This window comes from Mangifera indica, chromosome 14 (genome assembly GCF_011075055.1).
Source record: "Mangifera indica cultivar Alphonso chromosome 14, CATAS_Mindica_2.1, whole genome shotgun sequence".
In the NCBI taxonomy this organism is placed as follows: Eukaryota; Viridiplantae; Streptophyta; class Magnoliopsida; order Sapindales; family Anacardiaceae; genus Mangifera; species Mangifera indica.
The window spans coordinates 10922782-10994870 of NC_058150.1; the positions used below are offsets into that span (position 1 = coordinate 10922782).

At 31.8% G+C, this 72089-nt stretch overlaps 1 non-coding gene across 1 annotated transcript; it reads right to left on the minus strand.

The window, feature by feature from the left end:
• Window positions 1-32373: 32373 nt before the first annotated feature.
• On the minus strand, window positions 32374-32480 carry LOC123197110. Its single transcript, XR_006497811.1, has one exon. It is a non-coding gene; the product is annotated as a small nucleolar RNA R71 (small nucleolar RNA).
• Between the last annotated feature and the right edge of the window lie 39609 nt (window positions 32481-72089).

Sequence of the window (72089 nt, forward strand, 5' to 3'; positions counted from 1 at the left end):
TTTTTAAACGTTTTAATTTCATTGCATTATCGATTATCGGTGCCTTGAAAACCCTATAGTAGTATTAAAGCCACTGTCTAACATATTTTCATGAAAATATATATTTACTTGATTGTTTTGATTAATTTTATATGTTGAATGCATGTAATCGGATTAATCAAGACTAAAATTGGTAAAGATGATTTGCAATCATTTTGTTGCATGATTTGTTGAGTATAATGTACAATGTAAATTATGATAAATTGTTGAGTGATGATTTCTTCTTTTTGTTTGGGTTTTGTTGATATTTGTACATTAAATTTTGGTTGAAAGCTGTAGGTTTCATGTTATTGCACGAAATCGCCTTTGAATCCTATTGATTACATGATCTGAGGGTTACCGTTAGTGTGAATATGGTTTACGTGTCATATTTAGCTTGCCAAGATTGAGAGTTTTTTGGATTTGTTTAAGCACCATGAGTGGTGCATAACTGGACTAAATTTTGGTCTAGCCGTGATTGTCCTATGGTGCATGGCACAATACATGTCATGATTGACCATAAATTGTTCCAGCGTGACCCTTTCATGGCATAATGCCAAATGTGCACAAGGTGCATGGTTGAACCAATTTTGGTCTAGTTATGCCTCTTTGTGTGAGGTGTTTGCCACCTTGGTTGCATTCCAACCGTGCCCATGTCGTGACTTTAGTCGTGCAATATTATAGAATTTTGTTGAATTTCAAATGTAGCACACCCGACAAAGTTGAAATTTCACATTTGATCCTATTTTATTGAATTCAGATTGAACTAGAATTTTCTTGAGCTTTGGAGTCAAATTGCAATTTTGTAAAAATTCAAGGACTAAAATAATTTAACACTTGACATTATAATAATTAAAAATTTAATTTTTTTATTGAAATGTATATTTATGGATAGATGTATACTTGGTGTCCAATACACAGCCGAACAACCTTTATAGTGTTTTAATTTCTTTATTTTGTTTTTGGGTTATAATCTCTAAATGGGGTTTGCACTCCTTGCCTTTATTCCTTTACTTCTTTTAGTTTAGGTTGTTTTTATTTTCTTAGAATTCTGTAACTAGGAAATAAAGTTATATAATGATTGAAAACTGGAGACAAAAGGACAAGCATGAAGACTCAAAGATAAAGATTCACCTAAGTTGACCAGTCAAACTCTTTTTGGCTCGAGGTGTTTGACATTAGTTATGACTATGTGCTAGCACATTTTATTTTACATTGTCGAATGTATGTGCAGGTTTTATTTTGCAAATATCGCTTAAAATGTGTCTTAAAATCTGATGAGACTAAATAATAAAACCCTCAATTTAAAAATTAAGTCTAATATTTAATTGGTTGTTTTCAACATGACACCCTAATTAAACCCCTGTTATTTAAAACCTTATTTGTTAAAGTGAATGGTACATTTATACTATATGGAAAATTAGGTGATGACCATGTTGGGTTTAACTTAATTAATGTACTTTACTTCGTTGTCAAGGTTTAGTATATTAGAGGCATGAGTAGGAAATGTATTTGTTAATGTAAAGAGATATATAGTATCCAACTTATTGATACTAAAAGTCACATTTGGGATCACATAATTTGTTAGGATAACACCTAGCTTGAGATTGCAGGCTTCTGGTGATTAATTTAAATTTACCTATTTGATTAATTTAAACTTATTCGCCAAAATGAAGAGGAGAATTAATGCGATAGGATCTCAATCCACTAGAAAGTTCATTGGAACTTCTTGAGTTCAATAGTGAAAGCTATTGGCTTAAGGAAAATAGTAGGAGAATTTTAATTATTAAATCTATAATTAAATGAATATTAGTTAATTAAGTAAAGTTACTAGTTCTTTATCTGTAAACTGTAGACATTTAATCACCATGTCAAACGTAATGTGTTGATCAATTCTCGAAAAGGAAAATAGGCTCACTAGAAGCAACTTCATTGATTGATACAAAAATCTTTAGAAGAAAAAAGGTTATATATCCTCGAGAAGTCATTGCCTTTTGAGCTTGGTCCCAATGGCACCTAAGAGCAAAATGATACTTTTAACAGGTGTCTTGATGACTTTATGAAAGTTCTATGTCTTATATTGACTTCCATGTCAACTGTGTTTCAAAAACAATATAAGGAAATGGATACACAATCCATACTTGCACATCTTCAAGAGTTATATGATACTCATGCAAGGGCTAAATGATATGAGGTGTCAAGTGTGCTACTTGCTTGCAAACTCTTTAAAGAGGACAAGTTGGCCTTTATATGGTTAAGATAATTGGCTATATCGAGCAGTTGGTGAGCTTAGGCTTCATCATGGACAATGAGCTTACTATTGACCTAGTGTTGAAATCTTTCCCTAAATTATGGGTTAATTTTATTATGAATTTTAACATGAACAAAAAAGAAGAGAACCTTTGAAGAGTTGTTGTATATGTTCAAACAAGCTAAACAAAAACTAGGAAAGGTAGTTTCGACTAATTTACTTGTGGTTGAAACCAAAGCATCAAAAGTCAAAGCTAAGGACAAAGGTATGGCTAAGGTTAAGCCCAAACCCAAATTAAAGAAGCAATCTGATACTGCTACTCAGCCTATAAATGGTATGGGGAAGGGGAAAGTTGTCTACTTCTATTGTAGCAAGATAAGTCACTGGAGGAGACATTATAAGGTTTTCTAGAGAACAAGAAGAAAAAGGCGTTTGAAACCTCTACTTTAGATATGTTTGTAATTAAGATTAACTATTCTCTTTGTTCATCTTAGGTTATAGACACAAAATGTGGTTCTCATATTTGTTTTGATACATAGGGACTATGGCATAACAGATTACTCACCAAAGGAAAGGTTGACTTACATGTTGGAAATGAAGCACATGTTATTGCATTAGTCGTAAGTATTTATTATCTTAGGTTGCCCATTGGCCTAGTTTTATAATTAAAACATTGTTATTATGTTTCTTTTGTTTCTAGAAACTTGATTTCTATGTCTAATAACATGACCATCATCGTCATCCACACTAATGTCATCTTATGGCATTTAACAAAAAATATTCAATATATCTATTATGTGATATAATTGTCTAAGTTATGTCATGTCTGGAGGGAATAATTTAATGACTCAGTTTGTATATTAAGTGAGTCATCCGAACAATTCACATACATACTTATATCATCACAAACAAAGGAAATAACTTATGCATATAAACAAAAAAAACTACTTCTTTTATTAATAAGTCATGATAAGCGTACATATGAGATAAAATGCCCCATAACTAACAACACAAATGGTTTTTAGGGCATACACTAATAAAATGTAAGTTGTTTCCTCTAAGTCTTTCATGAAAAAACACTTGGATAACCAAACTTTTACTGATTGCAAGTTTGGTATATCATTTCTAATAATCAAGATGTTATCAAAATATGATACCAAAAATGTAATCGTACTCTCACCGACCTTCTTGTACACATGGTTTATCTTTGTTGTTTAAGAATTTGAACTCACAAATAACTTTATCAAAACAAATATTCCAACTTTTGGAAGCCTACTTAAGTCCATAAATAGACTTTTCCAACTTTCATACTTTTTCTACTTGTCTAATAAGAATGAAACCATTGAGTTATCCATATAGACATCCTCTATAAGGTTATTATTTAATAAGACAGTCTTGACATCCATCTAAAAGATTTCATAGTTATAGTAAACATAATCCTAATAGACTTAAACATAAAGATTGGCGAAGAGGTTTCATCACAGTCGATGTCATACTTCTAAGTGAAACTTTTGGAAACTAATCGTGCTTTATAGGTATGCATGTTACCTTCCATGTTAGTTTTTCTTTTGAAAACCCATTTGCACCCTATGAGTTTTACCCATTCAAGTGCATCCATCAGAGTTCATACTTGGTTCAATGTATATGCAATAGTTTTTAGGGCATAACCCTAAAAAGACCTGTGTAGATCAATAAAACTTATCATAGACCTAACTATTTCCATCAAGGTCTTATTTCTTCATTTAGATACACCATTATGTTGTAGAATATTAAAAGGAGTGAGTTAAGATACTATCTCATTTTCTTTCAGGTATTATTTGAATTCAACACTTAAATATTCACCTCTTCGATCACTTTAGAAAACTTCAATCTATTTTCTAAGTGGCTTTTCTACTTCGTTCTTAAATTATTTGAATTAATCAAAACATTCAGACTTATATTTCATCAAAAACACATAACCGTATATACTGAAATCACTAATAAATGTGATGAAGTATACTTCCCTACATCTACTATACATTACCATGGCTCTACACATATCGTTGTGTATAATCTTTAACACGTGTCCAGTGAAGTATGATTTGACTATCTTACCCAATAAGCATGATTCGTATTTATTATATGGCTGAAAGTCAAATGATTGTAAAATTCTTTATTTAAGAAGTCTTGATATATGTTTTAGTCCTATATAACCTAGCCTGTAATACATAAATATGTGGTATTTAGATCATTTGATTTTAATTATTTATTATTTTGTATATTGAGAATTTCATTATCTAATTTTAGAATATATAAACAATTATGCAATTCAACAGTTTCATAAAGAATATTATTTAAGCTGGTGGTTATAATACCACCAGTAATCGAAAATAAATATCCATCTTTATCTAAAATAGACATAGAAACTAAGTTTCTAGAAATAGAAGAAACATAATAACAATTTTTTAATTCTAAAATTAGCCTAGTGGGCAACCTAAGATAATAAATCCCTATGACTAATGTAGCAATTCGTGTTTCATTTCCAACATGTAGGTTAACCTTTCCTTTGGTGAGTAATCTACTTTGTCCCAGTCCTTGCATGTTAGAAAAAAATATGAGAACCATAACTTATGTCTACAACCTGAGATGAACAAGGAGAATAGTTTATCTCAATAACAAACATACCTAAAGTAAATGTTTCAGTTGCTTTCTTCTTCTTGTTCTTTAGAAAAGCCTTGCATGTTAGGGTAGGTGCTCTAGAGCTAATTGAATTTGGCATCTGTGGATGTAATTTTATATTAATAATTAATAAAAGAATTGCTTGTTATTCAATTCACATGTTGATTTTTTATTTGATCGTATGAATAAATGCCCTTTGAATAGTATAACTATGATACGGAGAACAGATGATTGACGTGAGAACCCTATGTACACATCGAGTGACCATTATAAAAACATTTGTAATCTTGACATTGCAATGAATAAGGGCACGTGTAATGATAATGAGATTATCATAGTGTTAAATGACCCCACCAAAAATAGAGACAATTTTCACATGTCGAAGCTATTATAGATAACTTGGTGTAACACATGGGTATGTGTTGTAGATATGTTCATTAGATTAACCCAACTAGAGGATATCCATATGGATGGTTTCTCTAGTATTAATGAAATAAATCCTCTAAACACCGTGAGGCCGTGTGATCATTTGACTTGAGGTTATCAGTCTGTCTTGTGTGAGGATCGATATGGTTTAACATTATCTAACATGCCATTGTAATTGGACTAATTATAAGGGTAGTAATAAGTCATATTGTGAGATACATGCAAGCTATAACTAATCGATACAAGATTTGTCATTTTTGAGCAAAAGATAATTGATCTCATATAAGAATACTGAATGACATCTATGATAACTTAAATCTATGGCCATAGTGGGATGAAATTATAACCTAATCCATGTTAGTCACTGATATATATCAATTCATATCGATGAACTACTAAGATAAACACATTTCTATGTCTTAATCTTAATAGATATTGGTTAACAAAAGAATTGAATTACATTTAACTGTGATGTTGTAAAGACTTAAAAGATGTTTGTTGACACTTTTCCATCTAGAAAGCCATGATGCTTTACTAGAGGTTAATTTTGGTTTGTGTCTAAATTCAGTCTAAATCTAGACACTATCAGTTCAATAAAGAGCTTATAGGTCACAAACATATAGAATGTGATTCGAACCCTAATGTGGGGATTATTTGGTTATAATCCTAACGTTTAGAAAGAGGAAGACGTTACTGAAAAACTGGGTTTGCCATTCAGGTTGAAGAACCCAATTGACTATGTTTTGACTAAGGTATACTTGGTATACATGGTACTGGCTGGCATAATAGAAAATAGAAAGCATGACACGATTGGGCAAAAAATTGTCTAGCCATGCAATATTTAAATACATGTCAGGAGGCATATTTGTAATGCCATCCATACATGTCCATGTTAAAGGTGTCGGGCTTGGTTAAAATTCTTGCCATACTTAGATACCTATACATATATATAAAACATGCATTAAAATAAACAAATAACACATAATTAAATGATAATGTATGCCCTAGGAACTATTCGCATTGTCGGTTGCTTGGCCTTTTAATCTTGTATGTACATTTATCATGACTTATTAATAAAAGAAATAGTTTTTTGTTCATATGTATAAGTTGTTTCCTTTATTTGTGATGATATAAAGTATGTATGTGAATTGTTTGGACAACTTACTTAATATACAAATTGAGTCATCAAATTGTTTTTTATGAATATGACATAACTTGGGCAATTATATCACATAGTAGACATATCAAATACCTTCGTTGAATGCCATGAGATGATATTAGTGTGAATGATAATGATGGTCATATCATTATGGTATTGGTATGGATTAATAATTAGAGAATCTTTTTTCAAACTTGACCAATAATGATAAGTTACATGTTCATTAAATCATAGTTATTAACTTATCATAAGATCATACTAGTATACGAAGCAATCCTTTGACCTAAGTATCATGGTCGAATCTGATATGGATTCATGTGATTCATATGGTGCATATATATGGAGTTAATCATATTCCATAGGATAAACCATATTGAAAATGTGTTATTTATATAAGGAGAAGAATAATGTCTAAGATGGGATCCATTGACTCAGAAAGTATTGTGTTCTTAATATCTACTAGTTCAATTCAGATCTGAGTTCTAAAGCAAATGTCGATAGATATTGGAAATGAAATCTTTGGCTAGATTATAATGTAAGTTATGCAAAGGATGTTCATAATAATAAGTTATAAATATTTAAATCGATGATTCGTAAAAAATAAAAATTAGGGCTTTGACAATCCATAAGTCTAAAATCGAGCCAGATTTGACAAAAGAAAGATATTACCTATATGGAATGTATGATTAGGGATACTAGGTTCGACAGATATTTCCTCATCATTGTTTAATAGCTATGGCACATTACTAAATGTTTACATAGTCGTTAAGTTTTAGAAAGGAGATTCATGGCTATGCCACAGTGAACCTAAAACGTCACACTAATAAACCAAGTTTTTGATAGTAAGGATTGATAATTTAGGGTTGGCTAACACCTTCTGAAGGATAATAATATTCATATAAATGTTATATAGAGGGGGGGGGGGGCAAAGATAACATTTTAATAGTTAAAATGTTGGTGAGATGAAATAAGGATACCTAAAGTATATAATTGATATACTTGCATGACATATCCACAAACTAAGAATTTGTTGGGCAAAAAGAAAATTAGCAAATTACATTTTGACCCACTATTATAAAAGGGTGGTTCATATTTCATTTGAACTAACCTTAATTCATTTTACAAAACCTTTTCTCTTACCTAAAAGAAACAACTCTCTCTTCTTGTCTCTCGACCAAAAGAGAGAAAATCAAGAAAAACTCAGACGACAACTAGGGTTCTTCTTTTTTGTATGTGGCATATTATTTTTTTAATTGATCTTTATAAACTCACGCTTATGATTGTTATTTATATGTGTATAGGAATCTAAATGCCTATGAAATTTCATCTAAACCTATCTCTAACAACACACGTGCATGGGTGGTACACTTATGTGTCATCCAACACAATTTAAACCATGCATAAATGGATACAAAAGGTGTCATCTAATATGTCACATGCATTGCATGACTGGACAAATCTTGTCCTGCCATGCCATGTATTTTAATTTTGCATGATGTCAAATGGCACTATACAATCAAGTTAAACTTGGTCAAAGTTTGGTAAACTAGAATATCTTTCTCTCTCTTTAAACACTAGAAATGTCATTAAACGAACTTTGCCTTTAGGTTTGCATCAATCCTTATATGTATGTAACTTATAAGCTCTCTGTCAAATTGATAGTATCTGAATTCAGATCGAGTTCAAACATAGACCAAGATTGGTCTTTAGCAAAATGTCATAGCCATTTGAACAATAGAGTGTTAGCGAATATCTTTTAAGCTTTTACAACATCACACTTACGTGCAATTCATCCCTTTCGTCAACTAATATCTCTCAAGGCTAAGACATAAAAAAATGTTTATCTTAGTAGTTTCTCAATATGAACTAATACATATTAATGACTTACATAGATTAAACTACAACCTTATCCTACTATGGTCACAAATTCAGTTAGTCATGAATGTCATTCAATATTCTCATGTGAGATATCTTCTCCTGTGCTTAGGAGTGACGAATCCTTTATTGAACAACCATAGTCTCCATGTATCTCACAATACAATCGTACACCACCTTTATAATACCCTAGTTTCGACGATACTTTGGATAGGGTTAAACCATACTGATCTTTACATGAGACAGTTTGATGACCTTAAGTTATAGAATCACATGCATCCTTAGCATTCAGAGGATTTGTTCCATAGAAATTGTAGCAACCATCTATATGGATATCCTCTGGTAGGTGTCAATTCGATGAACACGTTTATAATATGCACCTATGTGTTGTACTAAGCTATCTATGAGCAGCTTTGACACGTGAAAACTATCACCACTTTTTGGTAGGTCATTCAAGACTATGATAATCCTATCATCATTACATGTGCTCTTGTTCATTATAATATCAGGATTATGGACGTTTTTAGAATGACCACTTGACGTGTGCATAGAGCTTCCACGATCAGTTGTCTGATCCCCTTGTCACAGTTATACCATTCTAAGAGCATTTTATTCACACAATCATATAAAAGAACACATATTGTTGACTCAAGGAGTCATTATGCTCTTATTTTGTTGATAGCAAACTAATATGTCCCTAAGCATATTGACTAATGATTTTACTTGAGTGTAAGTTTATATTGCAACAATTCATCTAATGCACTTGAAAGAGTTTCAAGATGGAAATGAAGACAAGGCTCAAATGACTAATTCTTGAAGATTTGAAGAAAAACTCAAGTTTAGGTAGATATATTTGTAATTTGGAGCATTCGTTTTGATTAGAATATTTATTTGCATGTGATAGCTCATTTGAAAACTTATTCTCATATACTTTACATTTTGGGTTAAAATGTTGTTTTTTAAACTTATTAGGTTAAACCAATTTTTTCACCAAAGTTTATTAACTCGTTTAAAATGATAAAGTTTTGTGAACTACATTTTCATATCTCAAAGTTGGTTTTGAAAGAATTTTGAATATGGGTTAAATTGTCACTTTTCAAAGGTTTAGATGGTAAACATAAATTTTCAAAAATTTAGGAGGTAAAAATAATAAAATTTGGTTGACCAAATTTGACCAGTCGAATTCTTCGATGGCAATTTTTGAATTATCCAAAAGCTATGCATTTTGGCTTTTAGAAATTTGGTTGACCAAATTTTGGTTTGAACTTTCTAACGGCTAGTGTCATGTAGGCACCATAGAAGTGCCACGTCACATCCGATTGACCGAATTATGTTCGGTCGATTGAATTTTACTTTTTTTGGAAAATTAAAATGGCTCGTTTTTGTGCACAACGACAACTTTTCTCATTTTTCCCTATATAAACCCAATCAAATTCATTCGTAAAAAACTTTTGCCACTAAGAACTTTCATATATTTGAGAGCAAATTAGTTTTGAGCTATTCACTTGCAAATTTTATTCTCTAATCAAAACCCTTGCTCATATACTTTGTAATTTCATTTGCATTAGATTGTACTAAACTTAAACTTTCATATACACTCTTGAGAAAGATTATATTTCGAAGTCATATCAAAATTCGTACTATAAAAGAGTGAAGTTCACTCTTGGTGAGATTAGAAAATTTCTAGTGAGAGAAATTAAACTCTAACATTTGTAAAGGTTAATAGCACCTTGCAAGCTATTTTATTGTGAAGAAAGACTTGGTTGAGTTTTTGGTCAACCAAAGATTAGTGGAATACTTTAAAAGAGATAGCTTGGAGGAGTGGACGTAGGCTGGGTTGTACCAAACCACTATATATCGCGTGTTTGATTTTCTCTTCCCTTAAACTTATACTTTATGTTATGTTCTTTTGATTGATTGATTATTTGAAATATTCTTGTCATTTTCATAAATTGCATTAAAAATAGGCAACATTCATTGATTTGATTAAATTGGTTTAATTCTTTAATTAGGTAAATATTGTTTTAAATTGCCTAATTTATCCCCCCTCTTAGGCCATTCGATCCTTCAATTAGTATCAGAGCAAGGTTGCTCATTCTCATGAACTTAACTGTTTATAGCAATGGCCATGAATCTAGGAAAATCCCGTACGGTTAGTAAAGGGTTTGCCCCTAATATATCGCCATTGTTTGATAGCATCGGGTATATCCATTGGAAAAATTGTACGTCAATTTTCCTTCAAAGTAATTATGAATTGTGGGATGTAGTGCAAGATAGACCTTTTGTTCCTATGAAAGAAATAGATGGAAAACAAGCGTCTAAAACTAGGGAAGAAATGACCTTTCAAGATAAGAAAAATATTGCCATTAATGCTAGAGCTATAAATGTGTTATATTATGCATTAAATGAATATAACTTTAACAAGGTACAAGCTTGTACCTCAGCTAAAGAAATTTGGGAATTATTGATGGTGTCAAATGAGGGAACTTCATAAGTCAAGGAGACCAAAATTAGCATGCTCACACACTCATATGTGTTATTAAAGATGAATGAAGATGAAACTATTAGTGCAAAAGATGTTAAGAGTTTACCTTTTGAAGAGCTTTTAGGTTCACTTCTCACTCATGAGCTTACTATGAAGCAACAACAAATTGAAGAAGTGGAGAAGAAAAAAAAGAGCATCACCTTCAAATCATCCATTAAAGAGAATGAAAAGTTACTAGAAGAAGAAGAGGAGACATCAAATGATGAAGATGAAGATATTGCACTCTTGACTAGAAAGATTGGAAAACTGTTAAGAAATAGAAAGCTAAGAAAAAATGGAAACTTTATAAAAAGGGAGGCTTCTAAAGGTGAAAGAGAAGAAAGACAAAGGAGAGAGCAAGTTGTGTGTTATGAATGCAAGAAGCCGAGACATATCAAATATGATTGTCCTCTCCTCAAAATTGGTAAATCGAAAAAGAAAGCAATAAAGGCTACGTGGGATGATAGTGACGAAAATGAATCTGAAAAGGAGGATAATAAAGTAACCAACATGTGTTTCATGGCAATTACAAATAATGAGGTAATTAACTCTAGCTTATCTAATACTTGTGATGATTTAGATGATGAGATAGATGAAAACCTCTTATATGAAGAATTATATGATACACTTAAAGAGATGAATAAAAAACTTGCTCTTTGTACGTCTAAAAATGCAACTCTTAAAAAGAAAAATTTTAACTTGGAAAAGGAAAATGAGTCTTTAAAGAAAGAAAATGAAACTCTTAACAAAAAAATCTTTAAGCTTAAAGGAAAAGAAAATGAAGAAAACAAGTGTTATATTTTTGGAAAAGAAAAACAAAAGTTTGAAAATGATCTTTGCATAGCTAGAAAGGAAAAAGAAATTATAGAAAGTGAAATTAAAGTTTTAAAAAGAGGAGCAAAGGATTTAAGTGAAATAGTTTTAAAATTAAAAAATGGAAAGGATATTCTTGATAAAATGCTTGGTGTACAAAGGGGAATTTTAAACAAAAGAGGACTTGGTTATAAACCTTTTATCAAAGCAAAATACTTAAAAAATTATTTTATTAAAACCTCAACTTCAAGTGAATCAAATATAACTTGCAATTATTGTTGAAATAAAGGTCATATCTTATCATCTTGCCCAATTCAAAAGAAACATCATATGGGCATTAAGAAAGTGTGGGTTCCTAAGGGAACAAAAACTAACCACCAAAGATCCAACATGATTTGGGTACCTAAAGCAAATTCTTGAATTTCTTATTGTTTTTAGGAACCGAAAAACAAAAGGAAGAAAAGCAAATGGTTCCTCGATTGTACTTGCTCAAGACACATGACCAGAGATATTTCACTTTTCTCAACAATAAGCAAGAAAGATAGAGGTCATGTCACATTTAGAGACAATGCAAAGGGTAAAATTATTGGCATTGGAGATATTGGTAAGAACTCTCACATTATCATTGAAAATTTTCTTTTTGTGGATAGTCTTAAGCATAATCTTCTTAGCATTAGTCAACTATATGATAAAGGATTTAAAGTTATTTTTTAGCCAAATAATTGCATTATAGAAAATATGAATGATAGAAAAACAATTTGTATAGGAAATATAGATGGAAATGTTTACACTATAGATATAGGAAATGCATCTCATGAAAATCTATGTTTCTCTGCATTTCATGAAATAATTGGTTGTGACATAGAAGATTAGGTCATGCTAGCATAGACTTGATTTCAAAAATCTTTAAGAAATAGCTTATTAAAGGTCTTCCAAAAATAGATTTTGTTAAAGATAAAATTTGTGATGCATGTCAATTTGGCAAATAAACAATTTTTTTTTTTAAAAGTAAAACTCATATTTCCACATCTAGACCTTTACAACTTCTTCATATTGATCTTTTTGGTCCTTCAAGAACCGCAAGCCTAAATGGAAAACATTATGCTTTTGTTATTGTTGATGATTTTTCAAGATTCACTTCGGTACTTTTTCTTGTATCAAAAGATAAAGCCCTCTATGCATTTTCAAAATTTGTCAAGAAAATACAAAAAGAGAAAGAAATACATATTCTTGCATTAGAAGTGATCATGGAGGAGAATCTGAAAATAATTTATTTGAAAACTTTTGTGACGAGCATGGTATTGAACATCAATTCTCTTGTCCTAGAACTCTTCAACAAAATGGTATTGTTGAAAGAAAGAATAGGATAATTCAAAAGATAACAAAAACTATGTTAAATGAAAAAACTTTACCTCAATATTTTTGGGCGGAAGCCATAAACACCGCATGCTATGTTTTAAATCATGTTTTAGTAAGACCATCTTTAGATAAAACTTCATATGAACTTTGGAAAAACAAAAAACCAAATATTGGTTATTTTAAAGTTTTTGGATGCAAATGCTTTATTTTGAACACAAAAGAAAACTTCAGAAAATTTGATTCAAAATTGGACAATGGCATTTTTTTTGGATATTCATCATCTAGTAAAACATATAGAGTGTTTAACAAAAAGACACTAATAGTCAAGGAATCCATGCATGTCATTTTTAATGAATCTAATCCTTTAACTAGTGTGCAAGATGATATTGATGATGATCAAGTTAAGAATGGAGACCAAACAGAAATTCATGATTCACCAAATGATGTTAAGGATGAAACAAAACAAGAGCCAAAACATGAAGAAGATAAAGATAAAGATCTTCCTAAGGCTTGGAGGTATGCAAATGCTCATCCTAAAGAATTAATTATTGGTTAAGAAAATCAAGATGTTAAAACTAGATCATCCTTTAATCTTTGTAATAATTTTGCATTTCTTTCACAATTTGAACCAAAAACATTTCATAATGCATTAAATGATGAGTTTTGGATTTTAGCCATGCAAGAGGAATTAAATTAATTTGAAAGAAATAATGTTTGGGAACTAGTCCCTCGTCCGGATCATTAATTTGTTATTGGCATAAAATAGGTTTTTAGAAACAAAATGGATGAATCTGGAGTGGTTGTTAGAAATAAAGCTAAATTAGTGGCTCAAGGCTACAACCAAAAAGAGAGAATAGATTTTGAAGAAACTTTTGCACCAGTAGCTAGACTAGAATCCATTAGGATGCTTTTGGCATTTGCATGTTCTAAAAATTTTATTTTATATCAAATGGATGTCAAAAGTTCTTTCTTAAATGGATTTATCATGGAAGAAGTTTATGTTGAACAACCTCCTGAGTTTGAAACTCATGATTTTCCTAACCATATTTTTAAACTTCAAAAAGCTCTTTGTGGTTAAAAAGCTCTTTGTGGTTTAAAACAAGCACCTCGAGCATGGTATGAATGTTTAAGTAAATTCTTGCTTGAAAAAAGCTTTTGCATTGGAAAAGTAGATGCTACATTGTTTACTAAGAGAAAAGAAAATGATATACTTTTGGTTCAAATTTATGTCGATGATATCATCTTTGGCTCTATTAATGTCTCTTTATGTGAAGAATTTTCTAATCTCATGAGCAAAAAATTTGAAATGAGCATGATGGGAAAACTCAAGTATTTTCTCAAACTTAACATCAAACAAAGCAAAGAGGGTATCTTCATCAACCAATCTTCATATATCAAGGACTTATTAAAAAAGTTTGACATAGAAGGACTAAAAGCCTTAAGCACACTAATGAGTTCAACTATCAAGCTCACCAAAGATGAAAGTGGGCCAAACGTTGATGTTAAAATGTATAGAGGTATGATTGGCTTTCTTTTATATTTAATAGCTGGTAGACCCGATATTATGTTTAGTGTGTGCTTATGTGCTTGATTCCAATCATGTCCCAAGGAATCTCATTCAAAAGCCCTTAAAAGAATCTTCAAATATTTACATAGCACTAGATTTTTAGACTTGTGGTATCCTAGTAAGCTATTCGGATGTCAACTTTGCTGGGAGCCAAGTCGATAGAAAAAGTACTAGCGACACTTGTCATTTTCTATGAGATGCATTAGTTCCATGGTTTTCAAGAAAATAAAACTCTGTAGCTTTAGAAACCGTGGAAGCGGAATATATTATCGTCGGTAGTTGTTATGCCCAAACCTTGTAGATGCAGCAAACCCTTAGGGATTATGAAGTTAGCCTATCTAAAACTCCAATCTTATGTGACAACACAAGTTCTATTAGCTTATTCAAAATTCCCATTCAACACTCTCGAACCAAACATATAGAAATTAGATATCATTTTATTCGAGACCATGTTCAACAGGGTGATATTTGTCTTGACTTTGTATCCATAAAAAATCAACTTGTGGACATTTTTACAAAACCTCTTAGGGAAAAACGTTTTTTTACAAAATTAGAGGTGAGCTTGGGATCATGGAATCACCACATTAGCATTTGCACTTAAATATTATTGTGATTATGGTGTCTCAGCAAAATCAAAAGTGTTAAAATATGATTTATGCATCATTTCCTATTTAACCATATTTGATAGTTTTCTTGTACTAATTATTCTTGCATTGATTTTTAATGTGTTTGATTTGAATTTTCATCATATTTTTGCATCAAATTATATTGCATTTCATGCATTTTGAATCAACATTGCATAGTTGAATCATTTGGACTCATTTATATTCATATTGAAACAACAAAATGCATAAAAAGATTGACCTGAATTTTGCATAATTCGAAAGCTAAATTGCAAAATTCGGTCGATCGAATTGTGGAAAAAATTCGGTCGACCCAATTCTGAAAAATTCGATTGACTGAATTGGCCAAATTTTAGTGTATAAGGGTAGCAAAACTTTTATTTTCTTTTCTCACAAACTTTAAGCCCTCTTCCGTTTTCTCTCAACCAGATTGCTCCATGCTTACCATAATCTACTTCAAACTCAAAATTTTCGCTCTCAATCAATTCCACAAATCATTTCTACTTGTTTTAATCCAAAATCTCCTTCCAAAAACACCACATTTTGCCCTAAATCCCCCTAAATGTCATTAAACCCTAAACCCTAGCTTTTTAACTTTCATCCAAAATCCCCAAATTTTGTTGATTTTTCATCTAATTGACCACAAAATCATCACTCCCAACATCATTCTTCCAAGTTCCAACTATCAATTTTTAAATTTTGGCTTCCAATAAAAAACCCCCAAACTTTCATACCCATTTTTGATTTTGTTCACAAAAACACCCCTTACGGTCGACCGTTTTGACTTTCGAATATACCACTGTCATTCTATCATTATCTATAATTGTGGTGTGCACTTAGTTTTTCAATTCAGGTTCGTTTGTACGAAATTATGATTCTGCCCTTGTACATACATTTGATGTAGCTTTCCATTTTGTCACATTCCATCATATTTTGTGTGGTATTTCCTCTCTTGCTCTCTGTTTTATCTTTTAAAATTTGCAGTTTGTAATTTGTTAGCATAAGTCGTTAGATTTTGTGTGTTTATTATGCATATTCTCATATTTTGCAATTATGGTTAACACTCGTTGTAGTAGTTCTAGGCGTGCCCCTAGGTCATCTAGAAATGTTAGCACTAGATCTTTAGCATCTATTGATCAAACGGAGCCTTTAGAGGCTCTCTTTGATAAGACTTATTTCTGTTCTACTCAAGCTGTTGTGACTTATGCTGATTGCTATAGTCATCATGGTTTGTGTAAAATTCGTCAAGTTGATTTTGATTTGTTAGTGCAAATTAACCTTAGGACTCTTTTTGATAGATTTCGATGGACTCATTTTGTTACCTTAGGTGGTTATGTTTATCTTACCCTTGTTCGTGAATTTTATGAGAACATGAAGTTTGATCAGCTTTATAATGAAGCCACCTCTTTTATCTGAGGCCATGATATTCATTTCTCTCCTGCCAGCTTTCGTGTCACCTCAGGTCTTCTTGTTGTTCATGACCCTTTTCTTCCCCTTCGAGGGTGGCATTTCCCTGACCCATTATATCTTGATGCCTTTCGATCTATAATGGGCAATCTTGACCATGATATCGTTATTCATCTACCATATAGGTATCTTACTCCATTTACTTGTCTCTTTTATAACATTATTGATTACACTCTTGTACCGAAATCTGGTCACTTTAATAAAGTCAGCATGGTTGACTTCTATCTCTTATCACATCTCATTTAGGGATCTCCTATAGACCTTTGCCATGTCATTTTTGATTTGATGGTCTCTACTTTCTCTCATCGCACCTATTTTCTACCTTATGCACCTATCATCACATTGATTCTTTCAAGGGCGAGAGTTTCCTTCCTTGAGGAGCCAGATGTTGAGCCAACTGCTAATCCATGTATTGTTTCCAACCTCTGTGCTATGGGCTTCTATCAGCACAATGATGTATGGTGTCACATTTCTAAGATAGTACCTAGTGGAGGTAAGACAGTTAACGATCTAGGCATCGATATTGATGTTGAGCCCCAGACACCTAATGCTCCAGCTAATGACACTGATACTAATGACGATGATGCTTAGGTAGATGAGGATCGAGATTCATTTGAGTTACAAACACGTCCTTCTAGCAAGAGATCTCAGATGGCTACTAGAGTGAGTTCATCTGCTTAATAGACCACCACCTCAGCTGTTGATCCTATCTCTATTTTATCTACTGAACTTGCTGATCTTCGTACTGAGTTTCGCTTTGATTTTATCATTGTTCGTACTAGTATTACCGATCTTCAAGCTGAGCTTAAGGGTGGCGTAGATGAGCTTCTTCGTCATTTTTCTACACCTCATTCTTAGTTTATCTCTATTTTTCGTTATATTTTTGTTATGTATGGACTTTCCTTATATACTCTTATTTTGTTGATCATCTTTATTTAGATATTGTATTCATGTATTGTACCTTGTTGCTTATATTTGGTCATTTTGGTGCTCATTTCTCTACATTGTTCATGCATGTTAATCTTCTTTTGTTTCATTGATTATATCATTTTTATTCATTGTTTTAATCTTTTTGATAATGACAAAAGGGGATAAAAGTTTGATTGACGATTGACGTTGTGGATACTTTGATGTGGTTATGGAAGATTACGAGGATATATATTTGATTATGATGCAATATTTTATTGATATTGTGGATATTTTGATAATGATATTTTATTGATATTGTGGATATTTTGATGAGGATATATTTGATTGATGAGATCAATGTTGGATATATGATATTGATATGAATTGTATTATTATTTGCATATATTCGGGTGGAGGAAACTTGATTTTTTAAGGCGAAGTCTTGCAAAATTTTCTTAAAAATCAAGTGCTTCTTAACTTCAAGGAAATACATTTATTGATATATTTTATAAAATTCCTTGAAGTGCATGTGTTTATCATCATCAAAAAGGGGGAGATTGTTAACTCAATGAGTCATTATGCTCTTATTTTGATGATAACAAACTAATATGTCCTTAAACATATTGATTAATGATTTTACTTGAGTGTGAGTTTATATTACAAGAATTTATCTAATGCACTTGAAGGAGTTTTAAGATGGGAATGAAGACAAGCCTCAAGTGAAGAATTATTGAAGATTTGAAGAAAAACTCAAGTTTAGGTAGATATATTTATAATTTGGAGCATTTGTTTTGATTCAAATATTTATTTGTATGTGATAGCTCACTTGAAAACTTATTCTCATATCCTTTACATTTTGGGTTAAAATGTTGTTTTTTAAACTTATTGGGTTAAGCCAATTTTTTCACTAAAGCTTATTAACTCATTTAAAATGATGAATTTTTTTGAACTATATTTTCATATCTCAAAGTTGGTTTTCAAAGAATTTTGAAATATGGGTTAAATTGTCACTTTTCAAACGTTTAGGGGGTAAATAAAGTTTTAAAAAATTTCAGTGGTAAAATGTAATAAAATTTGGTTGACCGAATTTGATCAATCGAATTCTTTGATGACAGCTTTGGAATTATCCAAAAGCTATGCATTTTAGCTTTCAGAAATTCGGTAGACCGAATTAAATCTGATTGATCGAATTTTGGTTTGAACTTTCTAATGGCTAGTGCCACGTAGGCACCACGAGAGTGTCATATCACATTAGGTTGATCGAATTACATCCGATTGATCGAATTTTACGTTTTTTAGAAAATTAAAACGACTAGTTTTTGTGCACAACGGTAACTTTCCTCATTTTTCCCTATATAAACTCAATCAAATTCATTCGTAAAAAACTTTTGCCACCATGAACTTTCACATATTTGAGAGCAAATTAGTTTTGAGCTATTCACTTGCAAATTCTCTTATCTAATCAAAACCCTTGCTCATATACTTTGTAATTTCATTTGCATTAAGTTGTACTAAGCTTAAACTTTCATATACATTCTTGAGAGAGATTATATTTTGAAGTCATATCAAAATTCATACTATAAAAGAGTGAAGTTCACTCTTGGAGAGATTAAAAAATTTTTAGTGAGAGGAATTGAGCTCTAACATTTGTAAAGGTTAATAGCACCTTAGAAGTTATTTTGTTGTGAAAAAAAACTTGGTCAAGTTTTTGGTCAACCAAGGATTAGTGGAATACTCCAAAGGAGATAGCTTGGAGGAGTGGACATAGGCCGGGTTGTGCCGAACCACTATATATCGCGTGTTTGATTTTCTCTTCCCTTAAACTTATACTTTGTGTTATGCTCTTTTGATTGTATTAATTATTTGAAATATTTTTGTCATTTTCATAAATTGCATTAAAAATAGGTAACATTCATTAATTTGATTAAATTGGTTTAATTCTTTAATTAGGTAAAGATTATTTTAAATTGCCTTATTCACCCCCCTCTTAGGTCATTCTATCTTTCACATATGAATTGAATGAATGTGAAATTACAATTACAAGTGCCAAATCAATTGGCTTTAGGGTACTTATCATAATAGTATTATGCTTGTTTGCATCTTCATCTTCATTTATTCTATCTTTCAAAATGTTATCAGAGCTTAAATAGCTCCTTACATATCCTTTTAAAGCCAAAAATGTGTTTAAAATGCATGAATATATGTATTGGTATGACATATTTGCTTGCATGTGCTAGTTATCCCTTAGAATCATTTTATTTCCTCTTTAATCTTTTCCTTACGCTTTGGCTAAACTGTCTTGGTTGGGTTATTATTTGTCTTATCATGTTCCTATGATTTTAAGATGAAGAACATGTTAAATATTACATATACGTGATAATGTTTTCATATGATGCATGTGTTTATGTTTATCTTTGACATGCATGTCCATTTTGCCATAAAAATTTGAATTTTGATTCAAGAAATGAACATGCATGTAATGGCAATCCTGATTTTTTGTGATAAACTTTTTATTTCAAGTTTCTTTTGTGCTTGTTGAATGAAAGAGATTGTTTAAGGGAGCAGACATGAATAGCTTGATGCATGATGTAGCTTGTGAAATCAAAATGATGCTTAATGAATTAAATGCATGTTTTGGCATTCACGAGTATATTTTGATATACTTTCTATCTTGAACTCATTTTGTATATAAGATACATATTTTAGAGGCAGACAACCATAGTACATACATTGAAAGCAAGTACACATGATGATGTATTAGTTTGTGAGCATATAAGTCATGGATGGTTCAATATATAAGGAGGAAAAAAAATTCTAGATTTTGAATGTTATCAATTGGACATGTTAAATGATGTTTCATTGGTGAATAAAGCATTTAAATGAAGATTATGATTTGTGTGATTAGTATAATTACATATGGCTTATACGATTATGAAACATGGTGAAAGAATTGGCATAATTTGTTTGAATAGGCCATGAATGTTTAGTGCTTAGTTTTGTTTAATTTAGTTGAATGGTTAAATTTTGCATGTATGTCAACTTGCGTTAATGATGATTAGATGTTAAGATATAATCTAATGTTGACATAAAATTAAACATTTTTAGAAGATATGTGAAATGACGCATGTGCCCTTTTGCTTTGTTTAATGTTGATTAAATGATAATGTTATGCACAAATACTAACTAGCCTTTAATGGTAGTTGAGTGTGATGGCTAGTATGAATTGATATGATAGTAAATATAATATTTTTTATATTACATATATACCAACTAGCATCTAATGTTGATTTAGCGTGATAGTTGATATAATCATTTAATAGCAATTTGAAAAATAATAATATTAAATTGCACATGTTTGCATGACATTATGGTCTATTATTAAATAATAGTTATCTAAAATAAATATTAGAGAATATTTATATATTAAACATTATGTCATTTATAATTGAATCATTGCATTTTAATTATTATTTTGATTTGATCAAAATTTATAGATTAATATTTAATTGAATGTGAATGAGTTCATATTTTATATTAAATATTAGTTTTAGTTGAATGGATAGAATATTTTGGGATGTTCATGAGTGTAATTTGTCATTTTTCAAAATTTCAGTAAGTATTAAAGAGTTTGTACTAAATAACTTCATCCTATTAATTTAATTTAATTTAATTTTGTTTGGTTTTTCCGCTTAAGTTTTGAATGCAATCAGAGCGAATGGACAAGGACTCAAAGGCGATCCGGATGACAATTTGAATGAAGACCTATACTTAGGTGAATAGTTTGCTTTTAGATTGTAATTTTGAAAACCCTATGATCATCCCACCATATTTTATATTTTGCATATATGTGATGTATGTATGCCATGAAAATATTAATTAGATTAATTAATAAGTTAAACTTAAAATCTCCCCAATTAAAATTATTAAATTTACGCCTCTCATTATAATAATTATAATTCTATAACATAACTTCTAATGTCCCAAGATTTCTACTATGTGAGGGATACGAAATTTATGTCATGAAATTAAATTTATCTTGTTCTTGAATGATTATTATCATTATGCCCAAGATTTATATCATGTAAGAAAATGACGAAAATATCATTTCAGGAAAACATGATAGTTCGAATTTAACTAGTTAAGAGTACCAAAATTTATATTCTATGAGGTATTAGAAAAATGAATCAAGTCTTATATAGGAATATAAATGGAAAGGGTTTAATACTTATTAAATTTAATTAATCAAGATTTCTATTATGTGAAATTAATTAAATTTAATAAGAATTTGATTCCCTACTAAAAATTGATTTAATGGAATTTTCAGATCCTATCTAAAGAGAGTGTAGGATTCGAATAAAATTGTAGGAGTTAATAAGATTATGCAATTAAAAAAGTTTAAATTCACATTTTTAATTCATTAATAAAACTAGTTATTTTTGTAGTATTTTCGTTTAATTGTGATGCATTCAAAAAATAAATAGCCAACAATGTACTCCTAAGAGTAATGGACAACAACGTTTTGACTAGAATGAATTTTAAAGATTGACTAAGAAATTTTTAAATTGTTATGCATATCTTGAATTGGATACTATCAAAATAATTTCAAAAAACACTATATAAGTTATGGTATTCTAAATGCCCAAATCTCAATTATATAAAAATTTGAAGATGTCCAGCTTATGTCTAACTAATTAAATCAAATAAGCTGGATGTTAGATCAAAGAAAGGTCAATTCATAAGATATCTTAAAGATAGTCTAGGATATTATTTTTACTTCCTTATTGATCAAAGAATAGCATCAGTAGGAATGTACACCTTCTTAACAAAAAGTCCAAAAAGCCTTAAACCGATATCACTGAAGTTAGATCATCCACTGAACAAACCTTAGTATTAGATACTATGGTTCTAGCATGAAAATCTTCTAAAGTATCTAAACCTTTGGATAGATATAGTTTTCTTCAAGAGTAAGATTTTGAATCTTGCTTAGTAGGAGAAATAGATCATGGTGATGATTCTAGAAGCTATGAGAAAGCTATACTGGATACAGATTCAGACAAATGGCTAGAAGAAATGAATTTTGAAATAAAATCTATTCATGCTAATAAAGTTTAGACACTTGTTAATCCACTAGAAGGAATTGTTCTTATTGACTGTAAGTGGGTTTTAAGAGAAAGAATGACAAAGGTGGAGACCTATAAGACATGACTAGTAGTGAAGGGTTATACTCAGAAACAAGGGTTGGATTATGAGAAAACATTTTTGTTTGTGGCTATGATTAAATCTATTTGAATAATGCTAGCTATCATAACATACCGTGATTATGAAATCTGACAAAAGGATGTTAAAACTGCTTTTTTCAATGGATTTATTAAAGAAAACATATATATAGAACAACCCATAGGTTTTGTATCCATCTTCAAAAGATATGAGGTATGAAAGCTACATCAATCGATTTATGGATTGAAGCAAGCTTCCAAAATTTGGAACATTTAATTTGATGAAACAATCAAATTATTTAGTTTTGAAAAGAATCTGGATGAACCTTTTATTTACAAATGGGTTAAGAATCATGTATTCCTTATTCTATATGTAGATGACATATTATTAATGGGTAATAACATTAGGATGATGAATGGGGTTAAAATTTGGTTATCTAGAACCTTTTCAATGAAAAACTTAAAAGATGTGATCTATGTCCTTGAAATCCATGTTTATAGAGATATAACAAAAAAGATAATTGGATTATCTCAAAAATTGTTGAAAAGGTTCAATATGGAAAACTCGAAAAGAAGACTTTTGCCCTTCACTCACAATCTTTATCTTTTTAAAGATATAGGTCTAAAGGTTGATGAAAAATGACAACGGATATGTAATGTACCCTAGAACTATGATATAAGGATTATAAGACTAATCATGAGAACCTTATGTACAAATTTAGTGGTCATTATAGAAACATCAGTAATCCTGACATTACAATGAATAAGGACATGTGTAATGATGACAAGACTATCATTGTGTCGAGCAACACTATTAAAAGTGGCAACTGTTTTCACATGTCAAAGCTATAGTGTAGGGACGGGAAAGGTTATTTGCTTCTATTATAGCAAAACAGGTTACTGAAGGAGACATTGTAAGACCTTTCTAGAGAACAAGGAGAAGAAGACAATTGAAACCTCTATTTTAAGTATGTTTGTTATTGGGCCAAAACTACTATTTCCCACCCAAGGTATGCTGTAATGACAAGTGTCCACCCTTTAACTATGGAAACACCAAACACCTACCCATGGCTGGTTAAATTTAACAAAACCCTAATGGTGGTAAGGGTAAAATCATCATTTTTTCTATAATATTAAAAATAAACTAAAATAGAATCTCTTTTGCCCCCTTAAACTTTAAAAACTAAAATTTTCTCCCAGCCTAAGTTTTAAAAAATCGTAGTTTCTCCCTCCCAAAGCATCATCTTCTTTCGGTGATCTCTTTCCTCCTATTTGGATGCCTGATCGGCGTCGAAGAAGCTGTGGACGAAGACGAGATGACAAAGATGATTTCTCTTCCCAGACGACGTATCTCTACACTGGATGGGTTGGGGTGGAGTTGAGGGGGGCTATCGATGGAAGAGAAACATTTAGGAGGGGAAGACGGTCGGTGATGGCACTGGAGAAAGTGAAAGGGTTTGGAAATAAACCCTAAGGGGGAAATGCGATCTTTTCAAACTTAGCTTAGGGAAAAATGATAGTTTTTAAACTTTTAGGGGGGGAAATGACATTAAATTTACCATCGTTAGGGTTTTGTTAAATTTAACCAGCTATGGGTGGGTGTTTGGTGTGTCTATAGTTAAAGGGTGGAAACTTGTCATTATAACATACCTTAAGTGGGAAATAATCGTTTTGCCTTGTTATTGAGATAAACTATTCTCCTTGTTCATCTTGGGTTGTAGACATAGAATGTGGTTCTTACATTTGTTTTGATATGTAATAACTATGATAGGGTAGATTGCTCGCCAATGGAGAGGTTAACCTATGTGTAAGAAATAGAGCACGTATTATTACATTAGCCGTAAGAGTTTATTATCTTAGATTGCTTATTAGGCCAATTTTAGAATTAAAACACTATTGTTATATACCTTCTGTTTCTAGAAACTTAGTTTTTGTGTCTATTTTGGACAAAAATGGATTTTCATCTTTTATTACTAGTGGTATTATATCCATCAACTTTAATAATATTATTTATAGAACAACTAAATTGTATAATGGTTCATATATTCTAAAACTAGACAATAAAATTCTCAATCTACAAAATAATAAATGATTAAAATTGAACAATCTAAATACCACATATTTGTAGCATTGTAAGCTAGGCCATATAGGACTAAAACGTATATCATGACTTCTTGAACAAAGAATCTTACAATTATTTGACTTCTCGTCATATGATGAATGCAAATTGTGTTTATTGGATAAAATAGCCAAAACACCCATTATTGGTCATAGTAAAAAGGTTACTAAACTATTAGGGATCATACACAACGATGTGTGTAGGCCCATGACAATGCATAACAAATATAGGGAAGCCTACTTTGTCACATTTACTAATGACTTTAATAGATATGGCTATGTGTTTTTGATAAAACACAAGTTTAAATGTTTTGATAAATTTAAAGAAATCAAGAACAAAATAAAAAAACAACTTAAAAAACAGATTAAAGTCCTTAGAAATGATTGAGGAGGTGAACACGTGAGTGTTGAATTTAGACAATACCTAATGATATATGAGATAGTATCTCAACTCACCCTTTTTAGTACTTAACAACATAATGGTGTATCTAAATGGTGAAATAGGACCTTAATGAAAATGACTAGTCTATGATGACTTTTAATAATCTACCCATGTGTTTTTGCGGTCATGCCCTAAAAACTGTTACCTTTACACTAAACTGTGTCGTATCTAAATTTATGGATAAAACTCCATAAGAGTTGTGGACTGGGTAAAAGCCTAATCTAAATTACCTAAGGATTTGGAGATGTGAAGTTTATGTCAAGAAATTGACTTTGAACAAGCTAAGTGCTAAGTTTGAAAAGTGTATCTTTGTAGGGTACTCGAAGGTTACTAAAGTAGTTTTTAACACTTGTAAGAGCACAAATGTTTCTTAAGAAGGAGTTTATTCTTAAGAAAACCAATAGGAGAAAGGTGGAATTTGATGAAGTTCCTTAACCATAAGATACTATAGATATCAAACAGAACAATGTGTCATCACAAATGGTTGAGCATGATGAGCAAGTTCCTCTATTTTAGATGAACAACCTCAATGTACAAAAGAGATACGTAAGTCTATAGTTGTATACTATAATTATGAAATCTTTTATATGTATGTCAAAACTGCCTTTTTAAATGGAAACCATATAAAAAACATCTATATGGCATAGCCCGATGGTTTTGTTTTGGTTGGATAGACAAACAAAGTATGTAAGCTAGAAAAGTCTATTTATAGACTTTTGTAAGCTTCGAGAAGTTGGAATATTAGTTTTAATGAATTTATTCATGAGTTTGGATTCATAAAAAACGAAGATAAACTATATGTGTATAAGAAGGTCAATGAGAGTGTGATTACATTTCTAGTATTATATGTCAATGACATCTTTATTATTGGAAATGACATATTGAACTTGCAATCAGTAAAGGCTAGGTTATCCAAGTGTTTCTTTATGAAAGACTTAAGAGAAATAGCCTACAGTCTTAGGAATAAAATTTACTGAGATAGAAAGCGTACACTGCTTTGCCTAAGTCAAAGCACTACATAAACAAGGTATTGACTAAATACAATATAAAAGAATCTAAGAAAAGATCTCTACCCATGTCCCATGATGCATATCTTTCAAAAGACATGTGTCCTAGTGTATAATCTAAGAGAGATAAGATGACTATGATCCTATATGTTTTGACTATAAGATCAATCATATACGTCATGTTATGTACGAGGATTGATATCTCATATGCCTTGAGCATTTGTAGTAGATATCAATCTAATCTGACTGAAAAACACTGGATGGTTATCATGAATATCTTGAAGTACTTGAGAAGCACTAAGGAAAAGTTCTTAGTTTATAAAGAGGAATATGAACTCACTGTAAGTATCCAAATTGACCAAGATGATTATAAGTCCTAATCTAGGTTTGTGTTCTGTTTAAATAGTGGTATAGTTAGTTAGAAAAACTCAAAGTAAAGTACAATGGTCGATTTTATAACTAAGTCCAGGTACATTGCCCTTTTAAAAAGAGTAAAAGAGGTTGTATGGATCAAGAAGTTCATAATTAAACTTTGAGTGGTTCTAAGTATCACCAAGCTGATTGAGCTCTATTACGACAACAATGTTGTGATTGCTTAAGCAAAGGAGTCGTGGTCTTATCAAAGGTCCAAACTATACTCAAACGATATCACCTAATAGCAAGGACCGATACAGATGACAATTTGGCTAACTCACTAACAAAGCCTCTATCACAGTAGAATGACAATTTGGCTAACTCACTAACAAAGCCTCTAGCACAGTAGAAACATGATAGACATATAACTGAGCTAAACATTAGATATAAAATTGATTAGCTATAATGCAAGTGGGAGATAATTATAATAGGTGTCTTAGATCCAATAGAATTTGGTATTTATAGATGTAATTTTATATTAATAATTAATAAGAGATTTGTTTGTTATTTATTTTATATGTTGACTATTTATATGATCAAATAAATAACATGCCCATAGAATGATAAAACTATTACAAGAGGATTAGACGACTGATCGTGAAAACCCTAAGTACATATTGAGTGACCATTCTAAAAATATTTGTAATCCTAACATTGTAATGAATAAGGGCATATTTAATGATGTTGAGATTATCATATTGTTGAGCAATCCTACCAAAAATGTCGATAGTTCTCATATATCGAAGTTATTGTAAACAGTTTGGTGTAACATATGGGTGTACATTATAGACATGTTTATCGAACTAACCTAATCAAAAGATGTTCATATGGATGGCTGCTCTAGTGTCTATGGAACAAATCCTCTTAACACCATATATGCATGTGATTTTTTGACTTAAGGTCTCTAAATTGTCTCAAATAAGGATTGGTATGATTTGATGCTATTTGTCATGCCATTATAATTGGGGTAATTGTAAAGGTAGTAATTGACCATATTGTGAAATATATTGAGGTTATGGTTGATTGATAAAGGATTCATTACTCTTGAACACAAGATAAAATATCTCACATGAGAATTCTAAAAGACATATTTGACTGCTTGAATTTATGGCCACAATAGGATAAGGTTATAGCCTAATCCATGTTGGTAATTGATGTGTATCAGTTCGTACCTAGGAATCACTAAGATAAACACATTTTTATGTCTCAGCCTTAAAAGATATTGGTTGAGGAATGGATAGGATTGCATGTAACTATGATGTTGTAAAAGCTTAAGAGATGTCTATTGACACTTTTTCTTTCGGTGGCCATGATGCTTTACCAGAGGTTAATCTTGGTCTGTGTTTAAATTCACCTAAAATTCAGATACTATCTTTTCGATAAAGAGCTTATAGGCCATACGTATAAAAGAGTTGAATCGAACTTAAAGAAGTGGATTGCTTATTGACAATCCTGGAGTTTAAGGCTGAGAAAGAGACCTAAAATGGATTGGGTTTGCTCAATGGGTTGAGAGGACTTGGGTTTGATTATGCCTTAACCAAGTGCCACTCATGCATTTAATGTAATAGTGCTAGCCATACAAATGCATGATGTCAATTGACACCATGTAATAAAGGTTGCATAGCCAACACACTTAAATATGCCTATTATGCAAGTCATAAAGCTTACTGGTCGGCACATTAAGTATGCCAGCCATTTAAGTGAAACATGTCAACTAGGCATTTTACATGTCAACTGTGATATGTGTTAAGGGGGGTACTGTATAAGCTCAGAATTTCAGTTGTGCTTGGACACCTACACGCATAAAATAAAGGCATAAGTTTTTTGCAAGATATGCAACACACACAAAAATAGTAACAGAAGAACCCCAGCCAACTGGTTTTCTCTCTTTCTACCTAAATAGTAAATCCAATTAAAAGCCTTAACAGCCTCTTCCCTTGGATTCCCTTTGTCACATTCGTACTCTATATGGATAGCAAGATGTCATCTTATGAAGGTTGGATAACATTTTTTCTCTAACCATGTGAAGGTTGAAAGAGCCATCAATGCAGGTATACGCCTAAAACGCTCTATGAATGTGTTGCATGTTTATGAATGTGTGTTTAAAATGGGTATCCTAATTAGGGTTTTTAGGTTTGTTCATTTTGAAAAATTTTGCATCATTATTTATTATTGGTGCCTTGAAAACCCTATAAAATTATGGTATCGATTATGATGAGACCTTTTTGTCAGTCCTTATGTTTAAGTCTATTAGGATTATGCTTGTTATAGCTGCATACTATAATTATGAAATCTTTCAGATAGATGTCAAGATTGCCTTCTTAAACAGTAACTTTGTAGAAGACATCTACTGGATAGGCAGATAAAGTATGCAAGTTGGAAAAGTACGTTTATGGACTTAAACAGACTTCCAAAAGTTGGAATATTTGTTTTGATAAAGCTATTTGAGAGTTTAGATTCATCAAAAATGAAAATAAATCGTGCGTCTATAAAAAGGTTAGTGGGAGTGTGATTGCATTTTTGTTATTATATGTTGATGACATCTTGATTATTGGTAGTGACATATCAAACTTGCAATTGATAAAGGTTTGGTTATCCAAGTGTTTCTTTATGAAAAACTTAGAAGAAACAACCTACATTCTTAAGATTAAAATTTATTGAAATAAAGATTGTAAACTATTAACTATAAATCCTTTTATTAATTAATGAGATAAATTATAATTACAAATGTCAAATAGATTGGCTCTAAGGCATCTACCCTAAAACCTGACAAAGTTTGGTTTGGTAAGGATGTTTCTTATAACCACTTGCGTGTTTTTAGTTGTAAGGCATTTGTGCACATTTCAAAAGATGAAAGGTCAAGGCTAGATGTCAAGACTCACTAATGCATCGTTCTTAGTTATGGTCAAGATGAGTTTAGGTATCGATTATAACATCCAATTGAGAAAAAGCTTGTTAGAAGTAGATATGTGATGTTTGTTAAGAATTAGACTATTGAAGACATTGATAAGCTCGAGAATATAGTTTGTAAAGGCAGTGACAAGCTAGTTGTTGTTAATCTAACTACCTCAACATCTTCACCTAGTTTGAGTAATAATGGTATTTAGCATAGTGCGAATGATTATGCTCACACAGATGATTTGGATGCTCTCACGAGCGAAGTTAATAATTTGCAACATGCATCTATAGTTCCTTTAGTTATTTCACTTTGAAGGTCAGTTAGATAAAAGATACCATCTACGAGATATTCTTCTAATGAGTATGTTCTTTTTAGTGATGGGGGAGAACTAGAGAGTTATGAAAAGGTAATGAAGAGTGACCAAAAACAACATTAGATTTATAATGATGAGATGAAATCCATGTATGACAACAACACATTTGAGTTAGTAAAATTTTCAATTGTGAATATGTTTTCCATTAGATTTTTTCTAAGTTTAGCTTTCAGTCTTGATTTGGAGATTGAGAATATGGAAGTGAAGACTGTTTTTCTTTATAGTGATTTAGAAGAGGAAATTTACATGGAGTAGCCTGAATGTTTTTAGGCACCAGGAAAAGAGAACTATGTCTACAAGTTGAAAATGGGTTTGTATAGCTTAAAATAGGCACCAAGATAGTGTACAAGAAGTTTGATTCTATTATGGCAGAGTGATATATATATGAAATACAAACAAATAGGGTTATAATAGTATGCTTTTAAAGTGAACTTTTAGTTTATTTTGTCAAATTCTTTAAGTTTTATTTATTTTTGATAGCTTAATATTATTTTTATACTTTGAATCATATTTTAAATGTTTTGGAGATGGTCAAGCCCTCTTGAAGTGAAAATGAAATCTTAAATAAGCAAAAGAGAAGAGTTTATATAAAAAGGCAAAGGTAAATTATAAGTAGTTTTGTGATTATAAGAGTGCCCATAATTACTGGGCAAAAATAAAATTAAAAAAACAGAAATTAGGGTTAAGTAGTGGTATATAAAAAAAAAATTATGTCTTCTCCACTTATCAATCACTAAAATACAAAAATCCAAAGGATTTTTAGAGAGAGAAAGCTTCAAAAAATAAGGAAAAGAATGAAGAATCAAGATTAAAGAAGGAAGACCTAAGAGAATCAAGATTTGAAAACCTTAGTGTTTTTCTATTTCTCTCTTAATATCTTCTTTTATTGATTAAAATATCTCTCCCTTCAACTTTATCGTATAATTTGAACTTTATTATCATAAATAGCTAATTTCTTTTGTTAGGGTTTATGGGGAATTTATAAATTCTCAAATATCATGTAATTGGTTTTGATTATTGATCAATGGTGATGAGTGTTTGATTTAGTAATTATGTTTTTAGTCTTGCGTGGTGTTAAAGCCCAATGTCGTGTTTGTTTGTAGATTGAAGTGTGATTTTGAGAAATACATGTTTAATTAGTTCATGCCTTTTCTAGACCTAGGGTTTTATTTAGAGATAAATATAAATTCTTTGTGGGTAAATTGATTGTCATAGAAATTAATGAGTTTTGATTAACATCATACCACAAAAGTAAGTAAGCTTTTAATCTTAAAATGTTTAATTTACCTTGAGAGAGGAATTGGGTAAAATAGAATAATAACCATCAATAATATATTTTACCATTGCTCTTAATTAGATTCGTTATTGATTTTTTGAGCAACTAATAGTGAAATCATAAACCCTATGTTTCTTTATATTGGTATTTCACTTTTAATTTTTTAGGTATTAATTTTGGTTTGTTAGTTTACATTTAATCAATTTTAATACAATTTCCCTTATTTAGCATTTTATTTTTCTAGCTAATTTAAATAACAAAACAAATTAATACTCGATAACCAGTCCTTGTAGGATTGACATTTTTTATATTACTTTATTGACTCGTACACTTACGAGTCATAGACAACAAGTTTTTGGTGTCGTTGCTAGGGATTAGTGTTTTGTTGATATTAGTATGATTTGTAGTTTGACTAGACTAGAGTTTTATTTCATTTTATTGTTTGTTTATGATTTCTTGTTGTTTTATTCTTTTCTTGTAGGTGCTTTATTGATTTATAACTAGATCCCAAAATCCAGAATTATTAGATTTTGATCCAAAAATTAAGAGAACCTTTAGAAGACATAGAAAAGAAAAAGGAGCATGACAAAGAGTTACCATAGAGGATAACATCAACAATCAACATGCTCTTCATGAATATGCTACGCCTACTACTCATGATAGTCATTCTAGTGTTGTGATGCCTATTGTGGTTGCTAACAATTTTGAGATCAAACCTTATATTTTCAGATGGTATAATTAGTTTAGAGGGTTAACAAATAAGGATCCACATGTCTACTTGTCATGTTTCTCTCATATATATGACACCTTTAAGATGATTAGGGTTCCCGAAGATGCAATTAAATTGAGGCTATTTCTATTTTCATTGAAGGATAAAGAGATTGTTTGGTTAGATTTTAGGGCACCCAGTACATTTACTATTTGGCAGACACTTTTTCAAGTTTTCTTTGCAAAATATTTCCTATTTGGTAAAACTGTTAAATTGAGAAATGAGATTTCCACCTTTAATCAAAGGGCTTATGAGTCTTTATATGAAGCTTAGGAAAGGTTCAAGGATTTACAAACGTAGTACCTCTATTATGGTTTGCCCAACTGGCTAGTTGTTTAGACTATTTACAATAGTTTTTCTTATTCCCTTAAAAGTACTTTAGATACAATTGCCAGTGGGTCACTAATGGGTAAAACATCTGATATAACTTTGTAATTGATTGAAAAGATGACTTCCAATAGTTGTCAGTGGTATAATGATAGAGTTATTCATAAAAGACTTTTAGGAGTGCAGAGGTGGATGGAATTACCATGGTATATGCCAAGTTGGATACATTTGCAAAGAAATTAGAGAGGTTGGATATGAAGGTTGTAGCACTTCTAATTGTACGATGTGTAAAGGAGATCATGCGAGCTATGAATATCATTTAGGTACCTACTATGCATATGAGCCTACAAATGAGTGAATTTTCTCAACTACAACTAAAGGGTACAAGGTAATCCTTACTCAAACACATATAACGTAGGTAGGAGGAACCACCTAAACTTCACATGGTCAAACTAAGCCAATACTTCTAACCCCAAACCAAAATTTTAGGCAACCACCTTTAGGGTTCCAAGTTAGAAACATTAGTCCAAGACCTCTACATCACCCTCAACCTCCTCAAGAGTAGAAATCAAATTTGAAATTTATGATAAAGGATTTCATTCTTGCCTAAAAACAAGAAGTTGATGCCCAAGATTAAGCGATTAGGCAACTTCTTACCAAGGTTGATTAATTAGCCACATATAATAAGATACCTACCAAGGTATAATTTAGTCAACAAGCAAGTATTTCTAATTCTAGGGAAATATGAAAGTTACGTAGCTAACCTCAAAATCCAATGGAGTATTGTAAGAAAATTGTCACCAGAAGTGGTAAACAATTAGGTGAACCTGTAGGCAAGGTTGAGAATGAGGCTAACGATAAGGGTAAGCAAGAGAAAGTTGAAAAGTCTAGTGAGGAGGATCCATTGAAGAACAAGGTTAAGAAAAATGTTCAAGAAGCCCATAAAAAGAAAGTGTCATTCAAAATAATATAACACTTTTGTCTTTTTCTTAGAGGTTCCAAAAGGTAAAGTTTGACCAATAGTTTGGAAAGTTTTTAGATGTCTTTAAGCAAATACATCTCAATGTTTCTTTTATAGAAGCTATAACTCAAATGTCAGCATATGCCTAATTTTTCAAAGATATCCTTTCAAATAAAAGGAAACTTGAAGAGTTTGAAATAGTAGCTCTTTCAAAGGAGTACAATGCCATTTTATAAAATAAATTACCACTAAAACTTAAGGATCCAAGAGTTTTTCTATTCCTTGTGTCATTGATAAGGAATCTTTTGATAAAACTTTATGTGATCTTGGTGCAAATATAAAGTTAATGCCTTTGTCTATTTGTAAGAGATTGGAGCATAGAGAATTAAAACCTACAACAGTAACCCTGCAATTAGCTAATAGATCCATAAAGTATCCTATGGGGATAATGGAAAATGTGCCAATTAAAGTTGGAAAATTTTATATCCCCAAAGACTTTATGGTTTTGGAAATGGAAGAGGATATTCAAAGTTCCTCTTATTTTGGGAAGACCATTCCTAGCCATAGTAGGAGTGATCATCGATGTTGAAAATGGAAAACTCACTTTTGACATTAGAGATAAAAAAGTAGAGTTTAATGTTTTTTAAATGTTAAAACAACCTAACATTGTAAATTCTTGTTGCAGGGTTGACATCATTGATGATTGCGTGAAAAAAGTCTTTATCAAGAAATATCCTAGGGATCTACTTAAGTCATGCATTGTTCATGAAGCTTCAATCAAAGATAAAAAACATGGAAGTTGTAGCCTTTGTTTAGTTTATGGAAGCAAATCCTAAAGTTACTTCTATCTTGAATTTCAAGTATAAAGAACTCAAGCCAGGTAACCATTCTTTTCTTTCTCTTAAAGTAGATCTTGTACCTAGCATAGATCTTAAACCAGTTCCTACTAATTTGAGGTATGCATTTCTTAGCCCTAATTTTACTTATGATGTTAAATTGAATGATAAATAAGAAGACAAGTTGTTTAGGGAACTTACAACATATAGGAAAATCATTGGTTGTAACATTCATGATATCAAGGGAATAAGCCTTACAATTTGCATGGATCACATCCATATGGTCGATGATTTCAAACCTATCATTAAATATCAAAGAAATGAAGTTATCAAATTGTTGGATGCAGGGATTATTTATCCTATTTTTGACAGTTTATAGGTAAGTTTGGTATAAGTGGTACCAAAGAAAGAGGGTATGACTGTTGTCAAGAATGAGAACAATGATTTAATGCCCACCAGGACAATCATTGGGTGCAAGATGTGTACTGATTACATAAAACTTAATAGTGCCACCTATAAACATCATTTTTCCTTTCCTTTCATTTATCAAGTTATGGAGTTATTAGTAAACTGTTCTTACTTTTGTTATTTGGATAGGTATTTGAGATTTTTTTTCAAATCTCTATTCACCTAGGAGACCAAGAAAATACCACCTTCACATGCCTTTATGGCACATTTGCCTATAGACGTATGTCTTTCGATTTTTGTAATGCACTTTCTACCTTTCAAAGATGTATGATATCTATATTTTTTGATTTTGTTGAGCAATATGGAAGTATTTATGAATGATTTCTCTGTATATGGAACATTTTTTTTATGATTGCTCATCTAACTTGTCTAAGGTTTTACAGAGGTGCGAAGAGGTCAATTTAGTGCTTAATTGGGAAGAATGTCATTTCATGGTGAAAAAAGGAATAGTTTTAAGGTATAGAGTCTCTAAGAGAGGAATTAAGGTAGACATAGCAAAGGTAGAAGTAACTGAGAAGATGCCTTTATTGACATCTGTAAAGGGACTCTATAGTTTCCTTGACCATACTAAGTTCTGCAGGCATTTCATTAAGGACTTTTCAAAAATTGCTAATCCTTTGTCTAATTTACTCACTAAAGATGTTCCTTTTAATTTTGACTAACTTTATCTTAATTCTCTTTGCAAATTAAAGAAAGCATTGATTTTAGCTCACATTATGCAACCACCATAGTGGAGTCTACCTTTTGAGCTAATATGTGATACCAACGAATTGGTTGTATGACCAGTTTTGGGGCATAGGAAAGAAAAATAGGGTTTACACAATTTATTATGCTAGTCACACTTTAGAAGAAATACAAGTCAATTATACCACTAAGAAAGAATTTCTTATAGTTGTGTTTGCTTTCGATAAGTTTAAGTCTTATTTAGTGGGGTACAAAGTCATAGTCTACATGGATCATTCAACCATTACATATCTCTTAAATGAGAAGGATACAAAACTGAGGTTAATTAGGTGGATATTGCTTGTTCAAGAGTTTGAATTGGAAATAAGGGACAAAAAAGGGCAAAAATGTTGTTGTTGATTATTTGTCCCATTTAAAGCAAGCTAAGTGTAGAGGTCTTGATAAAAGTTTACCTATAAATGACTTTTTTCCAAATGAATAACTTTTAGAAATATCTCATTAAATAGTACCATGGTATGCAGATTATGTGTATTATCTTATGTGTGGTGTACTACCTCTAAACATGAATCACTAATAAAAGAAGTTCTTATGGGAGGTAAGAAAGTGTTATTGGGAAGAGCTATTACTTTATAAAAGATGTTTTCATAGGATCGTGCAACAATGCTTACCACAAGATAAAATGGAAAGTGTTATAATCTATTGTCATTCTTTTAAGTGTGAAGGTCATTTTAATGCCACCAAGACAACCAAGGTGCTTTAAAGTGGATTCTATTGGCCAACTCTTTTTCAAGATACGAGGGAATTTGTTCTAACATGCAATAGGTGCCAAAGAATTGGTAACATTTTCAGAAAGAATGAAGTGCCTCTAAATGGTATACAAGAAATTGAACTTTTTGATGTGTAAGGCATTGACTTCATAAGACCATTTCCTATGTCTTATGGGAATAAATATGGCCAAAGGACTTATTCCCACCTAAAGTATATTGCATTCCCAAGTTTCTACCCTTTACTTTTGAAAATCTCATTTATCTACCTATAGGCCGTTAAGTCTGTTAATTTTAAAGACAAAATCATTATTTTATATATAATATTAAAAATAAACCAAAATTTTTATCTTCTTTTCCCTCTCTAAATTTAAAAAACTAATATTTTCTCTCATAAACCAAGTTTTAAAGAATCACACTTTACCCTAGGGTTTAGTTTCAATATCTGGTCATTATTTTGCGTGTTATTGGCAGTCATCTCTCCCTTTCAATGGTTCCCCTTTCTCTAACATTTATTGCAATGAAACCCTAACACCTTTGATGTCGTACGACATCATCTGGGAAGACGAATCATCTTCCTAGATGATGAAGACGGGATTGATCCTAAATGAAGACGAGATCAATGATCGATCTTGATATCGTCATTTAGAAAATGATTCATCTTTCTAGATGATGTCATATGACATTGGAGGGGTTGAGGTCTCATTAAGGTAAAATGTCAGAGGAAGGAAAACCATCGAGAGGGAGAAACAATCAATGATATTGCCAGAGAGAGTTACCTGATATTGAACTAAACCCTATGGAGGGAAATGTGATTTTTTTAAACTTGGCTTAAAGGAGAAAATTGTTAGTTTTTAAATTTTATTAGGGGAAATGAGATAAAATTTTAAGGGGTTAGGGTTTCGTTAACTTTAACCCTTTATAGGTTGATAAATGGGATTTTCAAAGTTAAGAGGTGCAAACTTGGGAATATAACATACTTTTGGTGGGAATAAGTCCTTTGGCTAATAAATATATCTTAGTTATTGTAGACTATGTTTCTAAATTGGTTAAGGCACTTGCAAGTCCATCCAACTATTAGGTTTTAAAGTTTGTTAATCGATAATGTAGTGGAATTAAAATTTTAAAAAAATATCAAAGATCCTAAAACCTATCTGGGATACTTGTTGTAATACATAAATTCATGAGCATGTTAAACACACATAGGGTGTTTAGAAATTATACCTGTATTGTTGGCTCCTCCCAAACTTCACGTGGCTATGTAAAGACCACTATCTAACCCTCTTAAGGTGGTGTCTTGGTATCTACGTGAAGTACAAATGGGAGGTGACTTAGAAAGAAAGTTTCGATTGAATCTTGGAAATTAGATCACGGGTAAAGTGAGAAGAAATTCATTTAGGGTGTATGTGTTTTCTTGTTGTTGTAAAAAAAGTTTTCACTCAAACTAAATACTTTTATTTATAAGGTGTGCATGAATCCTAAATTCAATATGATTCTAACTACTTAGGTGATAAGGTGTCCAAGATTTCGTACTAAATTAAGACTTTTGATTTATTAAAAGTTTTAATGCATAGGAATGCTAATTAAGTTAGGATTCCAACTTAATCTAAACTTTCTATCAAACAAGAATTTTGAAGAATTTTTTATTAATTAAAACACCTTACCCCGAGTTAACTCAGCCAGTTAACTCGCATCCATCATTTGGCCTTGCTCAATTAGATTCTTAGGTGGGTCTAGCCAAAACCATGTAATGCATTTGCACAATGTCATATGCCACCGTGCACACCAAATGATTCCAATTAAAACATATCTATATGTTTCTTCCTTTCCATAATCTCAAGATTATCGTCAAACAATCCTTGCCTCTTAGTTGATATCAATCCCTTAATGTGTGTGACCTATAAGCTTTCTATCAAATCGGTAGTATCTGAATTTAGGTCGAATTTAGACAAAGATCAAGATTGGCCTCTAGTAAAGCGTCATGGCTACCCGGACGACAAAGTGTTAATGAACATCTCTATAAGCTTTTTACAACATCACGGTTATATGCAATTCAATCTTTTTATTAATCAATATCTCTCGATACTGAGACATAGAAGTGCGTCTATCTTAGTAATTCCTCAATATAAGCTAATACAAATTAATGACTTACACAGATTAGGTTATAACCTCATCCGACTATAGGCACAAATTCAAGCAGTCATGAATGTTTTTTATCTTTCACATATGAGATATCTTTTCTTATGCTCAGGAGTGACGAATCTTTTATTAATCCACCATAGTTTTGAGTATCTCACGATATAGTCGTTTACTACCTTTATGATACCCTTATTATGACAATGCGTTGGATAGTGTCGAACCATACCAATCCTTACATGAGATGGTCTAACAACCTCAAATGAAAGGATCATATGCACCCATAGTGTTCAAATGATTTTTCCATAGACATAAGAGCAACCATACATATATAGTAATAGTAAGCGTAATCCCAATAGACTTAAACATAACAACTGGCGAAAATGTTTCATTATAATCAATGCCATATTTTTCTGTGAAACCTTTTGCAACCAGTCGTGTTTTATAGGTATGCACATTACCTTCCATGTCTGTTTTCTTTTTGAAAACCCATTTGCACCTTATAGGTTTTAGTCCTTTAAATGCATTCACTAGAGTCATACTTGGTTTTGGTACATAGGGTCTATTTCAATTTTTATAGCATTTAACCATTTATCAGAGTCTAGACTTAAGACAACATCATTATAAGTTTTAGGTTCGTCATTAGAGATGACCGATAAATCATTATGTTAAGTCATAAGAAAGCTAAATCTTTCTAGCTCACAATGTACTTGTGTAGACTTAGTAGCTCTTGTGTGCTATAAGGTTATTCCTTTCAAATCTGAGGAACTTCCTTATGATTAATTATCTATGATGGCACATCATCTTGTCTAACATCTGTGGTATCTTGTAATGTAGAAACTTCATTAAGTTCCGCCCTCCTCCCATTGGTCTTCTTGAGAATAAATTTTTTTATCAAGGAACACATTAGCATGAGTAACAAAGACTTTTCGTTCCTTTAAGTGACAAAAGTAATATCCTTTAGTTTCCTTTGGGTACCTCACAAAGATACATTTTTTAGACTTAGCCTTCAGCTTGTTTAAAGTCAATTTCTTGACATAAGTTTCACAGCCCTAAATCCTTAAGTATTCTAGATTAGGCTTTCACCTAATCCATAACTTATATAAAGTTTTACCCATAGATTTAGCTGGGACACAATTCAGTGTATAAGTAGCAGTCTCTAGGGCATGCCCTCAAAAAAACATGGGTAGTTCAATAAAACTTATCATGGACTTGACTATTTCTATCAAGGTCTTATTCCTCCGTTTTGATACACTATTATATTGTGATGTACTGAGAGAAATGAGTTGAGAAACTATCTCATGTTCTTTCAAGTATCCTCCAAATTCAATATTTAGATATTCATCTTCTCTATCATTTAGATCTTGAATTCTTTGAATTTGTCTGAGCATTGAAACTTGTGTTTCAATAAAAAAACATAGCTATATCTGCTAAAATCATTAGTAAATGTGACAAAGTAAGTTTCCTTATATCTAGTATACATTGTCATGGCCCCGTACACATCGCTGTGACTGACCCTTAACAGTTCAGTCTCCCGTTCACTGTGTCTCATGAAGGGCGCTTTGACCATCTTACCCAATAGACATGAATAGCATTCATCATAAGATTAAAAGTCAAACGATTACAAGGCTCCTTATTTTAAGAAGTCTTGATATGCATTTCAATCTTATGTGGGCTAGCCTGCAATGCCATGGACATGTGGTATTTTGTTCATTTGTTTTTAAATGTTTATTATTTTGCACATTGAGAATTTCATTATTTAATTTTAGAATGTACAAACCATCATGCAAATCAGTCGATCCATAAAGAATATAATTAAAGCTAATGGTTATAGTACCACCAGTAATAAAAAATAAATATCCTTCCTTATCTAGAACAGACACATAAATTATATTTCTAGAAACAGATGAAACATAAAAGAAATTATTTAATTCTAAAAAAAGCCTAGTGGGCAGCATAAGATAATAAATTCCTATGACCAATACAATAACGCATGATTCATTTCCAATTTGCAAGTCAACCTTTGCTTTGACAAGCGATTTACTATGCCATAGTTTTTACTTATCAGAAAAAATATATGAACCATATGTTATGTCTACAACCCAAGATGAACAAAGAGAATAGTTTATCTTAATGACAAACATACCTGAAGTTGAGGCTTCAGTTGTCTTCTTCTTTTTGTTCTCTAGAAAAACCTTGCAATGTCTCCTCCAATGACCAGTTTTACCATAATGAAAACAAATAACCTTTCTTTTCCCTATACCATTTTTTAGCTAAGTAGTAATATCTGGTTACTTCTTCATTTTGGGTTTGGGTTTGGGTTTAGCCTTTGCTTTGCCTTTAGCCTTGGATTTAGGTGTTTGGGCTTTAACCACAAGCATATTAATTGAAGCTACCTTTCATACATCTTGTAGCTACCTTTCATACATCTTGTTTAACCTGCTTGAGCATATATTACAACTCTTTAAGGGTTTTCTCCTTTTCATTTAGGTTAAAATTCATAATAAAATTAATCCAAGATTTAAGGAGAGGTTTTAGTACTTGTCAATGACAATCTCATTGTCCATAATGAAGTCCAAGCTCACCAACCACTCAATATAACCAATCATCTTAACCATATAAAAGCTAACTTGTCCTCCTTTTGAGAGTTTGCAATCAAACATCATACTTGACACCTTATATCGTCCAACCTTCATATGAATGCCATATAACTCTCAAAGGTGAGCAGGTATAGATGGAACATCCATTTCCTCATATTGTTTTTGAAGCTTAGATGCATGGAATCAACATGAAACACTAAACTTTCATAGAGTCATTAAGATATTTGTTGAAAATATCTTTCTTTTCCTAGGTCACATCGGAAGCAGGCTCTTTAGGCAATGACCCTTCAAGGATGTACAATCTCGTTTCTTCACATAGAATGATATGAAGATTTTTGTACTAATTAGTGAAGTTGCTTCCATTAAGCCTATTCTTTTTTTCAAGAATTGATCGATATGTTGGGTTTGACATAGTATTCACTTGCTCTACAATTTACGGATAAACATAATTAGTAATTTTATTCATATATAATATTGATTTTAATAATGATTTAATTAATTAAAATGCTCCTACTATTTTCCTTAAGCCAGTGGCCCTCACTAGTGTACTTGAAAAGTTTTGATGAACTTTCTAATGGATCAAGGCTCTTGCTTTGGCAAACAAGTTTGAATAATCGAATAGATAAATTTCAAATTAATCACCAAAAGCCCATGACCTCAAGCTAGGTTTTTGCCTAACAAATCATGCAGCCTCAAATATGACTCTCAATATTAGTAGGGTGGATATTACATATCACCTTATATTGACAAATGCATTCCTTACTCATACCTCTAATATACTTCACTTTCGCTTTGGCAAACAAGCAATATACACTAGTTTAGTCGGACCCAATATGAACATCTCCTAATTTTTCACTTGGTAGAAGTGTACCCTTTGCTTTGATGACAAGGTTCTGACAAACAGAGGCTTAATTAGAGCATCATATTAGAAAACACTAATTTAATCTTAAACTTAATATTTGAATTGAAGATTTTTAATTAATTGGTCTCATCAGATTTTATATCGCATGTTAGGTGATATTTGGAAAAATTTAACCATTCACATTCATCCAACAACATAAAATTAAAATATGTTAGTATATAGTCATAACTAATGTCAAACTTTTTTAGTCAAGAAAAGCTTGACTAGTCAACCTAAGTGAATATTTTGCCTTCAGGTCTTCACATTTATCCTTTCGTTTTTAGTCTTTAATGATTATGACTTTTTTTCCTAGTTAGATAATTTTAAGAAAATAAAATAACAATATAAACTAAGAAAAAATGGGGATTAAGGTAGGGCGTGTAGACCCTTTTTAAGAATTACAACCCAAATAAAATAAAATAAAACATTCACATCTGCTATTTAGCTGTGTACTGGGCACCATGTATACATACATCCATATCCATACATACACATCCAATTAAAATTAAATTTTAATTATCAATTAGCCAAGTCTTAAGTTACATTTTTTTTCTATAAAACTTTTTAAAATAATCGTTCAACCCCAAGACTCAAGGAAATTTCAGTTTTGGTTCTAATTCAATGAAACTCAAACCAAAAGCTAATTCCCAATCTCAAAAGGCAAGTAGGCATCCTGGAAGGCACGTTGAAGGCATGATATAAGACCATCGTACATGGTTTTCACTAAAAACAATCACAGCTTAGGTTAAAAAATTGCCTAGCTATGTGCAAGTTTAAGGTGCAGCTAGTACAACAGTAGTAATGCATAACCTAGACAAAACTACCAAGATAGGTACCGTCTAACAGTGTACCAACCCATGCTTTAGGAACAAGATAAGGCAAAGGTTGCCCTACCATCCCAATGGTCAGAGTTCAGGCCACCATCTTCTTTAACCCTTAAGATAAATTCCATTGAGGCCTATGTCGCGACATAAAACAGTCTTGTCATGTGCGGCACCACCCTGTTTGGTTTTCATTTTAGTCATGTAGGGTGGTGTTTCTAGCCTCAGTTTTTAGGCTTTCTAGTGACGAGAAATCCAGGAGCCATCATGCATAAGCAAGCCAATCATCATATGAGCAACGGTAGGGCATAAATCACGTTCACGTGATAAACCGACTATCATCCTTGAATTTAATCTTACATAAACAATTAGACTCAAGAAAATTTTGGGAATAATCACATAATAAATTTAACACGTCTTTACGTTGTTCTTGAACTCAACAAATTGTGCAGTAATGCAATTGCAAATCGACTTTACCAATTTTAGGGTTTTGATTATTTATCAATTACATGGAATGACATATAAATATAATCAAAACTTGCAAGTATATTTTCATAAAAATATGTCTAAACAGTGGCTCTGATACCATTATTGGATTTTAAAGCATTATTTACCGATAGCGCAACATAATTAAAAATTGAAAAAAAAACTATCAAAGATCCTAAAACCATCTAGGATACTTGTTTTAATGCATAAATTTATGAACACGTTAAACACACATAGGGTGTTTAGAAATTATACCTGCCTTGTTAGCTACTCCAAGACTTCAAATTGATATGTAAATATCGTTATCCAACCCTTATAAGGTGGTGTCATGGTATCCATGTAGTGCACGAATGAGAGACGACTCAAAAAGGATGTTGCTAAGACTTCTATCGACTGAATCTTAGAAATTAGATCACAAGTAAAGTGAGAAAAATTTTGTTTAAGATGTATGTGTTTTTTTGTTGTTGTAAAAGATTTTTGACTCAAAACTAAACACCTTGATTTATAAAGTGTGCATGAATCCTAAGTTATTTAAGATTCTAACTACTTAGATGATAATGTGTCCAAGAGTTTTTAATAAATTAAAACTTGATTTATTGAAATTTTTAAAGCATAAGAATGCTAATTAAATTAGGATTCCAACTCGACATAAACTTTCTATCAAACAAGGAATTTGAAGACTCCTTGTTTAACTAAAACACTTTACTTATGAGTTAACTCAACCAGTTGACTCCCATCTATCATTTGGCCTTGCTCGATTGGACTCTTAAGTGGATCCAACCGAAACCATGCAGTATATTTGCATGGTGCCATATGGCACTGTGCATACCAAATGATTCCAGTCAAAACACATCCATATGTTTCTTTCTTTCCATGATCTCAAGATTATCATCAAACAATCCTTACTATTTGATTCGTATAAATCCCTTAATGCATGTGACCCATAAGCTCTCTATTGAACCCATAATGTCTGAATTTTGGTCAAATTTAAACATAGACCAAGATTGGCCTTTAGCACAATGTCATGGCCACTTAGATGACAAAGTGCTAGTGAACATCTCTATAAGCCTTTTACAGCATCACAGTTACGTGCAATTCAATCTTTTCATCAACCAATATCTATCAAGGCTAAGATATAAAAGTGTGTCTATTTCAATAATTCCTCGACATAAACTAATGCACATTAATAACTTACAAAAAATTAGGTTACAACCTCATCCCACTATAGCCACAGATTCAAGTAGTCATAAATTCTTTCAGCATTCGCATATGAGATATCTTCTCTTGTGCTCAGGAGTGACGAATTATTTATTGATCAACCATAGCCTCTATGTATCTCATGATATGGTCGTTCACTACTTTTATGATACCACTATTACGATGATATATTGGATAGTGTCAAATCATATTGATCTTTACAAAAAACGGTTTAACAACCTCCAGTTAAAGGATCACATGCACCCATGATGTTTAGAGGATTTGTTTTATAGACATTGGAGCAACCATCCATATGGATATCCTTTGGAAGGTTCAGCTCGATGAACATGTCTACAACGTGTACCCATGTGTTACACCAAGCTGTTAGCAAATAGTTTTGGCATGTGAGAATTGTCGACACCTTTCGATAGGGTGCTCAACACTATAATAATCCGATCACCATTGCATATGCCCTTGGTCATTGTAGTGTCAAGATTATAGACATTTCTATAATGACCATCTAATGTATGCATAAGGTTTCCATGATCAGTTGATTGATCCCTTCATCACAATTCTACAATTCTAAAGGTATGTTATTCGCAAAATCATATAATAGACAAACATATAAACTGAATAACTATAAATCTTTTTATTAATTAATGAGATAAATTAAATTACAAATATCAAATCAATTGGCTTTATGTAACATCCGAATTCAAGTGTGTCAGTAAACGCCACTCCCAAAATTACCCCTAGAATGGATTTTACAACTTGTTGTGTAAAGAAATTGTAAAAGAATCATAGAAAACTACTAAATGAGCAATATTTTTCAAAGGGGGTAAAATGGTCATTTTACAAAGATTCAAGGGACAAAGTGGGAATTAAAATTGAAGGGCACACTTGAAATTATATGGTGGTGCTAAGGGTTTTTGGTAATTGGCTAAGGATAAAATAGTAATTTATGGAAAAGATTAAGGGCAAAATGGTCCAATAGGCTTATAAATTTATTTCTATTCATTTTCTCTTCCATTTTTGCCGAGAACCTCCATTGTTGAGCTAAAAACTTTTCTTAACCAAAATTCGTCCAAAAACCTAGCGAAACCACCTAATTTCTAGAGGCCCCAGTTATAAAAAGTGTAGATCTGTCAATTCTGGTCAGTTCTAAGGTAAGAAATTTAATTTTTAAGATATGTGAAATTTGGGAGTTTGATGGATGATCATATTTTTGGTTGATTAAGGTTGCCAGAAAGAAGAAAAGAAGGTGAATAAGCTTAAATCACCAAATCAGCAAAGAAAAGGTAAGAATTTCATACTTTACATACTTGAAGTAAATTTGAGTTAGGTTATTTAAATAACCTTTACTTATATCAGTATGTAAGGTATTAGAATTAAGGTGATTTATGCTTAAAAGGATAAAGAAATTCATTATGATTCAGGATGTAATTTTTGGCCATAAGGGTAAAAAGGTAATTTTGGCCATAAGGGCAAAAATGTCATTTTATGCGATATAGGTTAATGTTGTTTAATTATGTGCATGTTATGTGAAATAACCCTTATATTAAGCCTATATTGTATAATTGAAATTAATTTGAGACATGATATATATTTATATATAAATGCATGAGAAAATAACATGATGTTTGAGAAAGAATGAAAAGAATAATGGAAAATAACAAATGCGCATATTTCATAATATGGATATATATGCATACATGAGGAATCATAACATATGCATGATTTAGAAAAAAATAAAGAAAGAGGAAAAATATTTTCTAAGTCATGCATGCTTTCATAATGACTTATATGATACAGGAAAGCAGAAAACATACTTAAAATCCTTACACGCCAGCTGTACTGTGTGGACAGCAAATAAAATAATCGGTTGTACTGTGTGGACAACCAGCTGTACTGTGTGGACAGCAAATAAAATAATCAGTTGTATTGTGTGGACAACCAGCTGTACTGTGTGGACAGCAAAAGAAAAATATCAGCTGTACTGTGTGGACAGCAAAGAAAAATATTAGCTGTACTGTGTGGACAGCAAAGAAAAATATTAGTTGTACTGTGTGGACAGCAAAGAAAAATATTAGCTGTACTGTGTGGACAGCAAAGAAAAAAAATGCGTGTAAGAGAGAATTATACTTTGTATGGTGACTGCAAGTACTATCATATGTAGTCTAGATCGATCAATGAGAAAGAGAGAGAAACAAATTAGTAAATATTTTATGAAAGTCATTTGCATTAGAATTATGCATACAAGCCTGTGTGGCTGATAAAGAGTTAAGAAAGATGTACGAACAGAAAATAAAAATGTCATGGCACTCATACATGCATAAATCATAATGAGTGAATCATATCTGTATAGTAAGGAAATGAATAAATGTGTGAAAGAAAAGAATTATGATATGTGTTAAATGCGTGTTCTGTGTCAATTATTTTGTTGTAAATAGTTCAGACACGCTGAGTATAGAAAAGATTATAAAAGATTAATACTGGTATAAAATACTTTAAGTGTTTAGTATGATTTTCTTACTGAGCCATAGTCGCTCACTCCGTTTAATTTAATATTTCACAGGTAAAGAAATGCAGCAAAGGTTCCCGGGGAGTACTAATGAGACATGAGGCTAAGGGAGGAAGGCACCATATTTTTATTAATATATATATGTTTTGATGTCTATGTGAATATATGCCTATATATATATATATATATGTATACTTGATGTAGATATTGGTGGATATGTATATATATATACAGCTAGTTATGAAAATTGATTATAAAGTTTCTGTGGGTGAAAATTTTTATGATGGTTATTATTATGTACTTATTTTACTAATTGTGATTAAGTTGATAAAAATCCAGTTGATTGGTAGGACTGGTTTGTGTGAATTATAAATTGGGAGTGTTACAGGGCATAATGAAAAAGAGAAAAATATTCCCCGGGCCCTCTAAAATAGGGGAACTCATGCCGTTTTTCTGTAACACACCCAATAGTTAGGAGAGGTTACATTTTTGGTATCAGAGCGCGATTTTGGGCGCTTAAAGAAAAATATAATATAATGTGTGGTAATATAATACAATATATCTATGGTTTTGCATTCTAGTATTACACAGGTGCCCCTCATGTCTCACAGATCAGCTCCCAAGAATCGACTGCAGTAAGTTATTTTCTTTACCTGTATTCAAATAATAGAATATTATGTAATTACACTTATGCAGTTATTAGATGATGAGTACCACAAGACGAGGACGAGGACGGGGTCGTGGAAGGGGTATTCAGAAAGAGACGGGAGAATCGTCTAACCCTGCCCCGTCAGTTGGTTCAGGATTTGGGCTAGCAGAAATAAGAAATATAGTCCGTCAAGTGTTGACTGAGAGTCAAGATAGACCCACACCTGAAAATATAGCCAGAGATGCCATCCGAGATGAGATTAGAAGTGAGATTCGGGAGGAAGTCAGAAATAAGAAATATAATCAGCATACCCCTCCTGAATTCAAAGGTACTAAAGATCTTTTAGTGGCTGATGAATGGATCAAGCAAGTGGAAAGTACTATGGATTTATTTTCTATGACTGATAGAGAAAAAGTTCGGTATGCCAGTTTCTTGATGAGGGGAGAGGCCCGTGTATGATGGGACCTAGTTAAAGAAACCAGAAATGTGGATCTGATGACCTGGAAAGACTTTAGAAGGGTATTTGAGGCCCAATACAGAACAGCTGATGTGGTAGCAGTCAAAGTTCAAGAGTTTATTTCTTTACAGCAGGGAGAGGGTTCAGTAAAGGATTACTCTACCCGTTTTGATGTCTTAGCCAGTTTTGCTCCAGGTATGGTGAGTACCCCTAGTCTCCGGCTAGATAGATTTCTTCAAGGCCTTAGACCGGAGATAGCCTTGCATGTGTTAGCTGGACCACAACCTCCTCAAACTTATGAAGAGGCATTGGAGAGAGCATTAAGGTTGGAGGTATATGTTAATAAGCTACCCAGGAATGCACCTTCTATGTCAACACCTTCATCATTGACAGTACCCCAAACAGTGATGCCAAGTCAGTCAGCTTTACCTGCTTCATTGACTATTTCTGCACCAGTTACAACATCAGGGGGTAGTTCAATTGGCTCTAGTTTCAGAAACAATAGGGGAAAAAGAAAATTCCAGTCAAAAGCAAGTAGAAAAGGCTGGAAGAGTGACAAGAAGCCTAGAAAAGAAAATATTCCCCAATGTCAGATTTGTGGGAGACGTCATAGTGGGGAATGTTGGTACCAGCAGAAACCGGTGATTTGTTATAGATGCCGACAACCAGGGCATATAGCAAAAGATTGCCAAAGTACCGAAGTGCCAGTTCAGATACAACCACCACAAAGCCTAATTCCACCAATGCAACCAGGGAGAGGTACTAATGCACGGGTTTATACAGCTACCCAAAGTCAGGCGGAGGCTAGTCCATCTGCAGTTACTGGTCAGCTCTTTTTCCACTCTGTTTCTTTGTATGCATTGATTGATTCAGGAGCTACACACTCCTTTATTGCACCAGGGGTTATTGAAAGGGTAGGTTTAGTGCCTGTTAGATCTACCCATTCCATTAGAATTGAGATGCCAGATGGTGGGAGTGTGATTACAGATAAAATGCTAAAAGACCAGAAGGTAGTGATACATGGGAGAGAGTTAAAGGTGGATTTGATTGTCTTTGATATGCCCGATTTTGATGTTATTTTAGGCATGGATTTCTTACAAAGATATGAAGTTGAGATTGACTGTAGAAAGAAAAAAGCTCGATTCCAACTTGATAATGGGGATTACTTTACTTTTGGAGAGGGTCATCAGCCTAGTATGATAATCAGTAATGTAAAAGCACAAAAATTATTAAAAAAGGGGTGTACGGGATATTTAGCTCATGTGGTACATGAGCATGATGTTCAAAGATTGGGCGTTCAGGATGTCCCAATAATACAAGATTTCCCAGATGTCTTTCCTGATGAGCTACCAGGTTTACCTCCAGAGAGAAAGTTGGAGTTTAGTATCGAGTTAGAACCTGGCTCAGCCCCAATTTCAAAAGCCCCTTATCGAATGGCTCCAGCTGAATTACAAGAATTAAAGAAACAGTTGCAAGAACTTTTAGATAAGGGTTTTATTAGACCTAGCCACTCTCCTTGGGGAGCACCCATACTATTTATCAAAAAGAAAGATGGGTCGCTTCGTATGTGCATTGATTACAGAGAGTTGAATAAATTGACAGTGAAGAATAAATACCCGTTGCCTCGAATTGATGATTTATTTGATCAATTGAAAGGAGCTTCTATGTTCTCCAAAATTGACTTGAGGTCGGGTTATCACCAGGTGAGAATTACAGAGCAGGATATTCCAAAGACAGCTTTTCGGACCCGTTACGGGCACTACGAGTTTGTGGTGATGCCCTTTGTATTGACTAATGCTCCAGCAATCTTTATGGATTTAATGAATCGAGTATTTCATGATTGCCTTGACAAATTCCTGGTGGTATTTATTGATGATATCTTGATATACTCCAGATCAGAAGAAGAACATGCCGAACACTTGAGATTTGTGCTACAAAGATTGAGAGAAAAGAAATTATATGCCAAATTCTCTAAGTGTGAATTCTGGTTGGATCGAGTAGTATTTTTGGGACATGTGGTTACTAAGGAAGGTATAGCTGTGGACCCCAGTAAAGTAGAAACAATACTTGAATGGGTGAGGCCGAAGACTGTGAAAGAGATCAGAAGCTTTTTAGGGCTAGCTGGCTATTACAGAAGATTTGTACAAGGTTTTGCTCGGTTGGCCAAACCACTTACAGCTCTTACCAGACAAGGAACTCTGTTTCTATGGACTGAAGCTTGTGAGAAGAGTTTCCAAGAGCTAAAAAGACGGTTGACTACAGCTCCTATTTTAGTATTGCCAGAGGAAGGTGTAGATTATGATATTTATTGTGATGCCTCGCATAATGGCTTGGGAGCCGTGCTGATGCAAAGGGGTAAGGTGATAGCGTATGCCTCTCGGCAGTTAAAAGATTATGAAACACGCTACCCTACCCATGATTTAGAGTTAGCAGCAGTGGTTTTTGCTTTAAAAATTTGGAGGCATTATTTATATGGAGTTAAATGTAATATCTACACCGACCATAAAAGTCTAAAATATTTCTTCACTCAGAAAGACTTGAATATGAGACAAAGAAGATGGTTGGAGCTGGTCAAAGATTATGAATGTGATATTAAATATCAGTCGGGTAAAGCAAATGTGGTAGCCGATGCCTTGAGTAGAAAGATTGCCATAGCTCACCTCACCATTCAGATAGAGTTGCAAAAAGAGTTTCAGAGGGAACAGATTGAGGTGATAAGAAGTCAAGTGGCCAGATTGGAAATTCAACCTAATCTCTTCAATGAAATAAAAGAGAAGCAAGTAGAAGATTTATGGTGCCAGAAAATAAGTCAACAGATATGCGAAGGGAAAACAACTGAGTTTCAAATGATAGATGGAGTGCTCAAGTTCAGAAACAGGGTATGTATTCCCCAAGATCTGGAGTTGAGAAAGAAAATCCTAAGTGAAGCACATGATACACTTTACACTGCTCATCCTGGGGGAGTAAAGATGTATCAGGATTTAAAGAAAACTTATTGGTGGATAAGTATGAAGAAAGATATTGGTGACTATGTAGCTAAGTGCTTGGTATGTCAACAGGTCAAGGCTGAGCATCAGAGACCTTCAGGTTTGCTTCACCCACTTAGTATTCCTGAATGGAAATGGGAAGATATTTCAATGGATTTCATTATTGGCCTACCTCGAGTACAAAAAGGTTATAATGCATTATGGGTGATTGTAGATAGATTGACTAAATCGGCCCATTTTATTCCAGTGAAAGATAGTTTTACTTCAGATCAATTGGCCCAAATTTATATACGGGAGATCGTGAGATTACATGGCGTACCCAAAACTATTGTGTCAGATAGAGACCCCAAATTTGTTTCAGCTTTTTGGGGTAGTTTACAAAGAGCATTGGGTACGAGGTTGGCATTTAGCACAGCATATCATCCTCAAACAGATGGCCAAACAGAGAGGGTGAATCAAATACTAGAGGATATGTTGAGGGCCTGTTGTTTAGATTATAAAATGACCTGGCATGAAATGATTCCATTGATCGAATTTGCATATAATAATAGTTACCAGTCCACCATTAAAATGGCCCCATATGAGGCTCTTTATGGAAGAAAGTGTAGATCCCCATTACATTGGGATGATATTGGAGAGCGAGATGATTTGAGTCAAGTTCTTGGGCCTGAATTAACCCAGAGGATGGTTGACGATATAAAGATTATCAAGACTAGATTGAAGCAAGCTCAAGACAGACAAAAGAGCTATGCAGACTTGAAAAGGAAAGAAGTAAAGTTCCAACCGGGTGATAAAGTTTTTGTGAAAGTAGCCCCTTACAAGCACGTGATGAGATTTGGAAGAAAAGGGAAACTTGCTCCAAGATTTATTGGCCCATTTGAAATTTTAGAAAAAGTGGGCAAGGTGGCTTATAGACTTGCACTTCCACCTAGTATGGATCGAGTTCATAATGTATTTCATATTTCTTTATTGAGAAAATACATTAGCGATCCTTCACATGTCTTAAAATCAGACGATGTGGAATTAAAAGAAGATTTAGCTTATGAGGAGCAACCAGTGCAGATACTGGACAGAAAAATAAAAGAGCTCCGAAATAAGACAATTCCATTAGTGAAAGTATTATGGAAGAATCATAAGGTGGAAGAAGCCACATGGGAGGTTGAGCAACAAATGAGAGAGAGATTTTCCAACTTATTTGTTTAAATTTCGAGGACGAAATTCTTTTAAGGGGGGAAGAAATGTAACATCCGAATTCAAGTGTGTCAGTAAACTCCACTCTCAAAATTACCCCTAGAATGGATTTTACAACTTGTTGTGTAAAGAAATTGTAAAAGAATCATAGAAAACTACTAAATGAGCAATATTTTTCAAAGGGGTAAAATGGTCATTTTACAAAGATTCAAGGGACAAAGTGGGAATTAAAATTGAAGGGCACACTTGAAATTATATGGTGGTGCTAAGGGTTTTTGGTAATTGGCTAAGGATAAAATAGTAATTTATGGAAAAGATTAAGGGCAAAATGGTCCAATAGGCTTATAAATTTATTTCTATTCATTTTCTCTTCCATTTTTGCCGAGAACCTCCATTGTTGAGCTAAAAACTTTCCTTAACCAAAATTCGTCCAAAAACCTAGCGAAACCACCTAATTTCCAGAGGCCCCAATTATAAAAAGTGTAGATCTGTCAATTCTGGTCAGTTCTAAGGTAAGAAATTTAATTTTTAAGATATGTGAAATTTGGGAGTTTGATGGATGATCATATTTTTGGTTGATTAAGGTTGCCAGAAAGAAGAAAAGAAGGTGAATAAGCTTAAATCACCAAATCAGCAAAGAAAAGGTAAGAATTTCATACTTTACATACTTGAAGTAAATTTGAGTTAGGTTATTTAAATAACCTTTACTTATATCAGTATGTAAGGTATTAGAATTAAGGTGATTTATGCTTAAAAGGATAAAGAAATTCATTATGATTCAGGATGTAATTTTTGGCCATAAGGGTAAAAAGGTAATTTTGGCCATAAGGGCAAAAATGTCATTTTATGCGATATAGGTTAATGTTGTTTAATTATGTGCATGTTATGTGAAATAACCCTTATATTAAGCCTATATTGTATAATTGAAATTAATTTGAGACATGATATATATTTATATATAAATGCATGAGAAAATAACATGATGTTTGAGAAGGAATGAAAAGAATAATGGAAAATAACAAATGCGCATATTTCATAATATGGATATATATGCATACATGAGGAATCATAACATATGCATGATTTAGAAAAAAATAAAGAAAGAGGAAAAATATTTTCTAAGTCATGCATGCTTTCATAATGACTTATATGATACAGGAAAGCAGAAAACATACTTAAAATCCTTACACGCCAGCTGTACTGTGTGGACAGCAAATAAAATAATCGGTTGTACTGTGTGGACAACCAGCTGTACTGTGTGGACAGCAAATAAAATAATCAGTTGTATTGTGTGGACAACCAGCTGTACTGTGTGGACAGCAAAAGAAAAATATCAGCTGTACTGTGTGGACAGCAAAGAAAAATATTAGCTGTACTGTGTGGACAGCAAAGAAAAATATTAGTTGTACTGTGTGGACAGCAAAGAAAAATATTAGCTGTACTGTGTGGACAGCAAAGAAAAAAAATGCGTGTAAGAGAGAATTATACTTTGTATGGTGACTGCAAGTACTATCATATGTAGTCTAGATCGATCAATGAGAAAGAGAGAGAAACAAATTAGTAAATATTTTATGAAAGTCATTTGCATTAGAATTATGCATACAAGCCTGTGTGGCTGATAAAGAGTTAAGAAAGATGTACGAACAGAAAATAAAAATGTCATGGCACTCATACATGCATAAATCATAATGAGTGAATCATATCTGTATAGTAAGGAAATGAATAAATGTGTGAAAGAAAAGAATTATGATATGTGTTCAATGCGTGTTCTGTGTCAATTATTTTGTTGTAAATAGTTCAGACACGCTGAGTATAGAAAAGATTATAAAAGATTAATACTGGTATAAAATACTTTAAGTGTTTAGTATGATTTTCTTACTGAGCCATAGTCGCTCACTCCGTTTAATTTAATATTTCACAGGTAAAGAAATGCAGCAAAGGTTCCCGGGGAGTACTAATGAGACATGAGGCTAAGGGAGGAAGGCACCATATTTTTATTAATATATATATGTTTTGATGTCTATGTGAATATATGCCTATATATATATATATATGTATACTTGATGTAGATATTGGTGGATATGTATATATATATACAGCTAGTTATGAAAATTGATTATAAAGTTTCTGTGGGTGAAAATTTTTATGATGGTTATTATTATGTACTTATTTTACTAATTGTGATTAAGTTGATAAAAATCCAGTTGATTGGTAGGACTGGTTTGTGTGAATTATAAATTGGGAGTGTTACAGGGCATAATGAAAAAGAGAAAAATATTCCCCGGGCCCTCTAAAATAGGGGAACTCATGCCGTTTTTCTGTAACACACCCAATAGTTAGGAGAGGTTACACTTTAAGACATTTACCTTAACACCAATGATGCTAGAGTTAGAGCACCAAGCTTATTAGGCTACTAAGTTCTTGAACTTTGATTTGAAGAAAGTCGGTGAAAAACAACTTTTCTAGCTAGATGAGTTGGAAGAGTTTAGATTAGATGCTTATGAGAACGCCAAAATATATAAGGAGATGACCAAAAGGTGGCATGATAAGCATAATCTAAAGAAAGACTTCAAAGAAGGCGATCAAATGTTGCTCCTTAACTCTAGATTGAAGCTTTTCCCAATAAAGCTTAAATCTAGGTGGTCCAGACCTTTTAAGATCCTGAAGGTATTTCCCCATGGAGCTATTAACGTGTGGAATGAAACTTCTAGACCATTTAAGGTTAATGGGCAAAGGTTGAAGCCCTATTTTGTTGGTGACAAAATGGAAGTGGATGTGTCTCAACCACTTTCTAATACCCTAACATAAGCCTCATCATTGGTCAAGCTAAGGATCATAAATTAACGCTCTTAGGAAGCAACCCAAGTTTTTCTTTCCTTAAACTATTTTCTTTTAGTTTATTGGTGAAAAATTCTTCTCACATTTAATTTAAACTTGTTCTTTTTGTTTATGATAGGTTAGTTTTAGGACGAGAAGCAATTGGAGTACAAGTTTGGATATGAGGAGCATTTTCAAGTTACAAGGGGGTACAATTAACTCTTGTTCAAATTGATATTTTCATTGGCTGTGATTTATTTGATTGATTGTGTTTTTATAATTGATTGCATTAATAGCAAATGGGTTGATTTTTTTTTTTTTTTGTGATGTTGAATTTGTTAGAGTGTGGAATTTGAAATTAATTGAAGCTTGTATTTTGAGTATGTGCAGCACTAATTATAGGTGCTAAATATGGCCATAAAATTACTCATATTAAGCTTCTAGAGTGCAAAAGCTTGGTGTGCTCATTTTCATTTATTGTATTTTATTTTATTTTATTTATGTTTTTATTTTTTTTATTTTTTGTATAAATGTGTATATTGTTTTGTCTGAAACCGAATCCCCTATTTTCCTCCCCAACCGTACTACCCACTTCTCACCCATGCAAACGTCTCAGCCTCCTCTTAGTTTTCTCCTGCAAATCATGTCTTTCTCTCTATTCCCAACCAGCACCATTGCCTCATCTTCAATTTTCCTCCAGTAAAAAGTGCCACACCACCTATTCTCCAACTCACAGCAGCCTTACTCCTTCCTAATTTCTTTCACTTTCTCATTTCCACCAGCCACTTGTCCACCAATAGCAGCTCCCAATGAGATGCGTTTCTTCTCTCCACTATGGCGCACATGTCACTCTCTTCTCTAGCAGGCAGGTCTCCCCATGTTCTTCACAACACACCCAAAAAACCACACGACAACTTCAGTTTTCTCCACAAACAACACCCAACTCTCCTTTCTCTAACAATGTCACGCATCTTGCTTTTTCCCCATAGACCAACGCACGTTTTTTTGTCTCCAAGCACAACCACACAACCTTCACTCCATCTTCACAAGGAGCCTGTCACTTCTCCATGAGCCATGTCACTCCCCACAAATAGCCACATCACACCACTTTCCCTAACACCCATTACAAATGGAAAACAAATGAAAGGAAAAAAAAACAAGATATTATGAACAGTGACATTACAGGATCGTAGGTGATCATCTGATAGGATAGGTGAGATCATCTACTAAGCGATATCTTATATTGTTTTTCAAAATTTGTATTCTTTTATTAAATCAGTCAAATAAACCAAATCAAACAATCAATTATGTGCTCAAGTCAGCGAAATCAACCAAATCAAACAATCAAGTGTCATACACCTAAACTACATCAACACAACAAAATCCCTTTTTTATAAATTTATTCATACACTAACACCAAACACTAATGTTTAAAAAATAAATCAACAAAATTTAAACAAATCTAAGTAGAAATCACTCACCCGCAAAACTCGGCATGTCAATCTTTCTAAATCAGTCAGATTCAAATGACGATGTTGGTGGATGGAACATTCAATCTTGTTAGCATTGGTGGATGTAGTGTTCGTCATTGGCATTAATTTTCCTTCTTATCATCATTGGCTACTTTTTCTTCTTCATGTGGCTTCTTCTTCTTCATAGTGAAGGCTTGGAAAAGGAGAAAACTTTTTTAATTAATTTGGGGAATGTGACCAGCCTTAGAGTTTTATATTCAAAACTCACATGAATTTCCTTTTTTACTTTATAGGGATTCTTTTGCTTTGCAGAAAGGAATCGCTTAAAGACTTCTTTTCATGCGTGATTAGTAGAATCGTACGACTATCAATCTTTAGTCACAATAGGGGTATTCTTGGAATTGTATATTTTTTACGTGTATTTGTTATATATATAAAAAATATGGTAAAAATGTATAGGTTGACTTAAAAAATGGTATTTTTTTTAATATCCTAATATGTTGATATGAGTGAATATATTAATTTTATTTACTGATTTAGCTTACAATACAAGAAAATACTTGTGTGTGGAACTTTTTTCCTAATCGAGAACCTAGTTAATAAATATGGGAATGGAAAAAAAAGGCGCAAGAATTATATGAGTATGATATGGTGAATAGTAAAAAATTCGTTTGTAAAAAAAACTCATAAAATTTGTATACGAAAAAAAATACTAAACTTGTATATACAAGTTTAATATGACCCACTGTCAATAATACGTTTATAAAAATATAATAAAATCAATAAAAAATTTAGTATTTTTCATGAATCTCCTAATGAAAATCAATATAACAATTCAAATATGAAGTATTTAATTAATATTAAACCTAATATAACATAATATATAATCAAAATTCAAATTATTGTCTTAAGACTCTCAATAAAGACTCTATTGAGACTCAAACACAATGTACATGCCCACAATATTAAAATCAATACAAAACTATCATAAATAAATTCCAAATTTATGTCAAACAGACCTACATGATATATAAAATAGCCTAAAGAGCACAATGTTATGCATTTTAAAAGGTTTATCATCAAAGCATGCAAATAAGAGCTTTTAACTAAACATATAAACAACCAAGAATAACACTGAGATTAGTAAAAATTCATGCACAAGTTGTTAGTGCATCTAGAAAAACATTTAATTGAAGATACTTAAGCAAAATCTAATTTGACATTAAAAGTACATTCTCATGTTAGATATAGAGCCAAAAATAATAATTAATAAAAAGTTTGCAACTTTTACAAAATATAAAAGAGTTAGCCAGTTTTGAGGAATAAATATGACCACATGATGAAATTATGGGTGGCTTTCATTCACTATATTAAAAGATAGCATTATGTTACAATCAAAATCTTCTATATATAAAACCTTCAAAATGAAACAAGGAAAGATATCAATAAAAGAAATACTAAATAACAAGAAACAATATCAACTCCTTTTTAAAAAAAATTGTATATAGGCCCAAAGAGAAATTATGAGTAGTATGTATATGCATAACAAGGTTGACATATCGGTCTAATTATTAATTGCAAGATCTTCGTATGGGGTAGGGAGAATGGGAAATTAGAGATTAGGAAGATGGTTTAGGAGTTTGAGTGTTTCTGTAGAGCATGAATAATCGTATAGGGGAAAGGGAATGAGAAATTAGTTATTAAAAAGTATCGAGGCTTTTTTTAATGACTGTGGAATTATCGTAAATAATTGAAAATAAAAAAGATAATTTTATATTATAAGTTTAACCAAAAATTTAAAAATACAGCGAATATAAAATACAATTAAATAATTCAGGTTTAATATGAAAAAAAGTGTAAAATATGTGTTTAATATATTTTAGATTTATAAATTCTTTTTAACATGATTAATACATAAATTAAATAGGAACATAAATAATACATATTTTTACTAACACTAAGAACTCAAAAGAAGTAAAAAAACGAAAAAATGTTTTTTCCTTTTTCTTATTTTCTTAGACGTACTCATTTATATTTCTCTCTAAAACGAATATATGTACATTGTCTCTTTTTTTTATTCTGTTAATGTCTTGTCAAATCTTTCTTATGGAACCAATATCTTCTAAATTATTGAATTTAATATATATATATATATATATTATTTTTTATAAACTATTTCATATATATATTTATTAATTTTTTTTTAATTTTAAACTTTATCTTACATAGACGTTCTGGTTGATATAAACACGCGTAATCACATATAAAAATCATAAATAAAAGGTCAAAAGATTTATTTTCACCTCAAATTTGATGTATTTTTAAACTTTAGCTTATTAATTTTTAAAAATCTGAAATACTACCTATAAATCAATTCTATTTGCCAGTTTCTGTTAGTAAAAAGGATATTTAAGTAAATTTGATGCTTTTATTTTAAACCTTATTAAGGAATAAAAAAATTTGTTTATTAAAATGAAATTTTGATAAATAATAAAGGCGGCAAGCTATTATTTTACACGCAACGCATTTAGTGACGACCAATGGCAAACTTTTTAAACCAATCCCCTTTTACTGGCATGCAATTTGTGCAACGATTTATTTGTGATTATGGGCATGGCATGAATTACGGGCACATGTGCGACAAATGAAAAGGTGGACAGCTTAAAAAAGAATCGACGGCGCGTTTTGCCACACTCAAATGAAGTGCCTGCAGCCACATTAAATGCACCATTATGATTTGAAATCAACACTTAAAATTTTTTAGCAGAAATCACCGGCCTTGGATAAGTTTAGAAACAATTAGCCAATGGAACTGCGACACATGAAGGACAGTTTTGTCATTTCACTAGTATTTGAAAAAAATCTACAAATAAAATATTTTTTTCATTGTAGAAAGAATCGAATTGCAACATGTGACCTATTATTTTTAAATGCAATTCGAAGAAAAGAAAGGGAAAGTTCATTTATTTCCTTCCATCCTTTTGCTTTCTTAGTGAGTATCCTTTACAAGTTTGATTGTACTGTAAGTTTGAACACTGGAGAACGGTTCACGATAATGGCAAAGACAACGACGAGAACACTTCTGACGATGTTATCAAGGGTGAACGAAGTATTTTTTACACCAATGACGACGACCAACAACAACCTAAGTGCTTTTCTTTTGTTGGTTTTATCACCAACAACATCAACGACAACCCTAACGGTTTCTGTGGTGGTTTTAGCTCCAATGACGATGAAGACTACACTGACTAACGGCTCTAGCACTTATTTTGTGTCATCAAGGTTTGTTCTTTCCATGTAGTTCATTGCGTGTATGTTGTTTTACAATGTTTAATATTGTATCATGTGCATGTAAAAAAAATAATGATGTTGGTGTTTTTTTAATGTTTGGGGGTTTTTCTTTAATATTTTCTATGCTTTGTTAGGGTTCATGTTAGGCTCATGTATTATATGTATATGTCAGGGCTAAAAAAATTTACGTGTGGGTTTTGCGTGGGAACATGTTACTATTGCTATATTAGTTAGGGTTTACTTTTTTGCTCTTCTATGTTAATTATTCTGTAGATTCAAAAGTAAAAAAATGTAGTTCGTGATGGGTTATAAAAGTTCAGTCTTAGGGATGTAGTTCATTGGTTGAACAACATATCTGTATGATAAAAATTTATCAATTTTAATCGGGTTTTTGTTTTTTGAACATAGTGATATGTTGTTGAATATCGATCATATATATGTGCTTTTTATGTGTATCAATGGTTTAGTTGTGTGTAAAATTTTGTAATGAACTGTCGAATGCAAATAATACTTTTGTTTAGGGTCTATTTGCTATCGAATTGTGGTTGCTATTGAATTTTATTTGTGGTCTGTTTGCTATTGAAATCATAGCATTTGGTTAGAGCATATTGCATAAATGCTTACTATATATTGTATAACACACTACTTACTGTTTAATTGGTATATTGCATAACACATTGCTTTGTGTTTTCAGAGTGTTGATCACTTCTGCTTAGTATATATTGCATAACACAGTGCTTTGTGTTTAATAATACTGCTTACTGCTCTCTGTTTTATTTATATGCTTATTGTTCATTGCATGAATTTACTATTAGTTTGAGCTTGAATTGAGTGATGGTTGTGTGCAATATTATTTGGTATATTGGCCGAATATCCAAAGAGTGATGTGCTATTGGCATGATAAGAAAGATTCAACCATCACTTTTTCTAGTTTAACAATATCCCGTACTAATAATATTTCATGAATTACATGTGATGAATTATTGTTTCTTTTAAATGTTTCATGAATTATTGTTTCATTTAAACGCTTTCATGCTTATTGTATATATTACATGCTTACTGTACATTAAATGCTTATTGTATATTTAAATGCTTATTGCATTTTACATTTGACTGTATATATTATATGCTTACTATATATTCAAATTCCTCCTGCATATTACATGCTTACTGGATATATTATATATTTACTGTATATTTAAATTCTTGCTGCGTATTACATGCTTACTATATATATTATCTGCTTACTGTATATTTAAATTTTTTCTGTGCTACATCTGTTATATGCTTAAATATATTAAATGCTTACTCCATATTAGATTGCATAATAGTTTACTGATAGTATATTGTTTGCACTGGATAACCTTACATAAATGCTACATGATAATATACTATGTGCATTGGATATCTGATTCACTTACATGTTTACATGTGTTACATGCTTACTATTTAATTTATGAATTACTCCAATAATGTCTCATGAATTACAAGTGATGAATTATTGTTTCACTTAAATGTTTAATGTAAATTAACCATATTTTATCTTCTTACTATTTTTGAGTACACATGAATAACTACTTCCTTTAAATACTAATAGTGATCTAGGTTTGGCTTTGATACAAAACTCAAATTTGATCACATTAAAACAATATGAGTGAGACTTTCAATATCTGACTAGGTGAACATAGAGAGATGCCAATTTTGAGTTGTTAGAGATGTATAAGAGTAGAATAATGGAAATACTTCAAAGTAGATTAAAGGCTGAAACTGAGTGGGTAACCCCACTACCTATTTTGGTTAATCTGAAGTTCAATAAGAATATTGAGTCAACAAGAAATGTGAGAATTCTGTGTGCTGGTTTGATAGAGTTTGAAGTGATTGATATGACTATTCTACCAAGCAGAAGCTACACATTAGATTTGGATAAAAAATTATGCGATTGTGGCATGTGGGTAATTGTGTGGCGTCTTCTATCAGCATGCAGCATGTTCTATTTTGCATATGAATTTTTTCTCATTTAAGAGTTTATAGATAAGAGGCTGAGGATTCCAGCATATATGAAAACATATGCTGTAATGATTCATCTTGTTCCAAATAAGAAGAACTAGGAGGAGGGCCTTAAAGACAAGCTATAGCCACCATATAGACATTCCAAACCTAACAGGCCAAAAAAAAGTAAGGAGGAGAGACCCTGATGAAGAAGGAAAAAGAATACACTTGTCTATACTTCAATGTTATCTATGCCATGAAATGGGTCATAACAAGAGGTCCTACAAAAAAAAAATTTCAGACAATGCAAACAGAAGAAAACAGAAGGAAATTTTGATACTTCATTTTGCATTGATTATGTCCTATGGTTTCTATTTTTCCATAATTAATTTTCCCTTCTTTTTTTTGTATATAGAGGACAATTCCCATAATGACAAGTCATTCTACTAAGTCTTAGTATGCACCATCTTTATCTTCCAAACATAAATAAACCAGGTATTTATGCAGTAGAAGACATCTTCATCTTCCTATTTTTATTTTTATTTTATTAGATGAGGGCTCATAAATGCAATACCAGTAGGTTGAAATTTTCAATTATTTCTTCGCAGGTATCCAAAACCAATAATTGCATGAAGCCTATATTTGTTCAAGGCAATTGAAGAGTGGAGGATTTTAGTTAGGAGCAGAAATTTTGCCCAGTGAAAAGAATATGAGTTTGTATTTTGTCAAGTACTGCTGAGTAGTTTGTATTAGGTTGTTTTTTTTTTTTTTATAAAAATTTTATTCAAAACATTTGAAGTTTCAATTGAATACAACATCAATTCCGGCCTTGTATGGGTCTTTATTCTGTTGACTGTCAAATTTGTTGATAAATGGAGTTTGAGCTGAATCTATTGGAGCTACAATAAGATTTTCTTGGTTTCTGATGTAGTTTGTTTATTTCATAATCCAGTTTGCATTGGTAATGTTGACTGCAAGTTGTCTAGGGTTGTGTAACTTCATGCATGATATCTATTGGAGTTTAAATGTTTCTGCTTACATTCTATAATGGAGTTTGTCTATTGTCTGCACTTTGCATTGGTCCATTGTCTGTTTTAAGTCTTCATATTTTCATGTTGGCTTACTTTAATGAATTACATCTCAAAATTCTTTTGTTGTCCAGGTCTACCTTATTTGCTACATGTATGTGTGTGCATTTCAGAATTTGCTTCATTTGAATGAATTAGATCTCAGTATTCATTTGCTGCGTGTATGGTTTCTATCTAGGTCTGCTTCTGCAATTAGATTGATTTCCAAATTTACTGGAATTCTGCATGTATGTGTGTGTATCTCAAAGTTCTGCTTCATTTGAATGAATTACTTGAATGAATTACAGGTTCCAAACTGATTCTGCATGTTCTACATGAATTCTGCATGAATTAGATTCCAAAGTTATTCTGCCTCATCTCATAATTCTGGATGGATTCCAAACTGAAACTGTATAATAGCTTTGATCAGTGTGCATGCAATCCATCAAACAGGTTACATAAATATGCACTGAAAGTACCAAGTTAGCAAATTCGTCAAAATTAAGAGATCCATCAAAACTAGAATCTATTAAAATTACCAGATTTATAAAACATAAAATCCAATTCAAGTCAGTTAAACAAATCACATTAAAGTCTTATAAATTCAGGAGTAGTTATTTGATCATTGCATAATAAGGTGTAAATTGTTAATTTACCTTCAATTACATAATTAATACATAATTTATAATTTACATTGAAGGGTATTTTTGTCATTTCAAAAAATAAGGGTAAAACTGTCTTTTCAACCTTAGACTAACATAAACCATCGACGAAATTGGCACATGAATAAAACTTTGGGTTTTTGAAAAGCGATGAGTAAAAGTTTGGGAATATTGGGTGAGAATAAATCTTTTGGCCTAAAAAAATGATGAACAGAAGCTTAAAGTCAACTGTCCTAAAAATTGTCGACTAGCTTTTTTCCGATCCAGCAACATCCATTTGATCGTTGAATAAAGATAACAAGACACATAATGAATATTATTTATCATAGGTCTGGAAGTCAAATCGAAGGCTAACGTCAAAACAAGAATTCGAGCGGTTTTGGATAATTAAAGTATATAAAAATTAAAAAATTATTGAGTCAAGAAAACAAGCAACAGAAGATTTGAGAAAAGCAAAAAATTACTGAATAATACAATTTGCTTATTCAATTAAAAATGTAGATTACAAAACAAGTTATACACTACCAATTGCTGAAGTGACAACCCACGTAAAATGGAATCATGATAGTTGAACTTTACTTTGCGTGAACCTTTAAAACTTGAAACTATTCATGAACTATTGCATAGATTCTGAAACTTGACCTTATTGAGTTTGAAAAAAAGAAAAATGTGCTTAACTTTGGATCAAGCTCTTCGTGCACATAACTATGCAAGTTTGCCTATGCAAGATCAGTTACTCAAATTATGTCACCTTAGGGTTGTTTGCATGAAGGAACTCAACTATTTCCCTACTGCAACAATTTGTTTTTTTTTTTTTTAACTACAAAACTTTAATTTGAAACTTTTCTTATGTTAATCTAACAATGGATCTAACCCAACAAACACACAATCCAAAATCTAGGTCAAATCTAACTTGAATAATCCAATGCCTTTAGAATTCAATTAACTCTTATTGTATATGACCTATAGGCTCTCCATTGAGTTGACAGTATTTGAATTTGGATCAAAATCTAAATACAGACCAAGATTGACCTATAGTAAGGCATCATGGCTAGCCAATCAATATATAGTCAATGAATAACTCAAAGTCTCATCAACTCTGCTGTTGTGTATAATACTATCCATTTGTTAATTGATATTTTTTGAGGTTGAGACACAAATATAGTGTTTATCTCAAGAACTCCTTACTATGAATTGATATCCATCAATGACCAAATCATTCAAACCAAACTTTGACCCAGTCTCATTATGGCCACAAATTTGAGTGGTCATTGATGTCTATCAATATACTCATAAGAGATATTCTTCCATAGTAAAAAATGACAAATGTTTTATTAATCTACTATAACCTTTATACAGATCTCAGTATGGTCAATTACCACCTTTATAGTTACCTTTTTTATAGCGACACTTTAGATATCATCAATCTATATCGATTCTTGTATGAAACGATCTAGTGATCTCAAGTTCAAAGGATCATATATACCCGTAAGTTAGAGGATGTATTTCATAAACACTAGAGTTATCATCCATATAGAGATCCTCGCATTAGGTTTGCCTAGTGAACACATTAATGACTTGCTCCCATGTTTTGCAAAGCTTTTGACAAACAGCTTCAACATGTGAGAACTATCATTACCGTTTAGTGAAATCACTCAGCACTATGATAATCGTATCATTATTACTTGTACCCTTGGTCAAAGTAATGTCAGGATTATAAATGTTTCTAGAATAGCCACCTAACGTGTACATACGGTTTTCACAATCAATCGTCTGATTCCTTAGTCATGATTCCATAATTCTAAGGGCATATTGATTCTATGAACATAAAGTAAACATATACAATATGAATAAACAATAAATTGTCTTTGATTAATAATGAATAAAATAATTACAAATTACAACAAATCTAATTGGTTTTAGGGCACTACCCTAACATGGATAACACTATACCTAACTAAGAAGACATGAGATGCAATGCATGCTAAAATAAATTTTACACTTGTCAAAGCATTTTGTTCAAAACATTTATAAAAAATATATTCATCATGTCAATCAAACTAGGCTGAGGCTAAAGGAACTCGCGAGTGCACCTTGGAAAATTCTTCATTAAAACATACTAAAATACTCATGAGGAAACATGTTGTCATGGAGCATTCATGAAACATTTATAACTTATGGGATCATGTCTCAGATGCACACAAATATGTGATTAAGTTTGTCATAAAGCCCAAACACTTTCTTAGTTTTTTTAAAAAACATGCTTATGCATACAACTTATTTCATGCTTTAACATCTAGGTATGCTTTCATGCAATTTATGATTGTACTCAAGCCATCATTAATCTAATCTTGTAGCTTCTATTATCCTTTCACATTATTTGAGAAGAAAATTCCATACCGACATGCTCGTTTATCAAGCCAAACATAGGAAAAAAAAAGTGCCCATGTAGCCTTCACATGTAATTTTGTGCCAAGTCAACAAGATGCATGTCTACGTGTCTTCAACACATACTTGTGTATCTATGGTTTCAATTGCATGAGAAAAATTCGTTGTTCAATCATGTCATACTTCATGAAGAATTCAAAGAGAAAAAATGCATGACTATTCATAGACAAAAATTTAAGCATTTCGGTTCTTATTCCTTTCTTGTTTGATTCCCCCTTCATGCCTCTAAAATTTTGGAAGAATATCACATATGAGGGTGGAATGGTTGTGCTTCATCATGGAACATCTGTGTCTACATTTTTTGAGAAGAAAATTCAATCGTTAGGAGCTCTAATTGAGATTTGACCAAATGTAAAAAGGAGAAAATTTAAATGACATACGTCTGAGTATCATGCCTACACTCTCATGTATCAGTCTATTTCATGAAGAAAACTCTGCTTTTGAAGTTCAATAAATCTATTATCCCATCCAATGATCATATATGCTATTCTAGCCATCTAAGCTTATAACTCATATTATGAAAGGACACCTTGCACTTATTCTTTGTATCAACCATGCAAAGGCATTCATAAATATCATCTTTATACTCAAACACTTGTGGGTAAAATCTCAGACAAATTATTATGTGGGCACAATCTCAGATTAACTAGTATATGTGGACAAAATCCTAGAGAACGATTGTAAATAGGGGATTTTTTACTAGTGAAATTTCAAGTAGGTTGCTTAAAGAAGTGGACGTAAGAGGCTTGGAAGAGAAAGCTCCGAACTACTATAAAATTTTGAGTATTTCTAGCCCTTTCTCTTTGCTATATTGTTTTTGAGAAGTTGTTGTAACATTTATGTTATGTGTTTGTGATAAGTTTTTGAGTATAGTTTATGCTTAATTGTTTGAATATCTTGTTGAAATTAGTTATGTGAATGTGTTTGATTACAAATTTATTTAAAATAATTTATTTGGTGTAATTTTTCAAATAATCTTATCCACCCTTCTTTAGGATTATCAGTCATTTAAGGTTTTTTAATTGATATCAAAGCTTGGACTCTAGGTTGTAAAATCTAATGATTTTTAGAGTATAAGATCAAATTTAGAATAACTAGTAAATTTACCTCTATTTGTGGTGAGGGACATAACATCACATTGCCACCATTGTTTTGTGGTTTAAACTACACTTAATGAAAATTAGGATGAAACTACACATTCAATTGGTAGACCATAAATTGTGAAAAAATATTAAAAATGGTTACTTTGTGCCTAGGAACCCTAAAACAAACTTGCCTGAAAATGAAGAAGACTTTGATAAGGAAGATCAGAAATTAATGAGTTTAAATGCAAGAGTTATGAACATGTTGTCTTGTGCTTTAAACTCAATTGAATTTAATTGTATTTCCTTATGTGATTCAACTCAAGAGGTATGGACTATCATTCAAACCACTCATGAAGGAACCAATTAAGTGAAAGAGTCCAAAATTGAGCTCATTTATCAGAAATATGAGTTATTTGAAATAAATCGAAAGGGAACATAATTGACATGTACAAAAGGTTCTCTAACTTCGTAACAATCTTAGAGGACTTAGGAAGAAGTTTGAGACATTAAGCTTGTTAAGAAGATTCTTCAATGATTACTGGAGTTATAAACTATAAAGGTGATGGCTATTAAGGAATAAAAGGATTTAAGTAAAATGAGAATGGATGAGCTTATTAAAAGTTTATTAAAGTTTAAGATAAAGAGAAAACCCAAAGTGGAGGATACAAAACCAAAAATGAATATTACTTTGAAGGTTAAAAAAAAATAATGATGATTCCTCAATGAATGAGGAAGACAAGAGTCTTTTGCAAGAAAATTCAACAAGTTCCTTTCAAGAAGCAAAGGTGAAAACTTCTCCAAATCAAAGTTTAAGGGGGATAGTGATAATGAAGTTATAAACTATGAATACAAGAAACCTGATCACATTTGACAAGAGTCCTTAACTCATGAAAAAGAGGAAGGAAAAAAAGCTCAAAAAGAAGGTGCTTATGACCACTTGGAGTGGAAGTGATAATTCAAGTGATGAAAGTGAGTCAGAGCATGAAAGAGCAAATCTATGTTTCATGGCCATGAGAGAATTAGAGGAAAAGGATAATAACTCTAACTTTTACTCTTTTATTGAACTGTAAGAAACATTTGATTATCTCATGGATGAATATATGTGTGTTAAAAATAAGTCATTGAGAAAACAATTGACATGCATTAAAAATGATCATGAAAATCTCATGAATAAGTATGCAAAGATCAAACAAGAACTTGAATTAGTTCAAAATGAAAAGACTTTAGCATCAAATGAGTTAGAAAAGCTTAGAGGTGAAAATGATGCATTACATGTGAAAATATCTAACTCAAATTAGATTTTGGATAAGTATATGCAAAGATCAAACAAGAACTTGAATTAGTTCAAAATGAAAAGACTTTAGCATCAAATGAGTTAGAAAAGCTTAGAGGTGAAAATGATGCATTACATGTGAAAATATCTAACTCAAATTAGATTTTGGATAAGTTCAAGATAAACACAAAAAGATTAGATGAGATGCTTACATCTTAAAGATGTGCATTAAACAAAAAAACCCTAAGGTATAATGGAAATAATCCTTTTTTAAAAATAAATAGGCCATTGAAGAATGATCACTCATTGCATTTGAAATACAATTGTTATGCTTTTGTTGGTCATGCTAATAGAAAGTGTCTAATTAAAAATGACAAACTATTCAAAATAAAGAAGGTTTGGGTTCCTAAAGGGACATTGAAGACTAACATCGATAGACTCGATACCATTTCGGTACCATAAAAGTTTTCAAATTCTTTGTAAGTGTGCCTTATAACTTTGGAATCAAAATGTCATAAAATGTATGACTAGGTAAGGCACATAATTAGACAATGGAGATAGGAGCACCAAGGTAGTTCAAAAATTAAAATTCTTCAAGTTAAGAAATGCTTAGGATATTAAGTAAGTACCTAAAGTTTTCTTTAAATTCAATAACCATATGACTTTGATTATTGAGTTGGTTAATTGTTTGAATATGTGTAGATAAGCATGGTTGATTGATAGAAATTAAATGATTGAATGAATATTGCCCTAAGTTTTATTCTTGATTTATTATCTTGAATTTGATTAATATGTTTCATTAAAATTGTGTGAAAATGCCAAAATTGATATATGCTTGAGTTGTTTTAAATTTGTATATGTTATTGGTAAATTGGCATGTTCACATGAATGTATATTCTTTAATATATCCTTGGTTGAATGAACATTAATATATTGATAATAATATTTGGATAATGCATTTGAATTGATTGAATGATTTCTTGTGAATTTTGATTAACATGTGATGATATGGATATATTCTATATGCTTGCATATCCCATGATTGACATGTTTCATAAGTATATGAATATGTGACATTTGATATAGGTTCAGGTGCATAAATATGTTCAATGCGTATTGTAAAATAGAGTCTAATCAATCCAAATGTGTGTTTGAAAGTGATCAAAACTTGATTTACATAAACTTATCTAGAAATAGATCAAGATCCTAAAGATTTATGTCTTGGGGTATTTTGGTTCAATGCATAATTCATGTGTTTCATTGCATAGTTTTTAACTTTAAATTTATTGAAAAATCTTATGTCAATAATTTAATGCAAATCTCTGCATGTATACGTGCATGTACTATATGCTCTGATATTTTTCAAAATTTGTCATACACAGTCGTGTTACTTGAGTAGACGCCCTTGTATTTTTTGGAATTTTGAATTTCAAATCTGCATGAACACATGCCTGTGTATCACAATTTTATATGAAATTTGTTGGTTTTCTTCTTATTTTTCACAAAATCAAAACGTTGTCATTATTACTTATCTGCCTTTCCTTGTCTCTAGCAGCCATTTTCTGACTAAATTAGTGTCAACCTCATCCATCACTAAAATTGGCTTTACAAGTCATGGTTCCCCAAAATTTGCCCAAACTTCTCACCACAAACTCTCAGCTCAAGCCATTTTCTAGTCGAATAGGCATTAGTCTTCATGTCTCCAACAACCACTAACATTAGTTATCATCGATAGTTAAACCACAAGTCTCAGCTCACCCAATTTCATCTTCCATTGCTCAATTTTACCTTAATTTGAGAATTGGAAATAGGTCCAAAGAGAAAAATGGATGCTCAATGAACATACAACAATTTTAGGATTGAAATGAGGAACACGACATAGAGAAACAAGCTTCAAGAAGTCCAATTAGAGGTACTTCTAATGGTCATTGCATTGGCATAGACATTCTAAATTAAATTGGTGTTGGAAATGAATTAATGGAAATTATTAGAAGGACAAGATGAGAAACATTGTTTTTCATGTATTTTGATGTTTATAGAGACTTAGTTTATGAATTCTATAATTCTTTGTTGGTGTTTATGGATGAACACGGTAATATTATTGGGTATACCATGAGTGTCAGAATGAGAGGAGAAGATTATGAGACTGTGCCTGAAAAGTATGTTAAACAGTTGAATTATGATAATGAAGGTATTTTAAACACTCCTGCGGGTAGGACTCCAGACTTTTTATGGCTTGATCTTTATAGAGTTGGGCCTTACTATGCAAACCTGACCAAACTAATAGGGTTTAGCCATCCCATAGTAAGAATTTTGCACCAAATGATCATTTATTCTTTGATGGAAGGCAAGTGGACACAACTAACTGGTTGATTTATAGATTGCTTGAGATTTGTGATGATAAGGTTGAAGTCTAGTTTTCCATGATTATCATATTCATCACTTTGAAAATGGAGATCACTTTCGATGACACTAATTGAGCCTATTTGAGGAAATTCAAAGTGACCCACTGGATAAATGTTGGTACACTATTAGAGATGAAGGATAATTGAAAGATTTCAAACTTTTAATCATTGTTGGAGGAAATAATGAAAAAGGTCAAGCAAAAGAAAAAGATATGGGTGAAAAACCAATTGGAGAAAAACAAGAGTTGCCTACCATGCTAAATGATCTTATAAAGCTAGAATCCAGCTCTAGACAAAGGAAAAAGACAAGGACTAATGAGGTTGATGAGGATATGCCTCCTAGTATCTTTGAGGGTAGATTCAACATTATGGAGGGAAGATTTGATGCAATTGAGTTGTCCTGGAAAGCTATGAATATAGTGATCAATGATATAAAGGGTTAGCTTAACCAGTATAAGAGAGGATTTTTATAAAGATTAGGTATTGAGATAGAGAGACAATCTTTCCCTATCCTAGCCATGACATCTTTTCATGCATTTCATTATGGTTTTACTCTTATTGCATATCAAGACATATTGAGGAACATGTTTGATGCTTAAACTTTATTGGTTATCATTTTTTTCTTAGTACCTTGTTTATTTTGATAATTTCATGTTAATAGTTATTGATGATATTGATGACTAGGCATCAATTTTGCAACTTTGTATAAATACGTAGTTGACATAGCTTTTGACTTTTTTTTTTTGATAACCAAGGACCCCATCATATTTATTAGACAAGAAACTTGGGGGATAGTGATTGAACTTACAACCACTGTAGCTTTTGACATTTTAATAATGTTTTTGATATAATGATGTTTTTCCTTGACTATTACTTCTAATTTCTTTGATTTATTGTGATGTTTTGACATGAGATGATAGGTTTTAGGGTACATTGAGCATGAGATGATACACTTGTTTAATGTCTTATATTTGATGATGATAATTGATTAAATAGCTTTTAGATATTGAATTGGTTGATGATAATGGATATTGATGGTGTTTGGAAAGAAGTTTGGATAGTTTAAATGCATATATGAAAGTGTATTTTGTTTGAAAAAGGGATTTTTCAAAAATATTGGAGACACCGTGCCAAATTTTTCAGAATCTTATAAAATGGACTTGCTTTAACATTAAAACTTGGTAAATATATTTGTTAAAATATGTTAAAGTAAATGGGAGCATATAGACATTGAATAATGAGGACTAATTTTTTTAAAGTTGTTATTTGGCCTTGAATTGTTAATCAAATGCAAAATTAAAACTTGATTTATCTTTCCATATTATTTTGATTAATGCCAAAAAAAAGGGAGAAATAGGTTGAATTAAAATTTTTCATTCATTGAAAAGGCTAAAAGAAATGACAAAATTGCATTTTCCAAATTGATAAACA